General features: G+C 42.9%; 2 protein-coding genes across 4 annotated transcripts in view; both read right to left on the reverse strand.

Annotated features, from left to right (window-relative positions):
- The window catches only part of LOC311517267 (carbonic anhydrase 2-like), a 19,431-nt gene extending 13,796 nt beyond the window's left edge, over positions 1–5,635 (reverse strand). Inside the window, exons 1-2 of the mRNA XM_084621986.1 lie at positions 5,458–5,635; positions 4,235–4,432 (exon numbers count right to left, since the gene is read on the reverse strand). Coding sequence (XP_084478112.1) covers positions 4,235–4,432; positions 5,458–5,491 — 232 coding nt within the window. The 5' untranslated portion in view covers positions 5,492–5,635. The remainder of the gene's footprint in view (positions 1–4,234; positions 4,433–5,457) is intronic.
- A 19,638-nt stretch (positions 5,636–25,273) lies between these two features.
- Positions 25,274–60,394, reverse strand: LOC311516109 (carbonic anhydrase 3-like). 3 transcript variants are annotated; one of them, XM_084619810.1, is made up of 8 exons: positions 60,227–60,394; positions 59,455–59,652; positions 49,553–49,671; positions 44,885–44,977; positions 43,016–43,081; positions 41,233–41,388; positions 29,285–29,383; positions 25,274–25,393 (listed from the first exon to the last, which is right to left on the reverse strand). In XM_084619810.1, exons 1-8 carry the CDS (start codon positions 60,267–60,269, stop codon positions 25,292–25,294), a joined length of 876 nt encoding a protein of 291 aa, XP_084475936.1. In that variant the 5' UTR covers positions 60,270–60,394; the 3' UTR covers positions 25,274–25,291. The 3 variants fall into 3 exon arrangements, with proteins under 3 accessions (XP_084475936.1, XP_084475938.1, XP_084475937.1); XM_084619812.1 differs by lacking the exon at positions 41,233–41,388; XM_084619811.1 differs by lacking the exon at positions 25,274–25,393 and having other exon boundaries at positions 28,193–29,383.
- Positions 60,395–66,081: the final 5,687 nt, after the last annotated feature.

Raw genomic sequence — 66,081 nt, forward strand, 5'->3', positions numbered from 1 at the left:
GGCCAAGGGGAACTGCTGGAAGCGGTGTGAGCTGAGGGACATACTGGCCGCTGCTTCCAACAGCTCCCATTGGCCTGGAGCAGAGAACCGCGGCTACTGGGAGCCGCGATCGGCCGAACCTGCAGATGAGGCAGGTAAACAAACCGGCCCGGCCTGCTAGGGGCTTTCGCTGTACAAGCAGCGGAACAAGTGTGGGAACCACTGCCCTATGGTATTTGTAGCAAAGAGACTATTTGCCCTTATTTAAAGTGTCAGACATTTTAAATGCCACTGCTAGGAAATACTCACACTTTCACTATTACTAAAAGACCACATAGTATGTCTATACAGGATTTTGGAGCAAGTGAGAGCAAGCCTCCCATCCTGGGTCGACGTACTCGGGTTAGCAGGGATCACATTAGCACTTTCTATATAGCTGTATGGACAGCGCTTTGAAGTTGCAGCCTGGGCTATGAAGCCTGAGGAGGGGTGGGGTGAACTTCAGAGCCTGAGCTCCTACGTCAAGCCGCAACTTCAAACAGTGTCTACAAACCTATTTTTAGAGTGCTAACATGAGCCCCGCTGGCAGAAGTCTGTTGACCCAGGCTGGGAAGCTCACTCCTGCTTCCTCCAAAATGATGTGTAGACATGGAGAAGCCAAATAAAATATTCAGCCACAAGAATTAAAGTGGATGAAGAGAAGATAAAAATAATTGGAGTAGTTTGTATCCTGCTTGGTACAAACAGTCTCAGAAAGCTTTCCGTAAAATTGCAAACAAAACAAAATACATAAAATGTCCATACTAAGGGAAAATCGTGGCCTTTCAAAGTAGAAAAATGCTTGAGTAAAATAAATGTCACTATTGATTTGTGGGCATTTCACTACTTACAGGATTTCTAAGGCTGAACTAGTAACCGTAAAATATTAAGGGCACACTTTAAAAAGCCCAGGGTCTAATCCTGCCCATCTAATTCTTACCAGTAGTTCCAAGAACTTCAGAAGAACTACACTTGTAAGCAAGAGCTGCAGGATTGGGCCGAGAGCTTTTATAAAACATTTTTTAAAAAAAGATTACTCTCAATACTTAGTGGTTTCTAAAAATTTAAATTTTCTGAATCTATCACATACCTTTTTCTATCATGATTTAGTTTAGAAATCTTAAACCATTACTATACAAAGGAGTTTTTTAGAATACTGAACATGCTTGGGATACTGGAATAATGAAAATAGAAATTGAATCAAGAATTATGCACATATAAGCTTCTGTTATTACTAAAGAGCAAATTTTCTAAAAGAGCAGACTAAAGACTTTTTTCCCCTATGACAATAGAGTATTCGTAAAAGACACATGGAATTGTTTTTATTTTGAAGAGATTTAAACATTTATTTTGGACTTTTATTACACTGCACAATACCTTGGTGCCTCAGCAAGGGAGAAGGATGATTTTTAAATACATTTTTTTTGCATTAGTGTTTAGGCACTCGACAAGTTATGCAGGAGACACATGCAATGCATTATATAACAAATATATATGGAACCTTTTCTTTTCTAGGGGCTATGTTTTATATCAGGTATCTGGATATTCTGATCTCTAATTTCTGTTTATTTTAATGATTTTATTAATAATGACCACATGAAATATTGTCTGAATCAGAGAAATGCATAATGGTCACAATGATGCTATTCCAAAAGATTTTATCCAAAAACGTTTTTTGCTCTTGCACCTATTTTTACTAAGACATTAGAACCTCTGCCTGTAATTTCAGGGACATGCCCTGATTCTGTAAACAATAAGGCCCTGATCCTGCAAACACTTAAGTATATGCATAACCTTAGTCACAAGAGTAGTGCTGTTGACTTCAATGGGATTAGTCACACAAGCCAAACTATGCACATGTTTAAGTGCTTGTAGGATCTAGGCCAATGAGACTACTTCTTTGCATAAAATTACTTGTGCGTAAAATTAGTCACAAATCAGGACCTTACTTACTACTTCATGGTGTGCTTACTACATTAAGTAGTCCCACAGACATAAATGGGACTTCTCATCGGCGTGAGAACTACACCTTTTAATAAGTATTTGCAGGATTAGGTCCTTAATTTTTAATGTAAAAAGGGACATCACATAAAATAAATTCTTATAATTTCTCCTTGTGCTTGCTACATTATGTTTAACCAGGAACTTGGTAAAGAAATAATCAAGCTCAGCATCAGAATGTTGTATATAGGAAGTGCATGAAATGTAAGCAAGTCATAAGCAGCTTTTGTTGTGTTGTAAAATTAGGCTAACTAGTTAAATGCATACAAATTAATCAATTAAGTGTGCAGCCAGCTAGATTTTATGTACCGTGATTTTCAAAAGACTATCAGAGAGTACAGAATCTACCCTCAGGTGAATGTATACAGATATCTGTATAATGTTTTTTTTTTCCAGTCCAGTGTTTGATGAGTTGTAGAGCTACTGTATTTTCACTCTCATCCCCTCCTCCTCCCACTCTCTGCAAGCTGTAGCTGTGTGTGAATCATTCTCGCAGAATAGAGATATTCAATTTCTGTGCTATTTTTTTTTCTCATTAGGAGCTGTTCTTCCAAAGGATATTTATGAAAACTTTTATATACCCTGGCAGTTTTCTGTTTCTGAGTTACTGAATTTAAATTAAGTTTCACAACATCCTTCACACACACACACACACACACAAACACACACACACACACACACACAGAGAAGGATGTGGCCCTGAAAAGCAAATCTGCTTTTTGCAATTTCATCGTGTTTCCCACTTCTCATGACATAGTTAAAATTCACTAAAGGTTTGAACCTGCATGGTGCTGAGCACTGTCAATTCCAACCAACTTCAACAGGACTTAAGAGTTCTCAGCACAGAATTGGGCACTACAAAACTGTGTGAGTCAGAGTACTCCTTTTCTTGAAGCAAAACAGATATTCATGCTACAATGGATGTTCTGACTGAATTGTATATCCTTGTCTATACATTTGTGAAACATTTAGCTATCCATTTAGTCCCATTTACTCTAAAGGCAGGTTGGAAAATATGTTGTTGGGTTTTCATTACAGTTTTGAACAACTACAATACTGCCTAGGTTCATACACACACAAAATATTGTAGGCACTGATAATTTGTTTTCAGCACCATCCCCTAAATGACATTGCCAAGGAACTGCTTAGGAAAAACAGGGCACTTGCTCAAGCAAGTTAAATAAGGCAGTGTCTAGAGAAGGCAGCTACTGTCTCTACAGAGGGATTGTTTTCCCCTTTCTAAATTAAATATAGAGGCACATTCATTGCAGAAGGGTGGTGATTTCTGCAAATCCCGCCAGCTGAGAAATTACAATTAGGGAGCAAGCCTGCAAAACCCTTGCTTATACAAGTAGCCCTGACTCATGCAAATACTCTCATCCACTTCAATGGGACTACTTCTGTGAGTAAGGACAGATCATGTGTATAGAGGTTTTCAGGATCAGGCCCTTGTCAGTACAGTACAATGAACAGGCTCCTGAAATACCGCAGAATAGCTAGCTCTCAGTGAACTGTGTGGGAACATGCTACATGTATTGCTATCTTTATCTAGAAAGCACAGAGTCAGGGAATGCCAGGGCTGATGTGGATTTAAATTAGAGAATATCAAACTCATTTCCTGGCTGTTCCACTACTGACCTGGAGAGATGCCCCCTTTTTCTGCACTGCAATTGTTGGCAGCAAAAATATAAAACTGAAGAGGCTATTTCCAAATCATTTCAAGTTGCTAATTTTAGTTGTTTTGCTATTCTGTTGTCCTTTTCTTCCTGCAGTGCATCCTGCCTTTTTACTGTAACCATTTAGCAGGTATTACTCAAAGCTAGTATTTTTCAGGTGGAGAAATACACTTTGTCATCCCTGATAAATTACCTTACTTCTGTCTATTGTGCATTTGAGGCATGATGCAAATCCTACTGAATTCACTGAAAAGATTCCCTTTGACTTCAGTGGCCTTTGGATCAGGACAGGTCAAGACAGTACATAAAACATCAACTTTCTTGTAATTAGAGCAAAGGATGCCTAAATGAACTGAATGAATCTTTATGGGTTGAATCCTGACCCGATGAGGTAAAAACTCCCATTGACTTCAGCGGGAGCCGGATTTCACCACATTGTTTTAGTAGAAGATAAGGAGGAAAGTGTTAAAATCCTCTCCCCCCTTCCCAATCTGTCCAATTTCAATCCCTTACAGGAACACCTGAAAGCGAGGACTCACCTGATTTGTCAGCAGAGTCGTCAAACTCCACATTGAAAGAGTGCCCATTGTTGACGATGTTTTTAGCTGTGGAGGGGTCATAATGGACATGCAAAGGCTTCAGAGAAGCGTCATACTGGGCGGACTGGGTGTTGATATTAATAGGGGACTGATGCTCTCCATTGGCAATGGGGAAATTCTCATGCCAATGAGCAGGTCCTACAAGAGAAAGCACACACAAATCCAACGTGAAAAAGATGTAGGCAAGACACAGAGGGTGGAAATAATTTATAACAAATGCAATAGAGGAGTTGATGCTATAAGTGCATTTGCTGCTTTAACTCTTGCATCAATATTTAACGATGCACCCGTCTTCGCCACCTCCGGCCCTTGCCACATAAACCCGGAGATCCTGAGAACTGACCATTCACGTTAGGGAGGCGCTGGTCTCAAGCGCCTTAAATGAGAGAACTCACGAGACGCGGATGCGGTGTGGACGCAGGAGGGCCCGATCCTGCGCTGATTGCCCGCCCAGCCCCTCACTGCATTTAGCAGGGGTTGGGATGTGCAGGGGACACAGGTCTGACCTCTCCCCCGCTCCCCATCTGATTTGAAGAGCTCCGCTACGGTACTGCTGTCAGGAGAAACCAGAAGATGCTCCAGCCTCCCCCACGAGTCCAGATCTATGAGAGAAACTTCATCGCAAAGGACAGAGCCACCCTCGGCTGAACTGTCCAGCGGTTGGGGAAAGAGCTCGTGGGGCTGGAAGAAGGAGGAACGCCCTGGGACCGGGCACCTGCGTGGCAATGCCTCTGCCAGGAACCGCACTTCCAGGGGGGCAGTGACCGCACGTCACCAGATTCCCCCCCCCAACTAGAGCAATCGGGGCTCCTAGGGCCGGCTTCCGATCTCAGCTCAGTAAATCCGGAGGCGCTGCCATGGGCTTCAGTGGGGTAGATCGCGCTGGGGCCGGTCCCTCCACCTCCACAGCGCCCCAAGCCGGCTCCCGGTGCCAGAGGCAATGCGGTCCCCGTGCCGGCCGCAGCACCGCCCGGCTCCGCGGCAGGGCATGCCCCGCACCGCCCCGCGCTCAGCGGAGCCGGCGCTGCCAAGGGGCAAAGAGCAGCGGCGCAGGCTGAGCCGCGCGGTGGCTGCGGCAGGTGCCGGCGGAGCAGCCGGGAGCCGGCCGGGGAAGCCCAGCGGGGACCCCCGGGGGATGGAGCCCGGCGCGTCGGCTCGCTCACCGTTGTGGCTGGCGTAACCCCAGTGATGGGACATGGTCTCGTTCTCCTGGCCTGGCCGGCTCCTGCAGGACGGTGGCCCCGGCTCGCCGTCAGGGGCTTTTATAGGCTCCCGCCAACTCCATGCCCCCGTCTGAGGCCGGCGGGGGGAGGAGGGCGACTCCGGCTCCGGCTCAGCCCGCGCAGGGGGCGGGGAGAGGCAGCGAGCCCTTTATAACCTGCCGTCGCCATCCTCCCTCCGGCCGCCGCCGCCGCCGGAGCGCAGCCCGGGACCGGCAGAGCGGCAGCCGGGCTGGCCCGCAGCCCATCCCCCGGCTGGCCGGGACCCCGGCAGGGCGCCCGGGATGCGCGAGCGAGCGCTGTCCTCCCGCGCCCTGGGGATGCGAACCGGAGCGACTCCCACCGCGCCCGCCCTCCCCGAGAGCGGCGGGCCGGCCCCACACCTGCAGCGCGGGTGCGCACGCGGCCCTGCCGGCGGCCCTCGCCTCAGCGCCGGGCAGCGCGGTGACCTTGGGACGTGAGCGCGGGGCTAGCTCCGCTGCGGCAGGGCGGGCGTGGAGCTGGAGCTGCTGCCTGGGCTGGGGGGGGGATAGTTAAGTTGCTGCTGCTCCCTGTTGGGAGCTGAAGGAAAAGGTGCTGCAATCAGGGCATTTATTTCTGGAAAGAAACATTTAATCCTCTCAGGCTCAGAGTTTTCCAGAGGTGCCAACATTTGAAAGCAATTACTGGGGATTTGGAGGGGGGATTTATAATAGTCTCAACCAATTTATTAGAAGGAAACAACTGTAACATTGAAGAAGGGAGGGGGGAGGGGCCCTCCTGAGTAGGGACATTATTACTCCCTGTTATTTCATAGTGTGTTTCTATGATCACATCCCGAGAATGGTGGACTGTGTGGCTTCCCCTGAAGTGGGTCTACACTGCTTACATTTACAACGCCTCCTATGTCTAGGTACACGTTTGACAGTTAAAATTCGGTATATACTCGGGGTGAGTAAATTACCAGCCTAAAATAACAGCACAGGACTGGTAAACTAATCCAATGAGCCTGTGAAAATAAACCTAAAGCAGTAGACAATAATACATGTCTTGGGTTTTTCTACATTGCCCAGCACCACAGTAGTTAATTGCTGGGCACGAAGGACCCAATCCTGCAAACCTTACAGAAGTGAAGCAGTTTACTTCACATGAGCAGTCCCATTGTACTCGAAGGCGGTGAAACTACTTGTGTGTGTAAAGTAACTATTTTCATATGGGTTTGCAAAACAGGGCCCAAGAGGAACATTTTTAATGTCCTGTTGGTTTGGTCAGTTTTGCATCAGAAGGGCACTGCTATCCTATTTTCATCATCAAACAAGTTATAGACCAACATACAATGAAGAGTATTAGTTTTGTTCTTAGGCTGATTTAGCAGTATGGGGCCAAATTCATTAATAACTCCAGTGGTTCTCAGACTTTTGTATTGGTGACCCCTTTCACACAGCAAGCCTCTGAGTGCGACCCCCTTATAAATTAAAACACTTTTTTATATTTAGCCCTATCATAAATGCTGGAGGTGAAGCAGGGTTTGGGGTGGAGGCTGACAGCTTGCAACCTCCCTCCCCCCACGTAATAACCTTGCGACCCCCTGTGGGGTCGCAACACCCAGTTTGAGAACCCCAGAGTTACTCAGTTGTAACAATATTACATTATTCCACCGTGGAATAACAACAACACAAGAATGAAATGATTTACAGTATATTGAACCGAATAAAATTTGTCCCATGAAGTCTTTCTGTGTAAAAGGGGATGAGTGTGTGCATATAATGTATTTACTGTTAATAACAGCAAAATGAACCAGCTAGGAAATTGCTTGGAAGAAATAAAGACATTTCTTAGGCTTCTTGGAGGATTATCAGAAAATACTTGAAAGATTATTACTGATTAACAAAGTATGCATGTTCTTTCACACTTGTCTGATTCCATTTAAGTAGAAGTAGAGACCCCCAAAGCAGAAATGGGAAAGCAAAGCAATACACATAGTGGTAATTTGGAAGTGGCTGTAATGTATGTTATGTACACTACAAATGGAAATTTGGAGGGCAGAAATCCACTGGGAAATCCCACACTTCTTCATTATAGCCCTTTTTATTTTTTAGAAATCACTTTTTGTGATCTAGTATTTTTTCTCTCCATTAATATTGACACTCTCTCAAACAAACATACATATTTAGACATGGACACCAGATATACAGACACACACAAACAAACGTGCACCAACCATTCAAAAAAACCCAGAAAGGCATTCACTTTATGTTGTGGGCTTGCTGCACAAGGCAGGACTAGGATGTCTAGATATTTCATATGGCTGCTTTCATTACTCAGAGTTGAAAAAGATACTGGCACCTGATCCTGCCATCTTTTCACATGAAAGCTTCCATTGATTTCAAAGGGAGTTCCACATCCAGAACAAGTACCAGCTCAGGCACTATAATGTTGGGCATGGCAGGCAGGCTTCCTCAAGGATCTGCTTGGCAGTCCTACCAGGGCAAATGAAATGAGTCAGTCAGTAGCAGTACCAGGGGACTAGGATTTATTATTTCCTTTATCATCTGGTTCTGCAATTTATCAGATGGTTATTGCTACCTTATATCATGTATGTGCACACACACACACACAGGATCCACATTCCTTACAAATTTCAGAGTAGCAGCCGTGTTAGTTTGTATCTGCAAAAAGAAAAGGAGTACTTGTGGCACCTTAGAGACTAACCAATTTATTTGAGCATAAGCTTTCATGAGCTACAGCTCACTTCATCGGATGCATGTAGTGGAAAATACAGTGGGGAGATTTTATATACAGAGAGAACATGAATCAATGGGTGTTACCATACACACTGTAACAAGAGTGATCAGGTAAGGTGAGCTATTACCAGCAGGAGAGTGGGGAATGGTGGGGGGGAACCTTTTGTAGTGATAATCAAGGTGGGCTATTTCCAGCAGTTGACAAGAAAGTGTGAGGAACAGTGGGGGGTTGGGGGAATAAACATGGGGAAATAGTTTTACTTTGTGTAATGACACATCCACTCCCAGTCTTTATTCAAGCCTAAGTTAATTGTATCCAGTTTGCAAATTAATTCCAATTCAGCAGTCTCTTTGGAGTCTGTTTTTGAAGTTTTTTTGTTGAAGAATTGCCACTTTTAGGTCTGTAATCAAGTGACCAAAGAGATTGAAGTGTTCTCCGACTGGTTTTTGAATGTTATAATTCTTGATGTCTGATTTGTGTCCCTTTATTTTTTTACGTAGAGACTGTCCAGTTTGGCCAATGTACATGGCAGAGGGGCATTGCTGGCACAAGATGGCATATATCACATTGGTAGAGGTGCAGGTGAACGAGCCTCTGATAGTGTGGCTGATGTGATTAGGCCCTATGATGGTGTCCTCTGAATAGATATGTGGACACAGTTGGCAACGGGCTTTGTTGCAAGGATAGGTTCCTGGGTTAGTGTTTTTGCTGTGTGGTGTGTGGTTGCTGGTGAGTATTTGCTTCAGGTTGGGGGGCTGTCTGTAAGCAAGGACTGGCCTGTCTCCCAAGATCTGTGAGAGTGATGGGTCGTCCTTCAGGATAGGTTGTAGATCCTTGATGATGTGTTGGACAGGTTTTAGTTGGGGGCTAAAGGTGATGGCTAGTGGCTTTCTGTTTTTTTCTTTGTTAGGCCTGTCCTGTAGTAGGTAACTTCTGGGTACTCTTCTGGCTTTGTCAATCTGTTTCTTCACTTCAGCAGGTGGGTATTGTAGTTGTAAGAATTCTTGATAGAGATCGTGTAGGTGTTTGTCTCTGTCTGAGGGGTTGGAGCAAATGCGGTTGTATCGTAGAGTTTGGCTGTAGACAATGGATCGTGTGGTGTGGTTTGGATGAAAGCTGGAGGCATGTAGGTAAGCATAGCGGTCATTAGGTTTCCGGTATAGGATGGTGTTTATGTGACCATCGCTTATTAGCACTGTAGCATCCAGGAAGTGGATCTCTAGTGTGGCCTGGACCAGGCTGAAGTTGATGTTGGGATGGAAATTGTTGAAATCATGGTGGAATTCCTCAAGGGCTTCTTTTCCATGGGTCCAGATGATGAAGATGTCATCAATATAGCAAAAGTAGAGTAGGGGCGTTAGGGGACGAGAGCTGAGGAAGCGTTGTTCTAAATCAGCCATAAAAATGTTGGCATACTGTGGGGCCATGCGGGTACCCATAGTAGTGCTGCTGATCTGAAGGTATACATTGTCCCCAAATGTAAAATAGTTATGGGTAAGGACAAAGTCACACCAGGTTAGCCGTGACATTATCGGGGATAGTGTTCTTGACGGCTTGTAGTCCATTTTTGTGTGGAATGTTGGTGTAGAGGGCTTCTACATCCATAGTGGCCAGGATGGTGTTATCAGGAAGATCACCGATGGATTGAAGTTTCCTCAGGAAGTCAGTGGTGTCTCGCAGGTAGCTGGGAGTGCTGGTAGCGTAGGGCCTGAGGAGGGAGTCTACATAGCCAGACAATCCTGCTGTCAGGGTGCCAATGCCTGAGATGATGGGGCGTCCAGGATTTTCAGGTTTATGGATCTTGGGTAGCCGACAGAGTACCCCTGGTAGGGATTCTAGGGGTGTGTCTGTCCGGATTTGTTCTTGTGCTTTTTCAGGGAGTTTCTTGAGAGTTTCTTGAGTTTCTTTACACCTTACAAAGTAAAGCATCAGAGTGCCTCTACATCATCTTGCACGATTGTGACCCCCCTCGTGTAGTGGCTACTCCAGATCATGAATAGCCCACTGGCTCTGCTTTGAGGGGTCTGGGTGTGGGTTCTGTATCCCCAATTGACCTGTACTCCAGCTGCATAAAGCTTGAATTCTTAGGCTCTATGTGGGTCCAGTGAATTTCACTCATCAGTAATTCTATTGAAGTCAGTAGAGAGATGCACATGCATAAGGCCTACTTGCATCTGTAGAGTGTGCATTAGGTTCTCAAATACTATGCGGAATGGAGGCAATATAAGTCAGTAGATTAGATAGGAAAGGAATGTAGCCATGTGATTACTCACAGCTCCTACCTTAATGTTTCCAGTAGAAATTGCAATAGGCTTTGGAATTAAAATAGCATCGGTGTGAGCAGATTTCTCCATTTTTGTCATTGCTGGCAAAAGTGTGCAAAAATTATAACATACATTTGTTCTTTTTAGTAGAACAGCCCCCAGCTATTGTAATGAAGGTTGTAGGTAAGTTATGTAACTAGATGTGTTTGTCTATGCATGTTTTTCCCTCCATTTCTTTGGATTATATTGGGCCTAAGGATTTTGCCAGTAAGTGTTGTTGAGTTTGATTGCATCAATACAAATACAAGCCTCATCAACCTCACATGGCTATAGTAGGAGCAAACTGTTCTCCCACAGCAGGTGAAATTCACTCCTGTGTCAAGAGCCAGCACAAGGCTTCTGCATCCCTTACTTCTCATTTAAGCCCTATTTTGAAGATGTATGGGCTGCATAGGCCTTGCTGCTGGTCCTCTGCACCGGGATGAATTTTACTTTGCATGTCTGTAGTTTCACAAGTGTCCAGTTCTTCAAAGCTTTATTTTTAAACTTCTGGATCCTTCTGTCACATCTGGGCATGAAATCTGAGGAAATACTCAGCTCCCTTTGGAGTTGGAGACAGATAGTGAGAAAATAGCTAGACTTTTTAAAAGGCCTGGGTTGTCAGCTTTCTGTCCAGTGGGGAATTTTCCTGACATAGGCTGTATGCCACTCCACCTTCTCCCCTACACCACATCATAAAGGAGATGTTTGGGGCATTGCTAATGGCAGGAGTAATTATAGCCAGAATGGATCAATCCTGCTGGTATAATTTAGAGCAGCCATTAGGCAGCTCTAACTTGCTCCAGGGTTGGTCCCAGGATCAGAGGAGCAGTAAGGGGACACAGAGCACAGCTGGCCTGGACTATATTGCAAATCAGGCTTCTGCACTTTGAGTCAGATCCACAAGTCTGCCTGGGGATCTGGTCCAGATTCAGAAGCTTGATCTGCACCATTATATTAATTATAGTGTCTTCATTTGTTGTACCTTTGTTCACCTGGGTTTGTGTTTGTGTTTGTCTCCTGTAAGGCACTATTTGTACTCCCAGTGAAGTCAGTGGAAATTTTGAAATTGACTACAATGGGAGCTGGATGGGGGTCCTAGACTGAAAGTACTTCTGTAAACCACCAGGCATGATTATGGTACTACTGGAGTGTTCAACATTTATAATAAAGCAAAAGCAATTTGGGGAGTTCAGTTAGATATGCTTTCATTTATTGGGTGTATTTATAATGATTGCATCTGAGCCAGGCTGGTTCTGAGTGTATTTCCACCAATCCAATCTGATAACATCCAGTGTTTTTCCCTCTGCATTTAGTGTTTGCTCCTATCCCTATCGAAGTCAAGAGAATTTTTGCCATTGGTTTTAGTGGGAGCAGGCTTGAGACCTGGACTGTAAAAAGAACAACAAAAAACACGCAGTACTAGAGTACTTACAATCATTGACAAACTAAGTAAGGTGGGAAAGGAATAAGTATGGATCATTTCCATCCTGGCTGTGTTTTGGCTGTCTCTTGGATATTTTTAGGACAAAAATGAAGCAAAGTATTATTTAAGTAATCTATTATGTTAAAAATAAATTAATGACATCACCTGGACATTATGTACTGAATGCAATCAATAATAGTAACACTGTCTCTTTTCCTAGCTAAAATTGCAGGGGGAATTTAGGTAGGTAGAATATAATTATCTGAGCTGAAATTTGATTAGGAAAATAGGTTTAATGCCCATACTCTTATAAGAAACATTATAAGATCTTTAATGCCATAAATGATCTGTACCTAGGAGTTACATCCCAGCTGAAAACTGTCCCTTCCTAAGACATTGGTTCAGCCCTGGTTCAGAAGATAGAGAACCATTGTCTTCACCAACCAGTAACATTTCAAGAAGTGTCTAAATGTTCCTTTGAGGTTTGCAATCCAGCTATGGACCCCACCCATCCTTCTTAATTTAAGAGCTCTGAAATGATAACAGCACAGGTAAGAATAACAGCAAGACATACACAAAAATCCAAAGAAGGTTTGAATCTTATCCTTAAAAAATAACATGCTAGAATCAATTCATTCAACCAACATCATGCAAGAAACACAACAGCCAAAAAAGAGACCAATACATTTTTAAAAAGTGTTCAGAATAAAAAAAGTGGGGAAAATGGGGAGAGCTAATCTGAATGCTATGGTACAGAACAGCAGAATGGAAGTCTTAAAAAGACAACTTGACAAGTGAGAGCATATTCCTTATTATTAATCCTAATCAAGCAAATGGTTCTTCCACATGAGTAAATTTATGCAGGTGAATATTTCCATTGAGTTCAAAGAACAATTTATTCATGCCATCTGCTGTGCTTGGAGTAGATTAACTACATCACCTCCAGTTCAGTAAAACAAAGTTTATTCTTTTCCTTAGGGCCATTTACAACTAACAACACTTCGTTTTGCCACTAGCTAGCTATGATTGAGTTTCGCTAAAGAGACTGGAAGTACCAAAGTAGTAAGGTTGTTTATCCTTCCAGTTTATCAAAATGCACCTTGAGGTACATGTCCATGAATTACAAAATTCAATATGATCAGATATTGCTAATAAGAAGAATAGTGGCAAACTCTGCTTTGTTTCCTGAATGCTTCAAATACAGGCATTGAGGGTGAAATTAAATATATAGGTTCAACATTATATGAGATATTAAATCCCAGAGGTGAGGCTTTAAGGGGAGGGAGTGCAGATAGAGAGGGTGCACAGGGGGAGCTACACCCCTTATTTGCCATGTAGAGGGAATCTATAATAGCTTTGAATAGACTGGCATAGCAGAGACCACTGGGGTAGGTCAAGACCAGGAACATGAGTTCTAGAACGCAGAGCAGAGCCTCCAGGTTCAGAGGGGCTTGCAATGAGTACATGCTGACATAGTGCCATGGAGCCATTGCAGCTCCAGGACTTGCCCATAGGTTAGGAGTTGATTTCTATTCCCAACTACTCCTGTGGAGTTCCATGCATAAAACCTCATGCAGTGGAGGGGGTGAATTTCACTCTTAAGGAGCACTAATGATTGGGTGTGCAAACCTTGATGGTGTCACTTCATGAGACTATAAATCTTTAATTCACTGTTTGTTTCCCACCTAAGTTTCACTCTGAGTTGTGAGTTCAAAATCTCAAGGCAAAACTCAGTCCAAATGGCCAAGCTTCATTTGGCTTTGTATCAAGCCCATGGGAAACCAACCACACTTATCACATAATTTTCATTCAGACCACAATGCCTGGTCTGAACCATAAACTTTGGGGAACCTTGGAGACAGATATGGGTCCAAGCTTTACAACTCGGTGCCACCAGACTTCAGCAGGCCACAGCCGAGGATGCCAAATTCAAGACAGACTGTGAGAAATAGGGAAGACTCATCCCAAACTGGTGATTATTCTATCATTAGATTATACCAAGCCAGTAACAAAAGTGAACTGTATCACCACACTGGTTAACAAGAAGTTAAGGCATTTCAGCCCTTGGTTCTCCACCCAGACACTGGACTTTATGATGAGTGGTTACTGAAAACCAGTTTAATCAGTTATAGGGTCCTTCTAATCCCAAGGGACCAGCCACTTAACCAGGTCAATATATAAAACGGATCTTACCCAGTAATCATGCTGATACCAATCCTTTAGTAACCAAAAACTAAAGGTTTAATAATAAAAGAAAAGAAGAAGAGATTTATAAATGGTTAATAGATCATGGACATACAAGTGATTGCAAAGTCCTTATATTAGGTTTGAAGCAGTGATGGAATAAACTACTAGCTTGCAAAAGTCTCTCTGGAATTACCCAAAGAGATTGGGGGCCATCAGTCCTTGTTCAGAGCTTTCTTGTTAGAAATCCAGCCCAGAGAAATGAAGCAGAAAATGAAGCAAAAACAGAAATGTCTCAAGTGCCTTTTTATATCCTCTGCCATGTGCATGGAATGTTACTGTCTAAGACAAAGCCCACAGCCCAGGTGCATGGAAAATTAGTGGCCCAAGATGGAGTCTAGGGTCCCATGAGCATATCACATGTCCTTACATGGTTTGCTGACTCACAGAGGCAGTCTATGCCCATATTCTTTCTGAGGTGTCCACAGGAAAGGTTTATTGAGTGTGATGAATTTCTTCAATGCCCCATTGTGAGCTGAATGTCCTCAATAGGCCATCAGTACACAGCTCTCTGGCCCTAATGTAAATTCTATTGTGGGGGCGGGTGTTAGGACTAAAACACGTGGTAACACAATAGAATTTACATACCAGTACATAGCCAATATTCATAACTTCAGATACAAAGATGATACATGCATGTAAACAGACTAATCATACTTAGCAATTCATAACTTTTCTATTGATACCGTACATGATATGCTTTGTACAAGATTTGTTGCAATTATGTAACAGTGGTAATATCAGTGATATAAATGGTCATATTCAATCATACAGCAGCACACTCAGGCTTATCTATAAATCAGTCCAGGTTCACGTGAAAGGGTTGTGAACTTTTTACTAAACCTGGGCTGGGTTTTGAGTCTGTAAGGAGGCCCAAACTCAGGTGATTTTTACCAACGTTGTATAAAGCTCTACTCACATCCCTACATAGATTGGCAAAAGAATTGCAGTCTCCACTCATGCAAACTGTTCTTCATTTCATGTCCCCCCAGGCAAGTAATCTAAGCTGCCTTCTCATAGAACCCCTATTGATTAGTCTGTTTAGCCTCCTGCCTAGTAGTATAATTATTATAGGAATTGTGAGGTCTATTTTCTCATATCTGCTGTTGGATTGCTACTGCGTGACAGCTTCCTCATTCCCAACAAATCCTTGAAGAGACTGAATTATTGGACTAGTCACCTCAGCTTTTCAAGAAAAATAATAGAGGCACAGGCCATAACAATAAAGTGATCGTCAGTCACTTTTTAGGGACTAATCTGCCACTGTCACTGTCTCTGTCTCTCTCCTATTTTTGCTGTTTGCTGTCTCTCATTCCTAGGCAACATTGTATCTTTATTATTTGCCTAGTGTCAGCATTGTGTTTGGTGCATTATACACAGAACAGAAGACAAGGTGTCTGCCCCAAAGAGAATACAATCCATATAAGGGGATGGAAGGCAACAATAATCAGCGTGCTTGGATGGTGGAGTTAAGCATGTCAGGGTTACTTTCCTGTTTTTGTTTAGATTCCCCACCACCACCTTTGCCTCCTCCCCACCGGTCACTTTTTAATTTGCCAAGTGAATTTAATTTTCCATGTTACACTGTTGGTTTCCCTTTTTGTGCTGCATTCAGCCTGGACAGTGAAAATAGGCTCATCCGTGTCACTTTCTCAGTCTCCTGCTGAGCAGGATGTTTCAGTTTCAGTATTTGCATGGACGTGTTGGTTAAAAAATAAATTGAGTCGACCGACGTTTTTAAAAGGAAGCTTGTCTACTGATGTTTGATTTGGTTAACACTTTATATTTACACAGCCAAAGTTTTAAACCTAAATTTGTGATGCCTCTTTAAAGTAATTGCACAAAAGACTCAGAACACAAACACTTTCAAATAGTTTAGCTCCACAATTGCTATCCAGTCCACAAACTTTTTCCTCACTATCTGGATTCTAAGAAAACTATAGAACCAGATCTTTAGGTCTGGCCAAATACTTAGTGGAGACCCTGATAGATGGAGACAAAGATGATTTATGCCACTTTTGTGATTCCCTAACCTTGGGGGCAGCTGATTTCTTGTTCAACTCCTGACATAAATTAGAGCAGTCTCGGGGTTGCTCTAACCTATGCCATCTGCAATGGCTCCCTAGGGGCCATTCTGTCAGCCCAGGATTTCTGGAGCAAAAGTTGCTCCAGCAACTCCCATTTGTGCCTTAATATATCTCCAGAATGTCCTCTACACTGGGAGGCTGCTGGTGGGGTAGCAGGAGACAAGGTTTAGAGCTATCAGTGTCAGCTTTCTGCCTTGCCTATGCCAGTTTTTCCAATACTTTTGAAAGCTGAGTCCCCTTTAAGGAAAATTAAACCAATTAAATGCTGCCTCCTTTACAGTCTCATCAGGTGATATTAAAGGCCTACTGCTCCACTCCACTCCTCTCTACCCCAGTCCTTCACATCCTCTTCCACTGCAGAAAACTGCTGCAGATCTTCATAATATACGTTCTACTTGCTCATATGGTATGATGAACACTGAAACAACTAAACATCAACATTATTAAAATAGCATCATTGGTACCTAAGTCAATATCACACATTTAAATGAATGGGATAGTTCGCTATTGTTTCAGGCTCTCTGCAAACTCAGGCAGACATCACACAGCATTTGTTATACTTTTTCTATGTTTTCAAGGTTTTCTTTACAACAATAACAGATAAAGACTTACTTTTAAAAAATGAAAGCTTGAACTCTGAAGAACAAGTGAGAAATCTATCTGTGATCCTCCCACCATGGGGGTATTCCCCACTGTTTGGAAAACACAATCCTATGCAATATGACCAAAGTGGGGCTGAGGATTTGGCACTTCATAGATAGTGCTAGAGCTGGGTTGATCTGATTTGATCTAATTGAATCTAATCTAAATCTAAGTCTGAATCTAAAGATAACCTGATCTAATCTGTAAACTTCTAATACATCCATCACTGTAGTATCTAGATACCAGATTTTGGCATTCCCCCAATATCATCCAGAGCTTTTTTGATCCAGATTTTTGGTTCAGACACATCTATTATTTTCATCTATTATGTGGTGTTCTATGACATTTCTCACATGTGGAGCTCAAAGAATGGCTATTTAGTAAGTATTAATAGCCCTCAATCCTCTTAAGGATTCTGAAAGGATTACTATTATCTCAGGATTTATAAATGTAACTGATCTGAGAACACAGATCATTGCAAGAAGTCCTGCAAAATGGAGAAATAGCTGTACATTATGCACCAAATTGTTTGCAATACCAGATAACAAACGTAGCTAAATCATGTACAGCTGCCACCCATTCTGGATCAGAGCATTCAGAAAATTACTTTGTTCTTTACGTTCTTAACTTTCTTCTATAATGGACAGTTCAGGAAACAAACTGCTTCCCACAGCAGATCTTGAGACCTGCACTGCTTATGTGAATGGAACTCATATTGAATTCAGAATGTCAGATAACTGCGGTCCTCTGTGGAGATTGAGTCACTATAATATTAGTACGCGACTTAAACAGGTGGGTTCACTACAGTCTTTTCACCTCAGCTTCCTTCTGTACCTCTCCCTGTTACTTTCTTTCCCCCTGCCCTGTCTCCCTTCTCTTTCCATTTAGCTTACCCCCACCTAAGTAGACCAACCAACCCAACAATAAATAAATAAACTATTACAGCAGTAACATTATGTTTGCCACCAGGACTTTGTTCATGCTGCTTATATGTTCTGCCCTTTCTCCCATCCTCAGTCTGTTTTGTCTATTAAGACTGTAAACTCTTCTGGGTAGGGACTGTCTGCTACCCTATGTTTGTACCATAACTAGCACACATTGTTAGCTGACCTTTAGGCACTACCATAATAAACATCATTATTGTTAGTAATTATTATTATTAATAATAATAACAATAGCATCAACAAGGAAATGTAACTGACACTATTCTTGGGAATAAGTTGTATGTCATCCAGGGCTCACTGTACAATTCCAAGACTTACTTCCGAACTACTTCTTTCTAGGTTACTACTGAAATCCCAAGCTGCTCTAGCTAGAGATTATATTCACTTTGGTTCAACAATGAACACATTACCAGTGTTTAACAAATAAAAATAAATAATAATTAATCTACAACATGTTGAGTTCATAAGTTTAATATTATGCAAGAGAAAAGATGCATTAAGATTGCCGCATTCCAAGACCTGAATAGTGCTGTATACATTTTAAATCAAGATCTAAAACTGTAAAGTTGTAGATCTAAATTTAAAATGAGATTCAAGACTAAAACTTTGAACTTTCTGTTAGATCACCATGTAACTTTAATTATTTCTCTGTGCTTTTTACTAACAAACTCTTTGAGAAATGGTCTTCTCTGCTTACCTTAGCAAAAGCTTCTCTTAAAGTATCATCTGTCTCCACTTTTAGGACAACATCAGGTAGCATCTTCTTTAATCCCCTTTATACCACAGGACTATAGCTGTGTCTTGGAGGAGCTAAAGCAGTGAGCTCAGTTAGCTCAGTAATGAGATATTTTCCCCAACCCCTCTAGGGCACTGGTTAAAAATCTAGCTCAGACGAGTAGAGACTGAAATATGTTATCATTTGATGAGTTGATCTTAGTCCTGTTCTTAGTGATCACATGTTCAACTAAGCACAACTGGCATCTTAGCTAGCAGGAGAGCCAATCACTGAACTGTGCATGGAGCCTAATTTACCACCTCAGCATTGTGCTTGGTCAAGAGTGAGACAGCAGACTGCAGGGACACTTGCCTCATCACTGCCTAGGTGCTAGACCTGTTCTAAATACAGCATTTGACTGGTTCTGTGATAGCATTATGGCATCCAGGGTACAATCCAGACCAGTGAGTGGCTGTGTCACCACTTGCCAAGCAATCTGGGGAGTCTCACAGTGCTTTGCTGCTGTAACGCCCAACCTGGGCTCCTCACAAGCAGCCAGGTATAGCATGCAGGTCACACCCGGAGTATCTGTGTATAGTTACAGCCCTGGTCCTGCAGCTCTGACCCCAGCTGCCTGTCACCAAACACTTGCCACGTTCTGGCTTCCACCAGCCTCGGTTACTGGTGGTTACAGTTACACCAGTTACAGCCTCGGTGACCCCAACACACTCTGAGTCCTAGATTCTCCCCACCCCCGAGAATGTGTGTTCTTCATTGTCCAGCCCTCTCCTGGGCAGCCCAGATAAATCAAGTCTGTTGCCCCTCTAAGGGGATCAATATACAACAGGCTGCTACTTTAAATGGAGTTACCCAAAAAATTTACAACACTGGGTTAGTTTTAATTAAAGAATAAAACAAGTTGATTTAACTACAAGGAGATATGTTTTAAGTGAGTACAAATATAAGGCACTAAAGTCAGAAATGGTTACAAGAGAGATAAGGATAAAAAGCTTTCTAAATTTAACAAAGTGGACTTGGTTCAAGGTGAAGTCATTTACCACAGGTTCCCAGTATCATTGCTGACCAAGTTTTAGGACAGGATCTGTTCTCAAAGTCAATAGGCTTTCTTTTGTCTTCTTAGGTGGAAAAGAGAGAGATGGATAGGGGGAGATAACTTGGGATGTTTTTGCCCCTCACTTTTATAGTTCAGTTCCCCTTTGAAATGCATTTTACTAGGGTCACTATTAGCAAAAGTTCATTCAAAAAGTAAACAAGGTGACATGGTGTCTGGGGGTGAAAGAGGATGCACGTTTTCTTCTCACCTCTGTTTGCTGAAATGTAGGTTTTCCCTGTCACCTGTCCTCTCCATCTGAGAACTCTGTTTACAATTTATATGTAAATTGAAGTAAACACACATTGCTTTGTTTAGAACCTGTTTGACCAATCCTACCTAATCAGGCTCTTTGGGTTTGAACATGTGCTATCAGCATCATTGAGAAGGAACTCGTAACTTTATATAATGTTGCTACACACATTTCATCATATTACTAATCAGTGAGTTATTAGTTTCAAATGCTACCTCACAAGGCATATTTTCTACAAAGATTATTACAATGGTGTGTAGGGTGTGAATACAGGGGTGCATTATCTCACAAGCATCAATCCTACATAAATACTAAATTGTCTTTTATCTAAGCTTCAGCATTATATGAAGAAGAGTTTATATTGCACAAGTAGAACATGATTTCACTAACCTAATTAAGGAGGGATCAACAGTTCTTAATGAAAGCAAACACAAGAAGACAAAGTATCTTTTACTGTTAATCCTTTTATAAATAAACTTTATTGGGTGTGTAGGATTTGGCTCTGTAACAAACGAAACATTGGTTATAATACTTCTAATAGCAGAGACAGATTTAACATCTGAGGTTGGAACATCACGGTGTTGACAGAGTATCTATCTGTCAACACTTTTTTTATATTACTATTTGTATAGAGGTGTTATTATTTCTATTCCGTTGGACTCAACTAGGTCAGTTAGATATAATCATTAACAAAATAGGTACAGATGATTAAGGTAGCAACATTCACACATTAGATTTTACATCTTATTTCTAGCTCCAAACTATAATCCTGTTCATTTCTGAGTGACCAGCACTTTCTAGGATTTATCCTACTAACCATAAACTAGCTTCAAATTCTCTCACAGTTCCTAATCACATGCTCTCCCAAATCATGTCTCTCTCTGTAGGTCTCCTGCTCCTATGCTTTGGATACCCGAAGGCAAGTCTTTCTGAAGCTCAGTTTCCTCAAAGTAACAAAGACTTTCCTGCAGCCTGTTGGTTTCTGTCTAGATCTCATTGTCATTTCCAGGTCCATCAGTTTATCAGCCCAGGCTTTCTGGATTTCATGCCCTATGTTCTCTCTTCACACTACAATCTAGCAGACATAGCTCTTCCTGCAGGAATCAAGTCACTTCTCTGAATTCTCCCTGAAGGCAATTATTGTCTTCCTCCCTTAGGAAATACCCCCACCCCAAGGAGTGGATAATACCTACAGCCCCTTTGTCTCAATATTCAGAGGGGTAGCTGTGTTTATCTGGATCTGTAAAAGTGGCAAAGAGTCCTGTGGCACCTTACAGACTAACAGATGTATTGGAGCATGAGCTTTCGTGGGTGAATACCCACTTCGTCAGATGCATCTGACAAAGTGGGTGTTCACCCACGAAAGCTTATGCTCCAATACATCTGTTAGTCTGTAAGGTGCCACAGGACTCTGCCACTTTGTCTCAATATTCTCCCTCTAATCACAAACTTTTTCTATTTAAGATTTCTCAGATGCTCTGTCCTAGGATCTGATTAACATCAGCTTGTGCTTTTTTCTTTTAACACTCTTGGCTTTGCTTCTCATCATAACTTCCCAGCTGTTTTACATTGTCATTAATAGAAGCGTTTTTGAAGCTGGGAAGGGATTTTTAAAATGTAAAGGGAGAAATGAGGCACAAACACCTGCTGGCTTCTAAACTCCCTCCTTTAAAGTGAGATGCTCTTTCAATAAGGCAGGAAAAGGAAATAAATTCACTCTTCCCAAGAGCCAATCATGCTTTCAATTCCATTATGCCCAAGTTTAGCTCCCCAGTCAGGTAAACAAACCCTTTAAAATTATAGTTTTTAAAGACTGCACCTTATTCTTTTCTCCTTTATGTCAGTGTAAATCAGGAGTAACTGACAAAATCAGTGAACTTATACTGGTGTAAAACTAGTGTAAGGAAGATGGACTCAAACCCAATGGAAACACTCTGGTGTAAATCCAGTGTAAGTGAGAGCTGTGGTGGATTAAAACTAAATGGGCCTTGGATCTAATCCAGTCAGTTGTCTCCTCAGCAAACCAAAGAACTCCATCCCCCTTCTTAAAATGCTCCTGGCACTCCTGACTCATTGCTCTGACAATGCTACCGCCTGCTCCCCTCTCTGATGTACACTGACCCCACCATTTATCCTTGGACCTAATCATCATGGTCCATGTGCCTCTTCCCAGGTCAGGGCCTGAATCCACGGCTTAATCCATTACTAGGGAGAGCACAATCAAATCAATTGTGTTGCTCTAAATTAAACTGGGTCACCCTGGATTTACAATGTTCTGATCAGAATCTGGCCCAAAGAAGTGACTGGTATAAATCAGTGGAGAGTTTGGCTCCTGCTTAGACAAGGACAGGAAAAATCAACGTTAGAGGACGATCACCCCATCATAGTGAAGCAGAAAGAATGTATGCATGGTGGGGAGGGTAAAAGAGAGTGGGGCTGCAAAACTGATCAAATAAATCATCATATTATACAAAAATATACATTAAATACAATGAAGGAGAATATGTACACAGCCCCCACCCTGAAGTTTTACAGCCATGCAGCAGTATTTTTCTCATGACATGAAAACAACAGCCACTCAAACAACCTTAGGCTGCAATATAACCTTCTCTCAGATTCTTTCTGCCTGAGAGACACTATTGAGTGAAACAGGCAGTGGAACATTTTCCCACTGGCTGCACTGAGGTAACACGAGGACAAGCTCTCTGATTATTTTGAATATTAGTGAAGCGGTTCCCAGTGAGCAACTGTGGGGTGAATATACTTCTCACCTCGTTAGCAGGGACTTCCTTCAGTTTAGACCAAATTTAGGTTAATCCATTACGTGCAAATTGGGTGTTGATTCACTTTTATTACTAAAAGAAAAGGAGGACTTGTGGCACCTTAGAGACTAACCAATTTATTAGAGCATAAGCTTTCGTGAGCTACAGCTCACTTCCTCAGATGCTGTAGCTCACGAAAGCTTATGCTCTAATAAATTGGTTAGTCTCTAAGGTGCCACAAGTCCTCCTTTTCTTTTTGTGAATACAGACTAACACGGCTGCTACTCTGAAACCTGACTTTTATTACTGAGAGCTGATAAACTGAGTCAGGACACCAAGGTTATAGTAAATATTGTTTGTCTTAAAGAAGTGATTCCTACACCATTTCAGGCTTCATCTTGATTCCTTATGCCACATTGGGGCCTAAGCAGGTTCAGAGGAATGCAGGTTATTATGACACAGGTGGACCCAATTCCTTTGCATTTTTTAAAGCATCAAAATACAGCAAAATGTACTGTGTACCATATAGCCACCAAGCTGTGGAAGCTCAGCATAGCTCGGTGTGCAAAGCCCTTCTATAGACCACTGAATGGTTATTTTTATTTGGCTTTTCAGCCTTTGCAGCAGAAAATATACTGGCCTCGTACAGGTCTGGGTTAACTCTTTCTGTTGACCAGGGTTGAGACATCAAAGTTAAATCTCCAGCTGCCCCACATCCCTCATCTCACAGAATTTCATTGTTCAGTTCTACCAATGCAATTTAGATTTTCGTTTCTCTAAACTATGGAGCTGATTCCAACTTCATTTACAGAAGTTTTATGGCTCCTGGGTGACATCCTGGCCCCACGTAATGAGGTTAGTGACAAAACTCCCATTAACTTCAATGGGTCCAGGATTTCACCTTCTGATGTCAGTGGAATCACTCCTGATTTACACTGGGGTAACTGATATCAAACTCAGGAGCTATGAGTTTTGTTCAGCACTATGCACATCTGACAGGATGGTACTGTTTGGGTAATATAATAAATAATAAAAACACCAAACAAACTGTAGAATATACAATATATTTCTACATGAAACTTCCACATTTCCTATTTGCAAGCATCATTGCTAAGAATAACAGTGTATCTTAAATTTAAATGCATTATAGTAACCAACATGTGCTACTATGCAGATAATGGAAGGAAAATACTATTGTCAATGTCAAATTAACTATTTGATTTTCTAAAGTCAGGTCCTTACCGCCCTTTGTGGATTCCAATGCAATGTCTATCCTGCCTTTTTAAGATGGAAACCCAATGACAGGCTGAAATAAAATATCACTGCTGTTAAACAAGGAGTTCTGTCTGCCGCCAGGATAATGTAGTGATTGATCCTGCATCACTTACGTCAATGAGAGTTTGCCTATAGAGTTCAGTGAAGGCAGGTTCAGTGCATTAGCTCTTGTTCTTGTACTTTTGCTGCCATCTACAGGCCAATCTGGGAAAACATCACGGGTGGGGACACAGTTTTATAATTTCTCTCTCTCCCCCTGTGCAACCACTTTGGCACCAGCCATCAGACTTTGGGCTCTATCCTATTTGATTCTATTACATACGTGTTTTGCATATATATTAAACTGCACAGCTGAACAACACTGAAAAGGGTGCTCTTTTAAAACTTGTTCTAAGTCAAACAATTCTCACATGTACAGGTATAGAATCGAGTGTTGTTGTAGCTGTGTTGGTCTCAGGACATTAGAGAGACAAGGTGGGTGAGGTAATATCTTTTACTGGACCAACTTCTGCTGGTGAGAGAGACAAGCTTTCGAGCTTACACAGAGCTCGTCTTCAGGTCCGGGAAACGTACTGAGAGTGTCACAGCTAAATACAAGGTGGAACAGATTGTTTAATATCAGTAGTTAACACATATTTCAAGGGAAAGCCAAACAAGATTTGGTGAAAGGGCATTTGTAGATTTGAAGCCTCACTTTTTGATGCATGGGGCAAGTTGCCAGATTTGACTGGAGATAGGAGCCACCTTTTGAGGGAGATGGGGAAATGGGCTAAACTGAGGGGGTGGGGACAGACTGAACTGGAGGGGTTGGTGACAGGCTGAACGGAGGGGGGCTTGCTGCAATGGGATGAACTGATGGGGGTTCAGGGACAAGCTGAACTGGGTCGGGTGGGGGGGCTTTGAACTGGAAGGCAGCAAAATGACCTTACCCAAAAAATGTGGGAGTGAGCAACACAAATTGCTGCTGACACTCACCGGGGATGGGCAGGGGGAGTTCAAAAATCAAAAGACAAGCCAACCCTCACCCCCAATATAATCTTTTAAAACAATTCTTGTTATTTTGGGGGGTCTGACTCATAGTTTTTGAGTTGGCAGTACCACAAAACGCACAGAGAGACTTGATTTGTGATGGCAAATGATTCATGTTTGGGACCAGATCCATGACTACAACGGTATTGGGGGTCTCATCTCTGTTCTGCCATCATCTTGCAATTGAGGGGAGGATGGGAGGAACAGACACTGCACTCAACCTCATGGTAAATAACAAGGAAGATTCCCTCTTTTACTGACTTTAATAAGGAAAGAAGTGATCTGGTCCTGGGACATTAAACTTGGAAACATGCATACTCTGTATGCATAGTACACATTTCATAACCTTCGTAAGCATTACTTCCTGAAAGAAAAGAATTATATTTATCACATTTAATAATACATTTAAAATATACTATTAAGGTTGTCGTACAAGCTACTAGGAAATTCAGAGTTAAAGAACTGGGCTTTCCCCCCCCGCCAATATCACGAATGAAGTAAGAACAGACTCATGTTATTCTTAAAATACTTTCTTGTGTCCCACCCAACATTGTTAAATGCTTGCTTTTATATTGAATCGGTCACATACACAGATGTATTCTGGGCTAATAATGTGACAAAATATCCTGCATTAATCTATTACCTCTCCAGATGTGTGTGTAAGGACAGAAAAATTAATTTTGCATTAGAACTGAAGAGGGAAGTTCCAGACCCATTGGCTCCTATTGGGGAATTATTTGGAACTGGCCCAGCTGGCTTTTCTCCAGGCTTACAGGAATCAGTTACGTGACTTTACTTTTGCCTCCTTATAATTTATTACCTGATATTTTTTAGACCTCAACAGGACTCGTTGTGACTGACTGAATATCTATTCTATGTCTTCAGGGAAAAGAAGCTACTAATGCCATTCTTAAACAGTCAGGCTTGTGGGCTGTGACGTGTGGAGGTGAAGCAGAGGTTAAAAGTTAAATTCAGTGACCCAACAGCTCATCTAGTTCGATCATGCGTTTCGTTGTAGGAAACTAGAGTTCATGTGCAATTTAGAGTGAAATGTCATCATTAGACACGAGCCAGATCAGTTCAGAAAATTTCAAGCAGAATACTTCTGAATATATGGGTTTTGGCAGGATCAAGGATGGTATATGATCAAACGAGAAGTAAATGCTATTAGGAATGAGGATTTTCTTGAAGCAGAGACACACAAGTGACATCATAGTGGGGGAAAGTGCCAATTAGCAGTTGCTGTGATGAAATACCATATTTTACAGATGACAGGTTTCAGAGCAACAGCCGTGTTAGTCTGTATTTGCAAAAAGAAAAGGAGTACTTGTGGCACCTTAGAGACTAACCAATTTATTTGAGCATAAGCTTTCGTGAGGTACAGCTCACTTCATCAGATGCATATTGTGGAAAGTACAGAAGACGTTTTTATACACACAAACCACGAAAAAATGGGTGATTATCACTACAGAAGGTTTTCTCTCCCCCCACCCCACTCTCCTGCTGGTAATAGCTTATGTAAAGTGATCACTCTCCTTACAATGTGTATGATAATCAAGGTGGGCCTTACCAGCACAAATCCAGGTTTTCTCCCCCTCCAACACTCCCCCCCCCCAAAAAACCACTCTCCGGTTGGTAATAATTTATCTAATTGATAGAGCCAGAAGAGTTCCCAGAAGTCACCTACTACAGGACAGGCCTAACAAAGAAAATAACAGAATGCCACTAGCCGTCACCTTCAGACCCCAACTAAAACCCCTTCAACGCATTATCAAGGATCTACAACCTATCCTGAAGGATGACCCAACACTCTCACAAATCTTGGGAGACAGGCCAGTCCTTGCTACAGACAGCCCCCCAACCTGAAGCGAATACTCACCAGCAACTACATACCACACAACAGAACCACTAACCCAGGAACCTATCCTTGAACAAAGCCCGTTGCCAACTGTGCCCACATATCTATTCAGGGGACACCATCACAGGACCTAATAACATCAGCCACACTATCAGAGGCTCGTTCACCTGCACATCTACCAATGTGATATATGCCATCATGTGCCAGCAATGCCCCTCTGCCATGTACATTGGTCAAACTGGACAGTCTCTACGTAAAAGAATAAATGGACACAAATCAGATGTCAAGAATTATAACATTCATAAACCAGTCAGAGAACACTTCAATCTCTCTGGTCACGCGATTACAGACATGAAAGTTCCGATATTACAACAGAAAAACTTCAAATCCAGACTCCAGCGAGAGACTGCTGAATTGGAATTCATTTGCAAATTGGATACAATTAACTTAGGCTTGAATAGAGACTGGGAGTGGCTAAGTCATTATGCAAGGTAACCTATTTCCCCTTGTTTTTTCCTACCCCTCCCCCTTCCTCAGACGTTCTTGTTAAACCCTGGATTTGTGCTGGAAATGGCCCACCTTGATCATCATACACATTGTAAGGAGAGTCATCACTTTAGATAAGCTATTACGAACAGGAGAGTGGGTTTGTGTGTGTGTTGGGGGAGTGGGGTGGGGAGAAAACCTGCATTTGTGCTGGAAATGGCCCACCTTGATTATCATACACATTGTAAGGAGAGTGATCACTTTAGATAAGCTATTACCAACAGGAGAGTGGTTTTTTTGGGGAGAGGGTGTTGGGGGAGGGGGAGAAAACCTGGATTTGTGCTGGTCATGGCCCACCTTGATTATCATACACATTGTAAGGAGAGTGATCACTTTACATAAGCCATTACCAGCAGGAGAGTGGGGTGGGGGGAGAGAAAACCTTTTGTAGTGATAATCACCCAGTTTTTCATGGTTTGTGTGTATAAAAACGTCTTCTGTACTTTCCACAGTATGCATCCGATGAAGCGAGCTGTAGCTCACGAAAGCTTAGGTTCAAATAAATTGGTTAGTCTCTAAGGTGCCACAAGTACTCCTTTTCATTTTAGAGATGCTATTTCCTTGAAGTCACACACACACAAAAAACATGCCAGTACCTTGCAGTACAAACAGCCAGGGTTAGGTACTACAATCTTATCCATCCCTAATGTATACAGAGATGTATTAGGAGGACATTGACAAGTATTTTTGTCTGTTGCGTTTTCCTGTTACCCAAAATTAGAAATAAAACCCCAAACACCATTTCTTACAAAAGAGCTTTCATTAGTGTTGGTTCGCGTAATGCAGAAATGCTATTACTTCAAGTGCAGTCATACAATACTCTTTTATTGCTTTTGCTACCACAAGTCCAACAGAGATTCCTGCAAGCAAATCTCACCGACATCAGGCTCAATTGCATAGGTATACGAGGGCAGAATTTGGCCTTCAGATATGTAAGGACAATGGTACAGTAGAAAAAATGGGGACTAAGTAACTCTTAGGATGCTAAAGGGTTTTCTACAGAATCTATTCACTTTCATCCACTGATAAGACCTACAAATGCAGGAAATTAAAGAAAATCCTGGGATTTCTTGAAATTCATTTCATTTCAGTTGCTTTAACATTAAAATGAATATTGACACTCTAACAAGAATAAGTCCGTTGTTACAATAATTAAAGTAGGAACTCTCTCCTCCCCCCCATTTAATAACCTGAATTTGACAACTTGATTTCAGTTTTCAACATAAAATTGTACAATATTAATCTCTCAGTTCATTAAAATCTTAACTTGCTTAATTATCAATGGAAATTTAATGAGTCTTTGTACTCTCCGTATTTCTATATGAATACAAAGTAGAAAACTCTGCCCTCATTTACACCTGGTATTCCCTACTGGATTGCTAGTACAATTGACAGCAGAATTTGACACATGTCGCCCATTTTAAATTCAAATGACTCTGTCTCTGTTAATTGGAAACCTCTTTGGTCTGGAAAAAGGCAAGCGCTGAAGACCATAAGGTTAATGGAGAAATGCCTTTTCTAGCCATTAGTAACTATTCCATTTTTCTTCCTTAGAAATAGCCATATAAATGCTACTATTAAAGTCAACACAGTTGTTATTGAGATCCAAACACAGATTCCACATTTTCATGTAAAGATTCAAATTTGCCTCGAGTAATTTTTGACATCTCAAAATTAGAGTCGGGGACCCATCACATTTCATTATGCAGAGTTTTGGACTGTGAAATGCAGCGCTGCATCCAGAGGAAGAGCAGGAGAGGGCACAAAGCTAACTAGGCTTTGGGATGCAGGCATTGCCTCACGCAAAGACACCCAGTTTCAGCATAGATTTTATTGGAACGAGGCTCTCACCATCCTGAAATGCCGAGGCTGAGGAGGGCGCCAGTTATCCACCAGGGGGCGAGCAGGTTCCGTCTCAGCATTGATGGAAAGGCTACGGAGCTTTGCCATCTGCAAAGAAGCAAAATAACAATGTCAATATGGAATTCACTTGGGGCAAATCCAGGTCTAGACCAACCACTGTGGCTGGGTCAAGCATTGGGGGTTGGAGAGGAATCTTCCTACAAAGTCACAGGAGCCACTGCATGGAGTCTACTACAGCCTAATAGCTGGAATAGACTCTGGGGATCCTTACATAGTAGACCTGTGTAACAGTGGATTCTCCATCTCTGCCTGGCTTCTTCTCTGGCCTACTCATGACCTGTCCCCACAAACCTTCAACCTAGGGAGCTCTGTCATGTGCAAGTGGTAGCAGCTGTTGCCTGCCTCTTGCACTGTGGAACTTCAATAAAATTTCTTTGCTGTGATATTACTTTCCATGATCAAGGAGGCAAGGGAAAGAGTATATAGGGTGACATGAGCCATGATGACACCTTGTCTTCAGAATAGTTAGCTTATATCTTCAAAGGGCAATGAAAAGTGCATCAACTGTATTATGAATCTGAAACACAATAACAAATCCATCATGAACTTGAAAGCTCGCTGTATATTGCATTCACAGTTTCATAGAGTTTAAGGCCAGAAGAGAGCACTAGATCATCTTGTCTCACCTCCTGTACACACAGGCCATTAAATTTTACCCAGATCCCACTATAAAAACCCAAAGACTCTAGTTAGACTAAAGCATTTCAGTCTTCTAGACACTAAACTGTGTGCCACCAGCAGACAACAGGAGAGATCAAGATGTCACCAGTGCTGCTGCAATGGCAAGGAGTTGATAAGGCGAGATAGGCGCAGATGATCCCTTCAGGAAAATCATATTCTGTGCTTCAAAAGAAGGCAAACTCTTCCCCCCATTCCCCAAAGTCCCTGCCAATCTGATGTGGGGGGAAATTCTTTCCCAGCCACAAATGTGGTGTTCAGTATGACCCTGGGCATGTGAGCTAGGCACACAAGCCAGACATCTAGAAAAAGGACTCCCTGTACCATCTCAGATCACTGGTCCACCATGTTTACAGCTTCAATAAGCTGAATAATTTCAGCTCCGTAAGCCTCACAACCTAAGGCTTTTTTTCCAGCCCCAGGATCAATCAGAATGTAAGAATAGCTTATGTGGCTGGAGAGGAAGTAAGAGTGGTTTACCAAGGTTTTGTTGCTAGAACTTGTAGTAAAGGAATGTAAAAACCGATTACCTACCTTTCCTAACTGTTGTTCTTCAAGAGGTGTTGCTCATGTCCATTCCAAGTAGGTGTCCGCGTGCCACATGCACAGTCGTTGGAAGGTTTTTTCCTTTAGTGGTACCCATCAGATCGGCTGTGGAGCTCCCAGAATGGCACTTTCATGGCCATGTATATAGGTCCCTGATGACCTGATGCCTCTTCAGTTCCTTCTTGCTGGATATTCTGACAGAAGGGAAGGCGGGTCGGTCTTGGAATGGACATGAGCAACATGTCTCAAAGAACAACAGATAGGAAAGCTGGGTAACCGTTTTTTCTTCTTCGAGTGATTGCTCATGTTGATTCCAAGTAGGTGACTCCCAAGCAGTCCCCTGGAGAAGGGGTCGGAGTTCACAGATTTGCAGACTGCAGGACCACTCTGCCAAACATGGCATTGTCTCTATCCTGAGGTGTAATGGCATAGTGCAATGTAAAAGTATGAATAGACAACCACGTCGCCGCCCTGCAGATGTCCTGAATAGGGACCTGCACCAGGAATGCTGCAGATGAAGCTTGTGCTCTTGTGGAGTATGCTGTTAACGCTGGGGCTGGTATCTTTCATAGGTGGTAGCACACCTTGATATAGGTTGTAATCCATGAAGAGATCCTTTGGGAAACTGGAAGACCTTTCATTCACTCAACAATGGTGACGAAGAGCTGTGTCGACTTTCTAAATGGCTTTGTCCGCTCAACGTAAAAAGTTAATGCCCGTCTGACATCCAGGGAATGGAGCATGCATTCCCTGCCATTAGCATGCAGCTTAGGGCTGAACACTGGAAGAAAGATGTCCTGATTTGTGTGAAATTGCGAAACCACCTTCTGGAGGAACTCTGGGTGCAGCCACAACTGTACCTTATCCTTATAAAACACAGTGTAAGGGGGCTTGGACGTCAGGGTCTTGCGCTCAGGCACCTTCCTGGACGATGTTATAGCCACTAGAAATGCCACCTTCCAAGAAAGGTAAAGTAGAGAGCACAATGCTACGGGCTTGAAGGGCGGGCCCATCAGCCTTGAGAGCACCAGGTTAAGATCCCATGGGGGAATCGGCTGCCGTACCTGATGGTACAGCCTGTCTAGCCCCTTGAGGAAGCGGCCAACCATAGCGTTAGCAAATACTGACCACCCAGCTGAGCCCGGATGGAAAAATGAAATAGTGGCCAGGTGCACCTTGATTGAAGACACTGCCAGACCTTGCTGTTGCAGGTAAAGTCGATAGTCTAGGATGAAGGGAACCAATGACTGTAATGGAGGAGTGCCCTTTTGTAGGGACCAAACAGAGAATCTCTTCCACTTAGCCAGATAAGTGGCATGAGTGCAGGGTTTCCTACTGCCAAGGAGGACCTCCCTAATCGGGACCGAACACATGAGCTCTAACGAGTTCAGCCATGGAGTTTCCATGCTGTGAGGTGGAGAGACTTCAGGTTGGGATGCTGAAGGTGGCCGTGGTCCTGTGTGATCAAGTCCAGAACCATAGTCATGGCTACAGGCATGTTCACCAATAGGTCTAACAGCATGGTGAACCAGTGCTGATGGGGCCACATTGGCACTATGAGGATCAAGGATGCTTTCTCCCATTGAACCTTGAGGAGGACCTTATGTGCCAGCAGAAAAGGCAGAAACGAGTACAGCAGGCTCCCCTTCCATGAGAGGAGCCCATCTGTGAGCAAGTCCAGGCCATGATTCAGGAAAAAGCACAATTGCTGACACTTCCTGTTGCTTTGTGTCACAAACAGGTCTATCTGGGGAGATCCCAACCTTTGGAAGATGTTGATCGCCATGTCCGGGAGGAGAGACCACTCGTGGCTGTGAAAAGACCTGTTGAGGTGATCGGCCAGTTCGTTTTGTGAGCCTGAAAGATACAATGCCTCCAAATATATCAAATGGGCAATGAAGAAGGCTTCTTCCACTACCCTGTTTGTTTATATAGAACATCGCGGTGGTATTGTCTGTCAGTATTGTCTGTGAGTACATCTGCCCCGGAGATGGGTTTGAAATGTCTGGCAAGTGAGGCGCACCGCACGCAGCTCCCTCATGTTGATGTCCAGTGAAATTTCTGCCTGGGACTATAGACCTTGAGTCCTGAGTCCACCTAGGTGCGCTTCCTATCCCATTGCCAATGCATCTGTGACTAGTGATAGCGAGGGCTGAGGGTTGGAAAAAGGTATTCCCACACAGACTGTCCGTGGATTGAGCCACCACCGGAGGGCCTCAAGGACCTAAGGAGTGATCGTGACCAGTCTAAGTGGTCTTGGTTTGGCCTGTACACTCGGGCTAGCCACGCCTGAAGGGGACGGAGCCATCATGTGCCCTAGCAGTTTTAGGCAATTTCTCGCGGTCGTCATAGGGAACCTTTTGAGATCCTCTATGATGGCGCTCATGGCAAGGAAACGAGATTCTGGAAGAAAGGCCCTGGCCTGAGTGGAGTCAAAGGATAAAATTCATTGGTACCTTCTTGGAGTGGGAATTATGGTTGACTTCGCCATGTTCAGGATGAGGCCATGCTGGAGAAATGTTGTGTGCAGCAGGCTCATGTGGTCCTCCACTTGGGTCAGAGAGTGGCCCTTGATTAGCCAGCCATCCAGGTATGGGAATACCTGCACCTGCTGCTTCTGTAGGAAGGCTGCCACAACTGCCATGCACTTGGTGAACACCCGAGGGGCTACCGAGAGGCCAAAGGGAAGGACCATGAACTGATAGTGAGTACTGTTGACCAGGAATCGTAGGAACCGTCTGTGGGACAACATTAAGGACACGTGGAAGTACACATCCTTCAAGTCAAGGGCAACGTACCAGTCCCCTGGATGCAGAGAGGGAATGATGGAAGCCAGGGAGACCATGTGGAATTTCAACTTCTTCATGAATTTGTTGAGGTTTTGCAGGTCTAAAATAGGCCTTAGCCCACCCTTGGCCTTGGGGATTAGGAAATAACAGGAGTAGAGCCCCCTACCCCTGAACTCCAGAGGAACCTCCTCTACTGCCCTGAGTTGCAGGAGCACTTGCACCTCCTGCACTAGAAGTTGCTCATGAGAAGGGTCCCTGAAGAGGAACAGGTATGGTGGGTCGGAAGACAGGAGGAAACAGAACTGGAGAGAACATCCCAATTCTACTGTGCTCAAGACCCATCAGTCTGCGATTATTTGAGACCAGGCATGGTAGAAATTGGATAGATGATCTGCAAAAGGAGGGGAAGGATCCGGGGTTTGAACTGGTGCTCTGTCCTCAGGCGTACCTTCAAAAGTTCAGTTTTGAGGCTGAGTGCTATTTTGCTGCCCCCTGGCCCTGACCTGAGGAGTACTGAGATGGGCGCCTCCTGTTACTCCTGCCCCACTTCCTATTATAGTCCTGCCTGGGAGGAGCAGAGTAGAAGCGAGAAATGGGCTGAGGTTTGAACAGCTTCCTTTGCGGGGCCAGCATGTGAATCTCCAGGGATTTAAGGGTTGCCCGCGAGTCTTTAAGGCTATGGAGCCTTGAGTCTGTCTGCTCTGAAAAGCGTCCCGAAGAGTCAAAGGGTAGGTCCTGGATACTATTCTGGACCCCATGAGGGAGCCCCAAGACCTGAAGCCATGAGCTGCGTCTCACAGCTATAGCAGTAGCCATCTTGTGAGTGGCCAGATATGCTGAGTCCAAGGCAACCTGTAGGGAGGTTCCTGAGACCACCTTGCCCTCCTCCAGGACTGTCCCAAACTCAGAGTGGGAGTCCTCTGGAAGCAATCCCTGGAACTTGGAGAAGGTGTTCCAGGAATTGTAGCAATAATGGCTGAGAACCGCCTGCTGGTTTGATATGCGAAGCTGGAGTCCTCTTGGTGGAGAATACCTTCCGACCAAAGAGATCCAGCTTTTTTGCTTCCTTGGACTTGGGGGTGGGCCCTGGCTGTCCCTGCCATTCCTTGTGGTTGGCTGCCTCCACCACCAAACTGTTCAGCTATGGGTGAGTATATAGGTGTTCATACCCTTTAGATGGCACAAAGTATTTGCATTCTACCCCTTTAGCTGTGTGGGGAATAGACACAGGTGTATGCCACAACACCTTTTGGATGTCTTAATGAGGGGCAGAGCCACCCTCGAAGGCTCTTCAGGAGCCAGAATATCCATCATAGGATCAATCTCCTCTGAGACCTCCTCCGCCTGCATATTCAGGTTCTGAGTCACCCTCCTGAGCAGGTCCTGATGCGTCCTCGTGTCCATGGCAGGCAGTGTGGTGGAGGTACCCACCCACAGCCTCATTCAGGAAGGATGAGGATGATGACCACAGGGACACTGGGTCTTCTTGACCCTCTGGCTTGCAGGAATCCCCCTGCATGGTGACCCCTTGGGTGGTGCTGGGGACAGTGCTGGTTCCTGGTACCACACCAGTCTTGGTACCAGTGCTGGTGCTGGGCCCTGCACTGGTGTTGGCGCCGACCTGGGCGTCTGTTTCTTGTTCATGAGGAGGCTCCCGGGACACTGAGGTGGCAGAGGGAGGGATCTGCACCTCTGAAGCCCACTGACAGGGATCTGAAGCCCATGTCCTGGACTTGGCGGTAGGCCCACGGTGTCCAAAAGGGTCACTGGGTCAGCCCCTGCCACTGTGGAGGCCAGGATATCATGAGCAATGGTTGCCCTTCATTGTGCCTCGAGCAGTGCTGGGAACAGTACTGGCTTCACCTAGAGGCATAGGAGTCCACCTCTGACTCCAAAGAGTAGTCTGATCCCAGTGACCAGGGCAGAGTGGACTGAGACGGTGCCAGGGAACGGTGCCATGGTGATGGTGAATGGCACTGCATCATCATAAGCTTGCCCCGGGAGGCCACAGTGCCTCTTTGTAGAACTGTCACCGGTGTGTGAACTGGTGCTGGATGGGGGGGGACTGCGCTGTCATCACGATCAGGTCCCTGGCTGCTTCAAATGTGTGCAGCGTGGATGGGAGGTCTATATCATCCTCCTGCACTGGGGAGTCCACCAGGACCGGACTTGATGGACTTCCCAGAGAGGCCGGAGTCAACAGTGCTGGTATAGGTGGGGCTGAGGCCAGGTGTCCCGACGTGGAATGCACCCCATTGGTGCCTGCCCACTCCACTACTTTAGTGGGGGAGCACCTCCTATCTGCTCTCTTTTTCTTGTGAGGCACTGGCGAATGGGAGGTGTTTGGTGCTTGCACTAGGGGCGATCTTCAGCACCGGGGAATGGCAGTGCTGAGAGTCCTTAGCCAAGTCTTTTCTCAGCACTGAAGCTTCCTGCACCAAGGCTGGCGTGCTGCGCACCGAAGCATTGGGCTTAGGGTCGGACTCCACCTGGGTCGGCAGGGGGTGAAGGACTGACTCTATTGGGAGGAGTTTTAGCCAAAAGTTCCATTCCTTTTTTGTTCTGGGCTTGAAGCTGCTGCAGATTTTACACTTGTCTGACTGGTGTGCCTCTCCAGGGCACTTCAGGCAGGAGTCGTGTGGGTCTCCCTTAAGCACAGGCTTCAGGCAGGACCTGCACAGCTTGAAACCCTGAGACCAATGCATGCCCCACTCCTCAGGGGGGAAACAAGATGGGGGGGACCCCCAACTGATACTTAACTAACTACTAATACTAATTACAAATCATTTTTTGAACTATTTACGGAAAACAATGGAGAACAGTCCACTAGGGGATTACATGCTAAACATAAGAGAGAGAGAGAGAAGCTGCTCCAATGACCTGCGGTAAGAAGGAACCGAAGAGGCAGCGGGTCGGCAGGGACCTATATACACCACCATTAAGGCACCATTCCAGGGTACCGCTAGGGGGAAAACCTTCCAACAATCGTGCACATGGCACGCACACGCCTACTTGGAATTGACATGAGCAATCACTCGAAGAAGAATTCTATTTTGTAGAACAGAGGCATGTGTTTTCCGTTCCATGAGAAATCTGGCCAGTGCAGTATAAAAGGAAAATACACAGTGAGTAATTGCACCAAAATGAAAATTCTCAGACTTGAGAATTCTGACCTTTGAGCCCAGTGCTTTAACCAGAACATCATCAGAGTGACTGGGCTATAAACTGGAGCTGCCAGTTTGAAGAAATTTTCCCCCGAAGGCCATAGAGTTGCATTGGCTGCAGTAACCCTCATGGCCAGCATGCTACCCTCGGAGGATTAGAATAGCCAGGGGACCCATTACCTAGATACTACAGTGGCATTACATAAATATTTACAGTAGATAGATCCACATAGTCAGAGATCCACTGGTTCCACCCCTGCTTTCTCCAGCTCAGTCTTGCCCCCAAGCTCAATGTGATGGGGTGCAGGGAGCACTGGTTTGCAGGGTTCTGTGACATGCAAGGGGTGTGCACCACCTATGCAGGGGCCCCAAATCCTATCCCCTCCCTTTCAGCACAAGAACTGCACCATTTGGTCATAGGAATAGAGTCCTCCAGGGTTGTGGGAGAGGAGTCAGGATTTGGTCCTTTCTGAGAAGGCCTTAGGGCTGGATTTTCCAACAAATCCTTTGCTTCAGTAATGAGCTGAGGCACAAGACTGTATTCTGCTGTGGAACAGTAGGAAGACTCAATACTAGTGTCAGCAATATTAAGATAGCAAGATGCTGCCCCCTGCAATGCTTTAGATGGATTAGAAGCTGGGCCTTCGGTTTGTTTCTTTTTTGGTGAAAACATTAAAAATCCAGGGTTATCTTCTCTTTGTGTGATGCCACAAACAACATTTTCCAGGTACTTCTCAAGCCTTGATAATGTTCTTCCCTGTTTTTGCACCCAGCTATACCTATTTCCATGCAACCCACTCCTGCTGGACCCATGCCCCCACACTGGGGTGCACCTAGGAGGGTTAGTATATACATTTGCTGAAAAGTGCCAGGCATGCCAAGGATATTATAGAAATAAAATAGTAATAGTATGTGGATTGGGTAACGATGTACATATCTACCTGTTTGCATGGCTTAACGCATATGGGATGAGCACATCTTTCCAGGTGCACACCGGAAAATTTGCCCTCAGTATCTCAGCCATACAAGAACACTATCTTGGTCTCTGTGGCAAAGGGATTAGCACTTAAAACAATTATCGCCAGCAAGCCTGCAATGTTAGCACACTTCGAGGATTAGAGATCTTTAAGGGCCTGAGCCTGTGAACCTCTCTCAGGTGAAGATTACTTAAACCTGGTCTATATTTAAAATGTAGGTAGACATAGCTACAAAGCTCAGGGGTGCTGACTTAATGCCAGGTGTCAACGCAGTGCATTGACCTAGCTACTGCTGTTTGGGGAGGTGGAGTTCCTACAGTGATAGAAAAAAACCCTCTCATCACTTTAGGCTGTGTTTCCACTTTGGGGTTACTGCCGGCATCAGTACTGGGCCATAGTTGCGCTGCTCTAGTGCCCGCAGTGTAGACATGGCCTTAGACTGCAACTCTTTGGGGCAGGAACTGTTGATTTGTTCTGTGTTTATACAGTGCCAAGCACAGTGGGGCCCTTGTCCTTGCCTGTGGCTCTTTGGCATTATTGCAATAAAAATATTACTAATAATAATTCTGTCTGTAAAGCAGAATGACAAAGCACCATCTACAGGTACTAATTATCCACTTTGTAGAAATGATCAATGTCTTCTGATGCGCAGATCAAGGTGCTTCCCTGCAGATTACACACAGGACCTGATGGCTGCCTGGAGAACAATTAATTACCCAAACTTGTTACTAGCCGTATTTAGAAAGAAGAGCAGTCTGAATATAGATCAGAAACACATCAGATGAAGTTGGATCAATGATTCGGCACATAGCTGTTGCAATCTAAAAGAATTTCACACTAAGATCAACCCATTAAAGTAGGGGAGGAGAGGAAGCTGACATTTTTATTGTTGATGCAACACAGAGCTGTTCACTGATAGCTATACCTACACTGGAGTTTCATATAAACCCGTACATGATCCCCTGTGATGTAAACAGCTGAGTCAGTAATAAGGCTCTAACCAGATCTGTCGTTGTGCCAGGAAAACTGACCAGAGCCAATCTGCATTTTGCATACAAGGAGAACCTTCCAAATATCTAATGCCTTTATATTTTGGTACAAACAAAGAAAAATAAGGAAGTGACCTCCAGACTGGCTCTGTATTTGAATGAGCTATGTAAAACGCAGTCATACAGGTGCTTGTGTTAGCTTTCCTCTTAAGGTTCAAGTCAGATCTGAGTTCTGGTGATTTCACTGTACTCCACTCATTCAGTTTTTTTTTAAACTAAGCAGCCACAAATGTATCAGGACATAATAATTTGGAAATAAAGTGCTGTGTGATTCACTGATGCCTGCCAGGATCCGTATGGAGTGTCAGAGATGCCTGCATTGGCTTATGTGTACTGTAGTCATAAAACACCTTGAGATCCTAGGATAAGAACATATGTCTACATGTATCTATTACGTGCATGTGTAACATGTCACTCACTCACTGTCTGACTCAAAGAATTTTCATGTTCCCATTGACTCTTGAACTTCGGGACTCGTTCATTGTGGACTGCTGAGCATGGGAACAATCCTACATTAAAAAGAAAAGGAGGACTTGTGGCACCTTAGAGACTAACAAATTTATTTGAGCATAAGCTTTCGTGAGCTACAGCTCACTTCATCGGATGCATTTAGTGGAAAATACAGTGGGGAGATTTATATACACAGAGAACGTTACACACATGTTATACTCATGTTCTCTGTGTATATAAATCTCCCCACTGTATTTTCCACTAAATGCATCCGATGAAGTAAGCTGTAGCTCACGAAAGCTTATGCTCAGATAAATTTGTTAGTCTCTAAGGTGCCACAAGTCCTCCTTTTCTTTTTGTGGATACAGCCTAACACGGCTGCTACTCTGAATCCTAGATTAGAAAACTGACCTTTACATCTGAGATCACCAAGGAGGTCATTGGTCATTTTCATCCAATTTCAATCATTTAAGCACCTTTATGAGTATACTAGGGTGTGTGGAAATTTACAAAAAATATTTATTTCTGCTATGAGACTGTTATGTTTAACATGAGGCCTTCAGATTGGAGAAATGAAGGTTCTCTGAAGTTGTTGCTTTTGTTTATTCAAATTTGGCCATGAACATTTCCATAAATGTATTTAAAAGGATTACAAAATTTGCATTAATTTATTTGTTACATGCTGCCACTTAGAATGTGGGGCAAGTTATTTTATAAGTACCATTTGTTAAAAAAATATTATTTCACCTGTTAAAATGTGATTCCTATGGATTTTAGGAAGGAACCTTTTGAAATATTAAATAAGACTATATTGAAAGAACATTGTGGCTGCAAAATGAATCCCTCAGAAATTTGGAAATGCCAAAACTGAGGTTGCATTACAAACAGTTTTTAATTAGATGAGCACATGTAATGGATAATGAATGAGATAGCTGACTATTTATTATTTGCCTCAATCACTACACTCCATGAAAAAAAGTGTACTGTTTCACTCTCTTTTCATTCAAAAATGTCTGAAGTCGTTTTGCTCAAACTTTCAAAAGGCAAAAAAGAAAAACAAAAAAAATCAACTTGAACAGACCTGGGACATTTTGCTTGAAAAATGAAAGTTTCAGAAAGTTATAAATTGAAAAACCTCTTTGGAATTGAAATGGTTTAAGCAAATATAACTATAGCTTTTTCTACATGCACTAAATGTTCTGCTGATTTATCACACCACATAAGTATCTAGGTTAGTGGCTTAAAATTTAATTTGCTTGGTGTTTGGACAGTGCAGGCTTCGGTTTTGCAAGGCTCTATGGCAAATAACATGTGTGAGCCACATCCAGCTCCATCATCTACAATCCGGAGTTTAAGTAAAGGGGAGAGTAGACAAAGAGGAAAGCAGAGGGAAAGCTGCCACTCCTCTTTGGCTGATGTATGAGAAAGACTGTTCCTGTTTCTATCTACAATAGTCCTGATTACAGTCAGCCCCCTCCACACTGGTAGCCACAAAACCCACACAAACACTCTCTGATCACCTCCTGCTTCCTTGTGACCCCTCCTATTCTCCCCCAGTCTGTTACAATCTCACTGATTTGTGAAGCTCTGTGGCCTCTGACCTGACCCTTCCCAGCAACATGGTCTAGGAATTTAGGAGCTGGAACCAACAATTTTCCAAATGTGGAGAGACAGACAAGGAACTGGGGTGGGTGGATAGGCTCATAGGGTATGTCTGCATTGCAGCTTGGAGTGTGCCTCCCAGCCTGGATAGGTAGACTCATAGCTGTGTGGCACTGGCGGAGGCTTGAGCTAGCCACCCACCCTCACACCCACCCTCACCCCTGGGTCCCTCCTCCAGTGCCCCAGCATCTGCACAGCTATTGCTAGCACGCTAGCGTGAGCCCCATTAGCCCAAGTCTATCTATCGGGGCTGGGAGACTCACTCCCCGCTGCAGTGTAGACATACCTTTAGCAGCCTGGAGTCCTGTGCAGCTCTTTTAGGGGTCTCAATGGTGCTTCTACTAAAGTCAGCTGAGGAGGTGACTAACAGAAGGGCCCAATCCTGAAGTTCAGTTTTTACTCTATTTTAACCCAGTCTTTACTCATGCAATTTCCCATTAACTCCAAGGGGAGTTTTTCTTATTGAAAAAGAGTAGGGCTGGGATATGGCATATAAATAAATAAGCCGAAACTGTGAGAGAACCACGACAATAGGGAGGTTAATGTCCAGCTGAAGTTTACCTGGTCTGGGCTGACAATAATAGGTTCCCTCAAAAGAATCCAGGTAACACACTCATCACAAGGAGGTTCAGTCAAGGAGCCATGGTATGTCCAATAGTCCCAAGATTTAGGAAAAAGAATTGATGGATCAAAGTTTGAAAAAGGAGCCTCTTTTCCCTTCAAATAAATAAAACAGAAATCTCTTTAATAACACTAATGGAGACACTGAGCTTGCTTAAAAAGAGAGAGTCAAGTTTCCATGGAAGAATTAATGAAATGTCCAATATTATGTAAGAGGCTGACCACCTCCTTTCAAACATTTGCTCTGTAACTTACTTTTCTAGAAATGACCACTAGTCCAAGGCTGAGATTTCCCAAAGAAATAAAATAAGATGCACTTTATCAAAGTGTCCACTGATGTAATTAAGTACAGTAACTTCTTAGAACTTGTCACCATAATGTACTGTTACCTAACAATTGTGACTGTGCATGAAATATTTATGTCCAGGATATATTTTCACTAACCCGTCCTATAAATACATAAATATGTAGCCTTGTTCAGATTTATACTTTGCCAAGAAAAAAAAGTATAATAAATAAAATTCAAGATGCTGTGCATTGATTTTAATTCCTTAGCTCATGCTCTTATCTTTCTCTGCTTTTCTTGAACTGTTTCTTTTTCAGAATAGCTACAGCCCAGTTTTGGATTTCTGTGATATATATGCATCATGACTGGATTCCACTATCCAAAACTGAACAGCTAGGTTTCCATTGTTACTAAAACATGGTGTAAAATCTGACAGGCAGTCTCAGGTGCCATGTAATGGGGCTGGTATCACTGTTGTCTTTTTAACATAGTATCTGACAGTGTTTGATCTCTTCACTTATTCAGGAACTTTTGATTACAGTGGTGAGGCTGTTCCACATGTAGATGATGGCATGAAAAAAGGCATTAAGAAAAAAGAGAGAAATGGTGGCTCTGGCATTATGGGCAGAGCAAAGAGGGCAAGGGACAGAGTAATAAATGATTCACGGTTGGTTAAGCAGGGAGAGGTGGAGTTATTTAGGGACTGAAGATAAGGCAAAGAAGTTTAAAGCTGAGGTGATGGAGAGTGGGGAGCTGGTGGAGAGGTTCAGGACTTGACCCTGCAAATCAATGGTACTACTTACGTGCTTAAAGTTAAGCACAGGCTTAAGTGATTTGCTGGATTGGATACACAGTACTCAGCACCTTGCAGAAGCAAACTCTTAAAAAGGTGAGTGACATAATCAATGTCAGATGTATTCTGAAGAGTGAATTTTATTTTAGTAGAATTAGAATGAACCCCACCAATGTTGGTCATAGACTAATATTTTTAGGAAACACCCAGTGGTTGCATTTATTTCCGGTGTTAAACGTAGTCCTGATACTATAATTCGTATGCAAACTGAGCTCCCTTCTGTGGGAGTTCTGCCTATATAATGGGACAAGTATGGGACAAGGCCCTTAGATCATTAATTAATTTAAAAAGCAGTTTAGGATAGAGTTTGCAATGATAGTTGTACTAATTATCAACGAGAGCTGCCTGGCAACTGATCCAAAGCCCACTGAAGTCAATGCAGGACCTTAGAGAAATGAGAGGAGGAATTACATTTCTCCTTAAAGAAAAAAAGATATTCCGGGCCATAGCCACCAGAATGTGCTGGCTGCTATGTGTTGCTGGAACAGTGCAAAGCAGCCAGAGCAGACTAGTGAATCTGGCTTTCTGATTTTCCCTACTGCAGCTACTCAGTTAACCTAATATAATAAAAACTGTTCTGTTACCTTTGTTTTAATACCATTTATTTCTTCAAGAATTCTCTTCATCTCTGGTTTGGGAGTTTTTCCTACCTGTAATGCAGGAAGCAAGAGTTGAAAAGTAGATATGACAGCTGCTTTTTTCCCCTTCATCATTATAGGTCACGACTACATGAAAAACTGAACTTGACCCATCCCATCTGTCAGTTTAATTAGCAACATTCTCAGAACATCTTGTATGGAACAATAACAAAATGTTACACCTGATAGGGGGAAAAACACCCTGAATAATATAAAAATCATTGCTTGATTTTTCATTATAGTAGTATTTGCTAAAACAACATACCAGGCTCAATCATGCTCCAGTTGAAGTGACTAGTATGACTACCACTGACTTAAGTGAGAGCACGGTGGGCTCCCAGTATTGAATATAAACTTGATGCAAAAGAAGAATTTCTGAGGATTAGTAGCAAATTAGTTTCACAGTTCACACAATTTTGGACTTATAACAAATAGAAAATGTATAGTTTCTTTAGCATGCATATGTACCATTTGATGGTAATTCTCCTACCAAATGCATGCTTTAGCCCTTATGCAGAAGCCTGACTTTATTAAAAATACAACTATATGCCAAGCTGAGGATCCAGGGAAAATATGAGCAGAAAGCTGATATCTCTGCAAAGGATCTGATCTCACGTAAAGAAAAGAAGAGAAGACCAAAGAAATACTATAATAGGACTCTCTGTATTTCAGAATAGGATTACAGTTTATGGGAAGGCCCTGGGTAGCACAATCTAAAAGTAATGTAACTTCTCATCACTGAAAGAATGGCTTAAAACATGGTTCATGTCACCAGTAACACAAATTTGTCCTTATTCTCTTGGGCCTCATTGTGAGTCCCATGTAAACCAAACACCCACTGAAGTTTGGCATCAGAGAAAACTTCAGAAATCGGTCTCTTCTCACAAGACCACCACATAATTTGACTGGTAAATATTAAAATTTACCTAATTTACTCTAATATACTAAAAAGGCTCAGGGTATATTTGCAGAGATGTGTGGAGAAGCTCACTCAGCACCGGCTCCTATTACATCTGCTAATAGCCAGTGCTCTCATTCCTCATTCTCATAACAGACACAGAAATCATAATGTGAAAGAAAAATCACTACAGACTTTCAACATCTGAGGGTCTTTCATTAAACAACTACTACTGGACCCACTGAGTTTTGCCTGAATAGAGCTAAAGAACTCAGGAAGGACCTCAGATTTTTCTCTATTGATATTAGAAATGAGCCCAAACAAAAATCTTGGAACAAATTCCACAATTAGGAGGAAGTTTGAATCTGGACCAAATCTAAACTTCCTGGCTGGAACCCATTTCTGCAATGGGCTGAACCAGAACCTTGGATTTGAAGACTGAGAAGATTTTGATCAGGATCCCAATTCAGAGTTTGAACTTGGGTCTATCTCTAATTAACATTGATGAGAAATGAGTGGCTAAAACCCACCATTTGAAACTAAAACTATACACCCACCAGGTAAATCTGGTACAAGTGATACATGCTGTTTTTTGGCATGTTTTTCTCACGGGAAGATTAAAGCGGAATCTTTTGGAGAGATCCCGGATATAGAAATCAGTCAGCGAGTAATACAGTGCACCCCTGATTGCTATTGGACAGCCACCCGCTATTGACACTGCACCCCCTGAGCAGGAGGAGTACACCCTGTGGTTAGGATGTCTTCCTCAGTCCCTCTATTCACATCAGAACATAATCCACCATTCTGAACATGTCCTCTAATGTGATACAATACTGAAAAGCAGAGCAGGAACCTTTCTCCTGCAAAGAACAAATGTATGCAACATTACAAAGAAAGAATGAGCTCTTTCTACTTACTTGCAGAAAAATACCCAAAATAGCCACACCATCATAGTTTCTCAAAGCTTCAGCGTAATTACTGTATTTTGAATACCAGTGTATCAAATGAAGCTGTAACCAAATACAATTAAACATTAATAAATATTATTCTGCAATAACAAGCCACCAAGAGCCCAATCTTGCATTCACTGTGCACCCAAACCTCTTTCAATAGGGTGAACAGGGAATACAGGATTGGGCCTCAAATGTATCACTCCACAAAAAGAAAATATGTATAAATATGCCCTATACCTTCTACAGCTCTTCCATGTGTTTGTGCTTTTGTAGAAATCACTTGTCAGCTATTTTACTTTTAAACAAAGTGTAAAAATTAGAATAGGGAGACTGCACAAAATATTGGAAAACTTGCTTAAAATTAATCAGATCATGTAATAGAGGAGATGCTTACCCATGCATGTAATTGCATATGTGCAATATATAAGTTATCCATTGATGTGTTGAATCTCAACTGGATTTTCAGGTTAATGAAATTCTAAAAGAAAAATCCTAATTCCTGTGTGCTTTATAAATTATTACTCTGTAGTTGTCTGCTCTACTAGGGAATGGACAAGGTGGCCCTTTCCCACTTCTACTTTCTGTAATACTATGTTTTCAGGAAAATTTTCAACATTTATTTATCCTTCCAGAGGACTTATATAGCTTCTAATACCACTTGGTATGTGAACACATATTTTCAGGAGAGCTGAACAAACAACTGATTTTGAAGTTCAGTAGCAGTTCCAAATACTATTTTTAAAAAATTGGTTTGATTTAAATCAAATATGAATTTTAGGTGAAATGGGGAGGTCTGTTTTAGGTCTTTTCCAGAGCAGGTCTTCCCAGGTCTTCCACAACCCAAGAAAGTACCCTAACTGCTGAGCTAAAGGTTATAAAGGGGGAGTAAACCCACAGGAGCACCTCCTTCCTGCACATTTAATTCTTGCCATTCTGTGACTGGCCAAAAGTATTTATGTTAAATTTGTAAATAAATTTTAGGTCAACTGAAACTTCATTTTTAGTCAAATGAAATTATTCGTCCAAAATAAATAAATAAATAAAAATTCACCCAGATTTAACCTTTTATATAAAACAAATGTGGTATCATTGCAATCCAATAATTTGATTAAACTTAGCAAGGTGTCCCTTATACTAACAAAAAAACACCAACAAAACACCACTCAATTTACCACAGGTCATGGTGGATTCTCTGTCACTGGCAATTTTAAAATTAAGATTGGATTTTTTTTTCCTGAAAGATATGCTCTAGTTCAGTGGTTCTCAAAGCCAGTCCGCCGCTCGTTCAGGGAAAGCCCCTGGCGCACCAGACCGGTTTGTTTACCTGCTGTGTCTGCAGGTTCGGCCGATCGTGGCTCCCACTGGCCAAGGGACGTGCTGGCCACCCTTCCCGCAGCCCCCATTGGCCTGGAGTGGCAAACCGCGGCCAGTGGGAGCCGCGATCGGCCGAACCTGCGGACACGGCAGGTAAACAAACCGGTCCGGTGCGCCAGGGGCTTTTCCTGAACAAGCGGCGGACTGGCTTTGAGAACCACTGCTCCAGTTCACACAGGCATTATTTTTGGAAATTCTATGGCTTCTATTATACAGGAGGTCAGACTAAATGATCACAATGATCCTTTCTGACTTTGGAATCTATGAATCAATGAATCACTGTCCCTGAATGTGGAATATAGGAGATTGCTCAATTTTAGGGCTGTCGATTAATCACAGTTAACTCATGCAATTAATTCAAAAAAATTAAATCGCAATTTAAAAAATGAATCACGATCAATCACAGTTTTAATTGCACTGTTAAACAGAACACCCATTTAAATTAAATATTTTTGATGTTTTTCTACATTTTAAAATACATTGATTTCAGTTACAACACAATACGAGGTGTACAGTGCTCAATTTATATTTACAAATATTTGCACTGTAAAAATGATAAACACAAGAAACAGTATTTTTCAGTTCACCACATACAAGTACTGTAGTGCTATCTCTTTATCGTGAAAGTGCAACTTACAAATGTAGATTTTTTTTGTTACATAACTGCACTCAAAAACAAAACAATGTAAAACTTTAGAGCCTACAATCCGCTCAGTCCTACTTCTTATGCAGCCAAGTGCTAAGAGAAACACATTTGTTTAGATTTACAGGAGATAATGCTGCCCACTTCTTATTTACAACGTCACCTGAAAGTGAGAACAGACGTTCGCATGGCATTTTTGTAGCTGGCATTCCAAGGTATTTACGTGCTAGATATGCTAAACATTTGTACGCTCCTTCATGCTTTGGCCACAATTCCTGAGGACATGCTTCCATGCTGATGACGCTCGTTAAAAAAATAATGTGTTAATTAAATTTGTGACTGAACTCCTTGGGGGAGAATTGTATGTCTCCTGCTCTGTGTTTTACCCACATTCTGCCACATATTTGATGTTATAGTGGTCTCGGATGATGACCCAGCATGTTGTTCCTTTTAAGAACACTTTCATTGCAGATTTGACAAAACGCAAAGAAGGTACCAATGTGAGATTTCTAAAGATAGCTACAGCACTGGGCCCAAGATTTAAGAATCTGAAGTGCCTTCCAAAATCTGATCGGGACAGTGTGTGGAGCATGCTTTCAGAAATCTTAAAAGAGCAACACTCCAATGGATAAACTACAGAACCCAAACCACCAAAAAAAGAAAATCAACCTTCTGCTGGTGACATCTGACTCAGATGATGAAAATGAACATGCATTGGTCTGCACTGCTTTGGATCGTTATCAAGCAGAACCCATCATCAGCATGGATGCATGTCCTCTGGAATGGTGGTTGAAGCATGAAGGGACATATGAATCTTTAGCTCATCTGGCACGTAAATATCTTGCAATGCTGGCTACAACAGTGCCATGAGAACTTTCAGGTGACATTGTAAACAAGAAGCAGGCAGCAGCATCTTCTGCAAATGTAAACAAATTTGTTTGTCTGAGAGAATGGCTGAACGAGAAGTAGGACTGAGTGGACTTGTAGGCTCTAAAGTTTTACATTGTTTTGTTTTTGAATGAAGTTATTTTTTGTACATAATTCTACATTTGTAAGTTTAATTTTCATGCTAAACAGATTGCACTACAGTACTTGTATTAAGTGAATTGAACATATGATTTCTTTTATTTTTACAGTGCAAATATTTGTAATCAAAAATAATATAAAGTGAGCACTGTACACTTTGTATTCTGTGTTGTAATTAAAATCAGTCTTTGAAAATGTGGAAAACATCCAAAATATTTATATAAATAGTATTCTACTATTGTTTAACAGTGTGATTAACTGCAATTAATGTTTTAATCGCACGATTAATCGCATTTAATTTTAATCACTTGACAGCCCTACTTAATTTATTTCTCTGTTGATGCAACATCTTATTACAAAGGATAAAAGCAGCATAGCCCGAGGCCTCCAATTACACTCTAGTGAAGCCCAAATCACTCCATAAATTCATTCTCCTCTATACACAGACCTAGAGGTCAAATCTTAGTCCTGAAAACTAAAGGCCAAGTAAAAGCCCTTTGTTTGATGGAACCAAGCAGGAGTTTGGAGAGACAGAGTCCTCCTATTCAGCCTGCAACTAGGAACTAGCATAGCCATGCAGTTTGACCATGGCTGACACTAGTAGCAATAGAGATGATAGAAAAAAATCATCCATGGCCCCTACCACAAGGTTTTGGGCCAGTGGAGCTATGCTATGCATCTGGTCTGCCAACATTTCTCCTTATGGCAAGCTGTTCAGAACCACCATAAAATTCGGCACCATGGCATGTATGTGGGTTTCAGGGTGGGAACACTAAGAGGCTGCAGCATGGCTTCTCATATAGAGAAACCATGGTATTTCCATGGTAGTTTGGGCCTTGAACTCCCATGTGCGAGGGGGATAGAAACTGGAATTTGTTATTAATTAATTGGTCTTTGAGTATTAGGGAGAATTTAGGCCCACAGTGAGTACATACTGGGTCAAATCCACCCATTAACTTCAGTGAATTCAGTACATAGTAGTTTGGTGCTTTTACAACAAAATAGAAGCAAATATTTGTTTAAAACAATTCTTAACAATAGAGTGATGATTTAAAAGCACAGATATTTAGAATGTGGAGGATATTCTCTGCCACCCTGCATCGGTTTTAAGGTACATCCAATTTTGGACCTCAGACCATTTAAATATCCCTTTAACAAGCCATTTCCCTCATCTGTGAAAATACCAAGATGCATTAATGCTAATAAACAAGTAAAACTAGCAAAACACGATATTTTCACAAGTTTGAGAAAAACAAAACACTTTGCCACAAAAGCTGTGTTTGTTACAAAAACAGCAAAAGATCTTACTGAAAATGGTGAATATCAGGTTGGGGCATATTTACAAAAATTTACACATTTTGCCAAGGGCGAGGGGTTTGTATTTTAGTTGTGAAAAAGCTATGTTTGTTGGCAGAAATGATTCACCCTGGTTCACATTTTTGAATATTCACTGAAATAACAGGTTTCATACACAAACCAATAAATACAAATAAATACTTGAAAGTGAAAATTGTTCATGTTGCCCAGCTGCACAATAATTCCAAATTTCAGTTTGCACCATATAAATATATATAAAAAATGGGTCCTACCTCTCCCGCATATTTCACTCCATCCACAATGTGCTCAGAGCCATGGTCATTAGAAGAACCCCAATGAAAGTGAAGTTGACGCAGTCTGTAGATACCTGGGAGTGGCCCATTTCTCAGCACTGCAATTGATAACCTACATCAATATTTGGCTCAGAACTTTTTCAGGAAGCTTTGCTTCACAAGAGAGGTTCATATATTTACCAGAGAGGAGTCCAAACCTTGAAAGTGTTGAGCACCTACTGCAAATTCAAATTATTTCAGTGGGAGTTGAGGAAATTCAGCACCTTGCAGGATTGGGCCTATATCCTCCTATAACTAGGGTACATAGCACTATTTGATTACATAGCTATAGAAACTGCCATGAATCAGGGTCAAACCACAGAATGTGATGCCAGTTACCGAACAGGTCCCCTTCCTCTAACAGCAGCATGTATTGCAGTTTGGGGATGAAGCATGCTAAGGATGGCCCACTATCCTCGAGCAAATGTCCTGCTGTGGAATGAACAAATCTATGCTGAGCATTTGATGGGAATCTCTCTCGTGAAACTTGCCCTAGAGAGACCATGCAGCATTACAGGTATTGTAGAGGTGCCATGAAGTACTAAAGCCCTACCAAAGCTTTTAAAACTAATTTGTTGCAAGCAATGTTTATTTACAGCATAGTCTGTTGCCTCTACGGGAAGTCTATTTCTTGAAGAAAGGGCAGAAGAAAAAGGTAAAAATAGATGAGTTAGAGAAGTGGCAACTGAGCCCGCAGACAAACTTTTTTCCCTGCAGAAGTTCCATAGGCGTAATTCCCATTGCAATATGTTCACCAAAGAGGCCATAATGCATTAAAGAGCCATTATTCCAAACACTGGGAAGGTTTTATTTATAGACCACAAAGAACAAGGTAAGTGCATTTTGACAATATCATCATGGTGTGTGGATTCTTGACTACTCACACTTTCCAGTTAGTAGGTTAGGGTCTGATCCTGTCAAGTTCTGAGCATCCTCAATACCCATTTACTTTCTTGGAAGTTAAAGGTGCTCAACAACTTCTACAAGGGGTCCAGCACCTCACAGGATTCAGTTCATATACATTAGGTAAGGACAATTACATCCCTGGATCTGAAAAGACTGGGAGTAAGTCCATGTTCAGCTCCTTTCTGAAATGTCCTAGAACTAAAGCATCTAAAGGAGGCCTTTCATGTGTTCTCTCAGAAATGTAATACTGTAGGCAGTTTGTCAGCAGGATCAGTAGCAGCTGTCAGGGGCATCAATTGTCCATTAAAACAGACTTGTAAAACCTAGTAATCCTGTTTGAGGGGAAATAATGACATAGTATTTTCACTTGTGGACTATCACCAGTCATTTTAAGTCTGGCACCAGGTGAAGCTGTAAGACATCATGCCAAAAATAAATAAATAAATAAAAGAGCTTTTCTCTTCTATAAACAGGGCTTAATTTGTGCCTAACTGATTTTGATCCAGACATAATGACAAAAGACTATGGCTTAACTTTAATTCATAGATTCCAAGGCCAAAAGGGACCACTGTGATCATCTAGTGTGACTCTATGGTATAACACAGGCCATAGAACTTCACAAAAAAAATTAATGGAGACTATCTTTTAGAAATATGTCGCAGCAGGTAAACAAACCGGTCCGGCGCGCCAGGGGCTATTTGGGTTGTAGCTCTCCTAGACAAAAGAAATTCACATCCTTTGGGGTATTTTTTCTTCCATTGTTCCTTCATTTTCAGGAAATCCAATTTTAACACTCTGATGGACAAACATAACACTAGGAGATATGCCAGTTTTGAAGGTGAGTTTCTGATATTCCAGAAGTAGATTAGCAGTAGATGCTAAGGGATTGCGTAAAAGATTCACATCCCCAAAATATTTATTTTATGAACTGTATTGATTTGGGTAGGTAGGTTTGCATGTCCAATTCCTCTGTAACCTCGGAAAAAAAGAGAGGTAAGGACACAAGTACATAATTCGACAATGGATGTAGAGTTCTCATATGACATTTTATAGACAAAGAGTATCTAAAAAGGGTGTTTTTATATTCTGTGTTTGATTTTTCCCACAGAACAAAATTCCTATTGTAGGATGTGTCAGCTGCATTCTTCCAACCTGAAAGCAAAAGTGTACCTGAAATCCTGCGAGATTCCCTGACAACTGTTATCTGTCCATGATAATCCTTAACTGCAGAATTATCTTGCTGCTTTCTTTACAGTAGGTGGAGAAGATGTGGTCCTGTCCAAGGAATGGAGAATGCATCCTTCCTGCAGCTTTGCTTGGGAACCTTCAGAATCTCAATTACTGGCATTTTTGGTTGGCAAAATCCCATCACTAGAGTCTCCCATAGATGAGAAATGTTTCAGGGTCCAGGGATGCTTCCTCCCAAAGGGTGGATTTGCCACCAAATTCTCTGTCCCTGGGATATGTTGAGCAGTTTAAGTTTCCAGATGTTATGGACAGTGGTAATCTATGCTGACCTGGTTTCCACTAGTTCTAAGGAATAGAACAATCATAATATTTCCTGTATTATTTTCCATCCCATTCCTTTTTGCAATCTAACTTTTTGCTTGCTGTTTTTGAATGCTGCTGCATATTGAGCAGAGGTGTTTACGATAAGATGACTAACTTATCCTGTACCCAGGATAAAAACGCATCCCACAGGACAAACACAATTACCTTTCAATGATACACAATTGCCAGGAGAGCCTGAAAATTTCCCCATAGTTTGGATGCATAGGAATGAAGAAAATGGCTGAGTGTAAATCTGTTTTTCATTGAACTTCCCCTTTTTAAACCTTGAGTTTAAAGGTTGACCCTTTAGAAAATGAGTGGACACTCATAAAAAGCTGCATGGACTTTGCATGTAAGATTGGATTATATCCCATAATGGACGTAGGCATCACGAAAATAGAGTTTATTCAGCCACAGGAGAGTTTTCCTTTGGCAGTACTTCTAGGTCCTGAGACTCTGAATTTTCTATGATCTTTTCCTCTAAGTCTAGGGTGAGAAAGCTGTCTATATTAATTTACAAAGTGAGGACCCCTTGTACTGGTTTGGTGCTAAGGTGTAATTTTAGCCTGTCTGATTCCTATCACAGGGCTGATAAGATGATATTGGACCTTTTACAGAGCCTAAAGCATTCCTGCCTTTGCTGATTGGATTGGAAAAGAATCTCTGCACATGAATATAGAATGCTGCACATAAAAGACTGATCATCTGAATGTCTTGTCTTGTAAGTCAGTAAGAAAACTCTGCTTCCATATCCCAGAACCTGCATCTCCCAGTTGGTGAGGTGGTCTGCCTTGAGATGCAGCACACAAGTGAAGGTTGAAAATTCTCTTACAGGCTGGATAGTGCAGCCTCTTGATCTCCTTCCTTCTTGGCTTGAGGATAACTATACAAGCCACAGCACTGGAGATGCCCTCCTTCTTCCTTATCTTCATCAATATAACTATGCCTCTGGAGAACTGAACTGTTTGGATTAGGGACCCCAAATGGTTTAAGCAAAACTTTTCCTATCCATGATATCTGCAATACTGCGTCCACCCTGGCATTGGTAACCCAGCATGAGTCTGGTGTGCAGGGTAAGCATTTCTGAAGCCTTTTCAAAGAGAATGTCCCACATTCCCTTCTTCTGTTCTAGCTCTAGGACATACACAGCAAGAACACCTGAGAATTTACAGTGTTCCAATGCACATAATGTTTATCATGTCTTACTCCCTCAGCTATTTCTATCCTATTTGGAAACAAGTTTCTGAAAAATTAAAAGTGGAGAAAAGCTTCCTCTACATTGAGAGTGTCTGGACAGCCTACACTGAAATCCCAATCACAGCCTACACTGAAATCCCTCTCAGCTTCTTTTCATGGTGTCCAAGCATGGGATTGCAGAAGAGGGCAGACAAGAGCCTCCTAGTGGAGCTCACAGGCTCTCTCTAATGATGTTTGTGTACGCAGCATTTCTGGCAGGTGGGAGGTGGCCCCGTCAAAATGGTGTTGACCTTCTTTAGGCATTTAGTTGAGTGTTTGGCTTTATGTGTGGGCTTTGGGAACTAGGAATTTCCCACAGTTTATTTCTGAAGGAGAAATATCATGGCCACAGTAGGGAATACAGATGTGACTCCGTTAAGATTGCTGTTGTTGGACTCAAGTAACTTGGCTTAAGCCATTAGGATGCACCTCTCCCGAGGTGGAATAGCCCAGGAGAGTGGTATTAGGAAAGTACTCACAATATTTTCGTTCCCAGAGGGCTCTTGGTCAGTGACTGATTCTTACTATGCGTGTTTGTACACTGGTTTTGAATGGGGCCCTTCTCTCCTATTTATGGAACATTTATTATAGTGACGACAGTCTAAAGTACTTGCTGAAATGTAGAGTTCACAGCAGCTATTTAAAAGAGGCCCCTGTCACAATGTGGGGCCTGTAACTGGGTGTGCAGAGACAGAGGTCTGGTGGAGTGGGGCCTTTCCATTTCCTGCAGCGCCCCATGGTTATCCATCATGGAACTGTTTTATGACCAGCAAGAGACTGCATTTGCATCAAAACAGTACAGTTTTTTAGTGAGGCTGGCATAGCCAGTGCGGGTCAATGCTGTACAGGAGGATGCAGCTGAGGGGAGCAGAGACTCTTCCATGTAGCTCGTCTGAGGTCAAGTGACAAAAATCAGTTTGGCACAGAAGGTCAGCCCTGTTTATAGACATGAGGAGTTCTTGTCCTTGCAAACGAGTCTTAAAACCCTTACCTGTGGCCAGATCTACAAGGCCAAATGGTAACCCACAAGGGAAAATAATGAGGCATTATTCCCCAAGATAGAAAATGTTGCTTTACAAGGAAACAAAGGAACAATATAATCAAGCAATGTTACAGTTCATTATGTCAACAGTGCATTAGGAAAAAATCCATACATAAACATGTACTGAGCAGAAACTATCAGTACCACCATGATCATTATGACTAATAAAGTCAGTTAAGCAGGTTTCCCAAAAGGCCTTCAGTAGAGTTACATCATTCATATTTTAAAATGGAATTTTCCACTCTAAGCAACTGTTAAAAAGGGAAGATAAACCCAGTATTTCTTTTGGTGTTATTTGTATGTAAATTTGGTGTTTTTGTAGGATGAGAAGCACTTAATATACAAAGGAAAAAAGTAGAGTTTTCTCACAGTTTTACAATACACATCCATGATGACTTACAACACAATACATCCTGCTCTTTCAGCTCAGGGCCGCTTTTGAGTAAAGACTGCTATAAAATTAGCTCCCAAATTCATTGTCTTTTTTGACCTAATGCAACCTGTATCTCCAGAGGCAGAAAACATGTAACCCACTCCAGTACTGCAGCCCCAGAAGACTTTGTTTGAAGAGCACTCAAGGTTTGATCTCCAACAACAGCATGGAGGATCAAAGTTAACATCAATACAATTCTTAAATCCTGTTGGGCCTAAGCATTGCTGGTCTCAAATTAATGCTAGCTGTCATCATACTGAAATGCTTAGTGTTAAAAGATGTGCTAAGCACAGAGTAAAAGGTTTAGCTTTGTTGTTTGTCTTTAGTTGGCATATGTGCAATCCAATGGGAATACATAAGCAAAGCTTTATGTTAGGTTTTAGCTGTGCAAATTCTTCTAACTCTTACTGACTTTAGTAATACTTAAATAAATCATCATAAATAATTTGCAGTTATATAAAGTCTTTCACCTAAGGATCTCAAAGTGCCATTCAAAAGTAGACAAGCATGGTTATCTTCATTTCCCTTTTACATATGTGGAAACTGAGCGACAGAGGCTAAGTAACTTACCCAAAGTCACAGAGCAAATCAGTGGCAGAGTTGGAAAGTCTGTTAGCAGAGTTTCCTGGCTAATGACCAGACAATACTTACTCCCTGCAGTGTGAACTGTGGGACTAGAAGAGATAGCAGCACCTTAAAAAGGTTATTCTTTAATAGTTTTTGGAGCTCTCTACATTACAAATGGCTTTCTTTTAACACTCAAAACCTTATGACAAGGCAAGGAGCTGGTACCATGAATAAGGAACTGGGAATAAGGAAGCAACTTCAACCTCATAACTTTTTGTAAGATTAGACCAAAACACAAGTCCAAGCTCAGTTAGATTTCTCCCAACTAAAGAGTTATTACTGTTATTTATCTTCAGTATTTCTATGATTGTGGAAGCCAAAAAATGAACATATATTCACTGAAAGTTGATAAATATAATATCATTTATGAAATGCTAGCATATACAATTCTTCACATTAAAATTTCTGTTGGTAAAAGTTTTATGAATGAGCTACGTCCAAAGAGAAACATTTCTATGAAAGGCTGTAATGAGGCAGTGGAAGATCTGGCAGGAAGACAAGGGGGAGACTTGCAGGAAAGCATGTCTGAACGCTGTATCTCCAGCCTCTGTCCTGCAGCCATCAGGAAAATCAGTGGGGTGGGGTGGGAGGGGGTACAGATGGCCAGAGAATTTGTGCATGGAGTATCAGGGGAGATGCCAGAGGTATCAGTGGAGTGACAGAGCTGGAAGAAAGAGCCTAACCTGGTCAAGCTCTCCATGCTGGACGCTCATCAAGGTGCTGTGGTTGGATTCCAACACTGGATTTACGTGCCTTTAAACTTCCCTGGGCCTCAGCAGGCCTCTCCGGCTCCAGCCTCCCTCGCACATTTTCTGAGTACAGTTGCTCAGTCTGTTACCCCCTTCACAGAAGTGGGACCTCATGATCCAGTTGCCCTAGACCCCCAGGACCCGTCCTAACTCCCTTCAACACAATACCTTAGGCACTCCCTTTTGCAGAGCTCCACACTTTGGGGACTCTGGTTTACAGTTTAACACTTCAGGGACACATGATAGTTGAAGCAAACAGACATAGATTTTGCAGATAGATTTCTAAAAAAACCAAACCACCACTATCATTCTTGGTCACCTTTTCTCTCAGAATCAAACACCTAATGAGAATACCTAGCCTGAAATAAATTTACACAAGCACAAACTTTTCTGCACTTTGTGACAGCAGTGTTGCTTATGTGTAAGCATTTCATAATTTACCTAAGATTATTTATGATTATTATTTATTTGCTTGACAGTAGTCCCTAGGGGCTGCAGTCATGATCAGGGCCCCATTACGTAAGGCTCTGGGTACCTTTAGTACTGTGCTGCCCTAAAGAGTTTACAATCTAAGTATACGATGAGAGACAACGGTGGATGCAACAAACAGATGGGAGCACAAGGAAACAATGAGACAGCCCTAGTGCGCATAATCAGCAGTGATTATGGAGGTCTTTAGTATACTGCAGCTACCTTTCGTTAATGATGTAGCTCATCAATGATAGAATTCCAAAGCAAACGCCATGAAAATGAATCTAATAAAAAAAAAACACATTAGGAAGAAATGCTAAGTGATTTCCATTAAGGAGATGTGGTTTTGTCTTTGCTAGAGAACTAATCAAAATCCCATAACTATTCCCAGTCTGTTGTGTGCTTCCGTTTTTCATTTTATTGAATAATTCATCTTGTATTCATTTTGACTGTAGATTTGTTTTCATGAACCCATCAAAGTAATAAAAAAAAAGTTGATGTATACACACTTAAATATTTAAGAGCATTGAATCTTTTAGCAAATTCTCTCATACTAATTATTGTCACTACTAGCAATAGTAGTTGAAGCTTACAATGCAGTTTAAAAACAACATAATATTTTGTGCCAAAAGAGGCTGGTCTTTCACCCTACAATATAAAGGGACAGCCATTTGTTTTCCCTTTTTTTAAGATTGGTACTTCACATATTACAAATAAATGGCACAATCCTGCAGACCTTACACTCAAGCATAAGGGCTGCTGCATGGGGTCCAAATTGGAGCTGCCCGAAAATCAGATTTGCAGGAAATTTCAACATTTTAAAATGTGTTTTCCTTTTGGAATGTTGTTGTTTTCTTCCCAAATTGAAGGAAATGATTACCTAGGCTACATCTTTATTACGAGTTAGGGGTGTGATTCCCCTCCTCAGGTACACATACTTGTGCTAACTCTCACTGAGCAAGCATGAGTATAAGTAGCAATGAAGCCACGGTAGCGTGGACAGCAGTAGTACAGGCATGACCTAGCCATGACAAATACAAACCCACCTGAAACCACAGGGCCCTTACTTGGCATGGCTAAGCCTTGCCTCTGCTGCTACCCATGGTACTGCAGCTATACTGGTATTTACGCTTGTGCTAGCTCGATCAGAGCTAGTGTGAATATGTGTACACCAGCAGGGAAATCACACCCCTAGCTCCCAGTGTGGACGTAATCTTAGAAAAAAAAATCAGTTTTGAAAATTTGTCATTTCAGAGTATCAATATTGTGTTGGAATTGTGTAGCTTTCTTTCAAGTTTTAATTTATGGAGTTTTTCATTTTAATATTATTTTTACATTTATTTCATGATATGTCAGATGCTATTTCATAAAAAAAAAGTTTTTCAACAAAACAGCCTTTTCTGACAACAAACTCATTTGACAACAATTTTCCTATCCGCTCTACTCCAGGTAGTACATGTATTTTCTGAAGCTTCTTGAGATGTGTTCACAAGGGCAAGGTACTTTGTGATCAGAAATTATGGCTGTTGTTGCTAATCTGCATTCAGAAATATTCACTGAAAAGCTCTGCAAAGATGAGAGCAAGTTTTGATTTCTAGAGCCATAAGAATTAGAGCTGCAGTACTACTCACTTGATTTCCTTTTTAACTCAATAGTGAAGCAACTTCATAGCTTATTGACAGCAACTTTTCTATGAAGTATAGCCAATGGTAATAGTATGAAATTCCATTTGTACAGAGATGCTACATGCTGCTGGCACTTGCTAAAAGGTATTGGCATGTCTCTTCGATATGTATGGATGCTCTAAGCCTGAAGAGCCACATCTGATATGTGCAGCACTTTGCATGTGGATGTAAAGAATTGGTGGGTAAACAGGTTAATAAGAATGGTGATACTTTTAGAGCAGTGGTTCCCAAACTTGTTCCGCTGCTTGTGCGGGGAAAGCCCCTGGCGGGCTGGGCCAGTTTGTTTACCTGCCCTGTCCGCAGGTTCGGCCGATCGTGGCTCCCAGTGGCCGCGGTTCTCTGCTCCAGGCCAATGGGAGCTTCTGGAAGCAGCGGCCAGTATGTCCCTCTGCCTGTGCCGCTTCCAGCGGCTCCCATTGGCCTGGAGCAGCGAACTGCGGCCAGCGGGAGCCGCAATCGGCCGAACCTGCGGACACGGCAGGTAAACAAACCAGCCTGGCCCGCCAGGGGCTTTCCCTGCACAAGCGGCGGAACAAGTTTGGGAACCACTGTTTTAGAGAGTGTTAATGTTTGCTTTAAGGAGTTCATTTTAAACTGAAGTTTCTAAGCCCTTTCCTTTTGTATCTGGGGACTCATTTAGCAGAAATACTACAGGCTTAATCCTGCAGTCCTTAGGCAAAAAACTCACTGACTTTAATGGGATTCTTGCCAGAGTAAACAAAGCAGGATTTAGAGTCGATTGTTAGCTATTTTTCTTTGTCAAAATAGTATGATCACACTTTTCAAAAATGATATTTTGCATTTACACGGGCATTCCAGCTGGGGACCTCAAAGCGTTTCTGGTGAAATTCACTCCTCTCACAGAAATCCTGAGGATTTGGGCTCCATGTAGGTGGAGTGCAGTGTGGCTGGTGAGGGGAAATCCACCCTACAGCCAAGGGGAACAAGAGTATTGGGGGCACTGAATCCACAAAAATGCAGATATTGGACCACCCCCAAAGTGGCCATCTGTGTTGGTATGCATAGGGCCAGTACAAAGACCCTTTTGCATATAGCATATTAGCATATAGAGCAGATGTTGTTTTCCAAGAACTTTGCAAACATTCATTTCTATAATTTCTTCAGGTAAAACCCAGACTAACCTGATCTATTGAAAGTGTCATCAAACACAACTTTGCAGGTTCTCCCATTGTTCACTATGGTCCTAGCTCCAACAGGATCATATCCAACACACCAAGGCAGAAGAGAGGACTCATAATGGACCTCTTTGGAATTGATTTCAATAGGTGACTGATTGTCTCCTTTGGCAATAGGGTAATATTTGTGCCAGTGCTCAGGTCCTAGGAAGAAATGCAAAGGAATGACATGAAAATCGCTTCCATTTAGGCATAAAGTTGACATCTGTTTAATACAAATACAATCAATGTTACACTTTATTCATACATCGCCTCACAGCTGTGCCATTCACTGTGGATTTCCCCCCTCCTTTTGGTTTTCAGACAGAGGCATTTGAACCATTGGGCGGGACTCCTTTTAAGAAACTGTTTTTGCAGGTGAATATGCGGCTGAGCCACAGGCCCGCCCCACCCGCCCAGCCGGGGAGCTGGAGTCAGCCGCCTGGATCGCCGCGCTCCAGGAGCTGTCCAAGATCCACTTTCCGGGTGAGGGTGGAGATCGGACGGGGAACGCGGGTTGACCTGGCGGTAAAGTGGTGCCCAGACTTATTATCATGGCAGCAGAAGTTGCAGGAGCCGGGAGCCAGCCCCCACCCAGCCCGCCCCAGTCTCAGCCCTTACAGCGTCTGCCAGAGCGGCGGTGCCGGACAGATGCGCGGACAGCGGAGCCCGGGCCGGCCGCGAGCGCTGCAGGCTCCCGCCCGGGGAGGCTGCGGGGCTCGCCCTGCCCCTCACTCACCGTTGTCACTGTCGTAGCCCCACTGACAGGATTGCTGGGCCATGCTCTCGGCGCGGGGTCTCCGCACTCTGGGCCCGGGCTGCTCCGGCCGGCTCCTGCAGGACGGTGGCGCCGGCTCCGCCAGGGGCTTTTATAGGCTCCCGCCAACTCCGAGCCCCCGTTGAGGCCGGGCGGGGGGGCGGGGGGGAGAGGGACAGAGGGGGCGGGGGCGGGGGCGCCTGGCCGGCGCGCAGGGGGCGGAGAGAGCGATCCCCTGGACTCCCCTGCTGCCCCCCCGCCGCCTCTGCCCCGCTCCCCTGCCCGTCTGCTTCGCGCCTGGCAGGCTCGCCCCCCGCAGAGCTAGTCCCCTGCCTGCGCCGCTTCCCGCTGCGTCCGCCCCGGCTCGGGGCTGCAGCCCCCCGGGATCGTTAGTGTGTATTTGTAATTGAACGAGGAGCTGCTGTGATCCTGTCCCCACTCGGGTGCGGGGGGTGCTGGCGGTACCGCGCCTCGCACCCCTTGCTAGGTCCCTGCCTGGGACCAAGATTTCTCTTCACGGCGTGTTAAACTTGTGACTTCGGGGCGTGACACAAATCATTGCACAGGGCTGGGTGTGGGAAGAGAGACTAACTTATATTGAACCATGCATCTCTCCCTTGCAGTAGAAGGTGGTCACAAAAATGCCTGTTTGCACCGTAGGATTAAAAACAAATATATGCGAGGTGCATTACAAACAGGAACAATAAATAGCTGACCCTGGGGTTAGGCTGGGGCTTATATTTCAAACTCAAAGAATAACTCTTCTCCTTTGCACTTCAGTGATTCCAATCAATTTAAACACATAGTGCAAATAAAATGAGTAAATGCATCTGTGGCAATACAGAGCCCACATAATTCTTTAGATGAGTTGTACCACTAAGGTGCTGTCCTAAGTTCTTAGACCTGTTCCAGCTGATGCTCTCTCTCACAGGGCTCTTACTAAACACTATTTAGTATTACTGAATATTACATGGGGCATCACTAATTGTTAAAGGATGTAGTAATTTTTTTAAAATCAATTTCCAACAGGAGGCTTTACAAATGCATCAAATGGGAACGGAGAGACAAGGTTAGTGGGGTAATATCTTTTATTGGACCAACTTCCCTTGGTGAGAAGGACAAGCTTTGGCTGGGACACAGAGCTCTTCTTCAATAACACTGCATACACCAAATGGGACTAGTTAGTGGGGATCTAAATTTGTCCTGGCTAGTGACTTTGAGGGAGGAAAAGCTGGAGGGAATTTGAGAGAGGAAACGGACATTTTACCAGGCTAGTGCCTCCTTCTGCCCCTGTTTCTGAGTGCATAAAGCCAGGAATTACCAGCAAGAGAGTGCAGACACCTCAAAGCTTTTGCACTAAAATGACGATATGGTTGAAATCTTTCAGTACTAAAGGATTTGTTTTTAATTTCATGTTCTGGGAAGCATAAGGTGACGGGTTTCCACTCGTAAATAAAATAATAAATTCTTTGGCCAGCCTGAACCAACACACTGCATCTGAATTCATCATATTATGCTGACCCTGTCATCCAACTGCAGCTGGCTGACTCTGTCTGTTGAGCTTATGCTGAAGGTGCAGTTACTTCACAGAAGCTGCTGTATGTTAGTATAACACCAACAGACCCTGCTCAGCGGTGGGCGGGATCAAACCTGGGACCTCTGGAGTTTAGTGCATGAGCTAAAAGCCAACTGCCTGTTAGCTGGGTATAGAACAGACTCATTAAACTCATTCTGTAAGTGATCTCAGTGCTACTAGAGGGGACAGAACATTGCACCTAGAAGGCGTTATCTCAAGGAGACATGGATTCAGCAATACCTTTTCCCACCTTATGTTCAGTATAACTTCGAGTTTGGAGTTCTGTCAAGGATAAGTTTGGCTCATCGACTTTAGTTATGTAATTGTACATCATAAATTCACATTGTTCCCTATCACATCAAATTCCCATTTGTGCAGCTTAATTTCAGCCTGTGCACTCCCACTGGCTTCACAAAGAGCCTGATTGCACAAAGTCAGCAGAGGGTGGTGAATTTCCAAATTCTTGGATCTTTTTAAAGATGCTACTTACTGTTCAGGACATTCTTATTAAACTGCAAAATCATTATAGAATATAGACGGCTAGTCTCCGACAGCTCCCAGTAAGAAAACCCTTGCTTCAGCCAGGCTGGATTGATTTAAATCATCAAGTAGAAAGCCTCAACTGAAACTGTGGATTTTAACCAGCTTTTCCATTTGTACTTCAGTTATTTTCTAAAGAAAGATGCATGCACATTAGTGGATAGAACCATTATAACATGTTGATTTACAACTATAGAGAGCCTTTACAATAGATATGGTACATCTTTTTGCTACCTGGCAGGGCACACTATAATTATATACATTTATTTGAGCAATTATATAGTTTAATAATTTAAATTCTTATTACTTGTACATTTTAGTATGTTAGAAAAAGGGGAATGATATATTGTTATTTACTAGATAATTAAACGTTTTACTCGTGATTAGTATCAAGTTTCATTAGGATGGTAAGTGGAATTCAATTAAACACATAAAACAGCCTACAATATTTTTTATTAAACAAAACACCCTTAATCTTTTCAAAAATATTGATTTTTATCCCACACTCAAGTGCAGGTTTTGTTTTGCTAATTCTAAGTTAATAAGTAGGGAGTCATGCACCAAATTGCATGTAAACTCAAGGCATACTTGTTAGCTTGCATCATTCTGCAGGTGACTCAGAGGGGCAGTGGTGCTGGAACAATTTGTATACGGGGGTGGAAAGCCACTGAACAAAACTGCAAACCCTGGATATAATGGAAACCACTTAGTTCAAACCATGTGTGACAAAGCTCTGCCCTTGTCTCCATGGGTCCCACGTTTCCTGGCAGATTTCGCTAGCCTCAGAGGCTCACTGTGACCCTCCACATAACCTTCTCTCTCTAGAGACAAGGGTCACAGAGTCTACTGAGCCATTTTCATCATAAGCCAGCAAGGGAGGTGAGGAGAAGCTATCCTCCCTTGCACAGTCTCTGTTGTCTCACAGTCTCAGTGATTAATCGGGGGAGGAGGGGCAAAAAGGGGAGCCCAGGCCCACCCTCTACTCCAGGCTCCAGCCCAGGGACCCTAATAGTATCAGCTATGGTAGCTGACCTTTTAGAAACATGACACATACAATTCCCTGGGCTACTTCCCCACAGCAGCCCCCACTTCCTCAAGCTCCACTTCACCCTTACCTCAGGGCCTCCTTCCTTGTGCCTGATATGGTGTGTATTGCTCAGTCTCTCCAACAGCACAACTTCCTCCCACAGCTCCTGACCTCTACACCCACCTGACTAACTGGGAGGCTTTTAACTAGTTTCAGCCAGTCCTGATTGGCTTCAGGTGTCCCAATCAATCTAGCATTCTCCCTGCCTTCTGGAAACTTCTTAATTGGCCCCAGGTGTCTTAATTGACCTGGAGCAGCTGCCATTTAACTTTAACAGAAGTTTGAGAGCTGGGGCGTGCCTGCTGGGGCTCGGGACTTCAGCTCCACTCCTGCTGAAGCCTCAAGCCCCAACAGGTGCATCCTGCTGGGCTGAAACCCCAAGACCTCCCTCCCCACTGGACAGACCAGAGGTAATACATGGTGGGGCAGTTAGAGTCATGTGCCCCACCCAGATTTTTGCCAGGGTTTGCTGGCCATGCTGTTACACAGTACTGCTGGGCCCCGTTCCTGTACAGCAGCTGCTGGAGCCAGCAAGCTGGGAGCTGAAGCCCTGGGGAGAGGCAGCGGCAAACAGCTGGGAGCTACAGGGAGAGCCGCGGCTTTTGTTGCTGCCTCTCCCCATGGAGCTAAAGCAGCGGCCCCTCCCTGCAGCTCCCAGCTGTTTGCTGCTATTTCTCCATGCAGAGCTAATGCCTGGGAGCTTCAGGGAGTGGCCACTGTGGGTAACGGGAAGGGGTGTGGGGAGGGGGGGGGCGTGACTCAAGCTGTTGCAGCGGGGGGAGGTGGACCTTTAAATTGTGCCCACTCACTCTCAGCAGGCACCAGTTGACCACCCTGCCGCAGGGTGGAAGCCCAGAACTACCCCTCCCCGATCTGGTAGAGAATTGGGGAGGGGGACCTCTGTGAGCCGCACTTTAACTGTAAGAGAGCCACAGTTTAGCCACCCCTGACCTAAAGGCTCCAAATAAAACCAGACCCTGGTATGATAGACACAAACACTAACTAAGAGACAGTCCCTTCCTCAAGGACTTCACATTCTAAATAGGCAAGATTGACAAAGAATGGGAAGAGAAACAAAGGCACAAGACTAGCCCAAGGTTAGATAGTTATGGACACAGCTGGGAACACAATCCTGGTCTCCTGTTTAACACCCTGGTACCATTGGACCACACTGCCTCTCCAAAGAGCATTACAAAGCAGGTAAGTATTATTATCTCAATTTCCTGATGGGATAGACAGGTTAAGAGGCTTCTTCCAGGCTTGTTTGGTGGTTCCTAACCCTTTGCTATAAACACTCCCCTCTGCTCTGTCTTTCTATTATAGGTAGTAGCAAAAGTTGAGGGGTGGGAGACAAATACGGAACATTGGGTTAGGTATTTGAAGTTTAAATTAAAGTATTTCTCTTAGCAGAATTAAGGTATAAAGTTCAAGCAATCATAGGAGCAATTAAAAAAACAATACAGACCAATTTCTGTCCTTAAAAACAACAACACGGAAATTTAACACAGAGAACTCCCTAATCTGACTAACTAGATGACTGTTACAGTTTTGTCACTGGGATTCACTCACGTGGCACGCACTCTGAAATCCAAGTCTCAATTCAAGAATGAAAATCTGAGCTATCTGCTTTTATACACTTTGGCACAAACTGGTTTAGCATAATCCAAGAATGACAATCTGACCTAAGCTGTTTGCTTTTATAAACTCCGGACATGTCTGCTCTGAAATTCCAACAGATTGGCGCCTCTTCTCTACGAAGGTACAGCTTTAAGTCTCATGCTGACCTTGAATTGTACAGTTTAAGGTGAATATTCAGTCATTTGGGAACAGAAAAGTACAGGGGACCTGAGCAGTTTGGAAAAAACTTTCAGATTATGTAGTAAAAAACAATATTCTTTACTACTCATTAGCGCTAATGGACTTGCAAAAGTAATAAAGCTGAATACCAAAACACACACATGCAAAAGCTGAAACTAATGAAAAAAATCTCGCTTCATAAATCTTAATAAGGGTCCCAACTCACAATCTATTCTGATCTCTCTTAAAATACTCATGTTTTTTTGTCATGGTAAGTGCGCCTGATCATCCTAGGTATGGCACCTCTTTATTAGAATGGATTGTGGGAATAGATGTTTATATGCAAATATATTTTTAATCCATGTACTTTTGATTCTATGGACCAAATCCTGCTCCCTCCCTATCTTTTTCAGGTGCACAGTGACCAAAAAGTATGAGAACTGCCATAGTTCTGCTGAATAGGGAGCGAAGGGACAAGCTGTGAAGAAGCTACTCAGAGGGAATCCACATCCAGGAGAGTGGAACTGAAACTATGAGGATCCACTGGCCAGAACTTCTGTGTTGTTGTTATTGGTGATGGTCAGTGGGTCTGGGGACTGCTATAATCCATACAGTCTCTAGTGGGTGTGCTCATGTTTCACAGCCCACAACCAGACACCGGAGGAGGATTCCATTCCTATCAACCCTTACATAGCTCCTCTGGATAAATCCCTTAACTCAGACTTCATTCTGGGGACCAGGAATTAGCATTAAGTCATTGACTGATTAGTAGACCATCATTTCTATATTTTCTCTCTCTTTTATAATGTAAATATCCTAACATCATTACCATAAACA

Source organism: Lepidochelys olivacea (genome assembly GCF_965140295.1).
Source record: "Lepidochelys olivacea isolate rLepOli2 genome assembly, chromosome: 2".
Lineage (NCBI taxonomy): Eukaryota > Metazoa > Chordata > Testudines > Cheloniidae > Lepidochelys > Lepidochelys olivacea.

Coding starts and splice junctions, on each gene's coding strand:
- LOC311516109 (XM_084619810.1), bottom strand. CDS start 60,269: ATGGCCCAGCAATCCTGTCAGTGGGGCTACGACAGTGACAACG. Junction 59,653..60,226: donor GGGCTACGACAGTGACAACG/GTGAGTGAGGGG, acceptor ATTTCTTCCTAG/GACCTGAGCACTGGCACAAA. Junction 44,978..49,552: donor GAGTGAAATATGCGGGAGAG/GTAGGACCCATT, acceptor ATTTGGTTACAG/CTTCATTTGATACACTGGTA.